Source organism: Gastrolobium bilobum, unplaced genomic scaffold, assembly GCF_033153095.1.
Source record: "Gastrolobium bilobum isolate Gb01-03AN ecotype WA unplaced genomic scaffold, APGP_CSIRO_Gbil_v1 utg12541, whole genome shotgun sequence".
In the NCBI taxonomy this organism is placed as follows: domain Eukaryota; kingdom Viridiplantae; phylum Streptophyta; class Magnoliopsida; order Fabales; family Fabaceae; genus Gastrolobium; species Gastrolobium bilobum.
In genome coordinates, this window is record NW_026895295.1 from 1 (window position 1) to 72,089 (window position 72,089).

General features: G+C 36.0%; 4 protein-coding genes and 1 pseudogene across 4 annotated transcripts; 3 read left to right on the forward strand and 2 right to left on the reverse strand.

The window, feature by feature from the left end:
• The first annotated feature begins 149 nt into the window (after nucleotides 1-149).
• On the forward strand, nucleotides 150-1,273 carry LOC133304857 (maturase K-like; annotated as a pseudogene).
• A 3,417-nt stretch (nucleotides 1,274-4,690) lies between these two features.
• Nucleotides 4,691-6,929, reverse strand: LOC133304866 (uncharacterized). Its single transcript, XM_061504933.1, has 3 exons — nucleotides 6,878-6,929; nucleotides 5,583-6,059; nucleotides 4,691-5,496 (listed from the first exon to the last, which is right to left on the reverse strand). The coding sequence occupies exons 1-3, from the start codon at nucleotides 6,927-6,929 to the stop codon at nucleotides 4,691-4,693; spliced, it is 1,335 nt and encodes a 444-aa protein (XP_061360917.1).
• A 1,742-nt stretch (nucleotides 6,930-8,671) lies between these two features.
• LOC133304868 (sugar transporter ERD6-like 6) lies at nucleotides 8,672-13,745 on the forward strand. Its single transcript, XM_061504945.1, has 18 exons — nucleotides 8,672-9,037; nucleotides 9,129-9,191; nucleotides 9,266-9,355; nucleotides 9,470-9,529; nucleotides 9,639-9,704; nucleotides 9,813-9,878; nucleotides 9,984-10,059; nucleotides 11,017-11,081; nucleotides 11,537-11,629; nucleotides 11,773-11,853; nucleotides 12,027-12,111; nucleotides 12,526-12,572; nucleotides 12,660-12,722; nucleotides 12,824-12,883; nucleotides 12,966-13,031; nucleotides 13,121-13,180; nucleotides 13,408-13,522; nucleotides 13,633-13,745. The coding sequence occupies exons 1-18, from the start codon at nucleotides 8,843-8,845 to the stop codon at nucleotides 13,743-13,745; spliced, it is 1,464 nt and encodes a 487-aa protein (XP_061360929.1). The 5' UTR covers nucleotides 8,672-8,842.
• A 4,880-nt stretch (nucleotides 13,746-18,625) lies between these two features.
• Nucleotides 18,626-37,523, forward strand: LOC133304876 (sugar transporter ERD6-like 4). The gene is made up of 19 exons (XM_061504954.1): nucleotides 18,626-18,770; nucleotides 22,134-22,348; nucleotides 22,502-22,564; nucleotides 22,650-22,739; nucleotides 23,412-23,471; nucleotides 23,564-23,629; nucleotides 23,943-24,008; nucleotides 26,386-26,461; nucleotides 28,726-28,790; nucleotides 28,977-29,069; nucleotides 30,296-30,379; nucleotides 30,521-30,605; nucleotides 30,753-30,799; nucleotides 30,898-30,960; nucleotides 31,485-31,544; nucleotides 31,651-31,716; nucleotides 31,799-31,858; nucleotides 37,181-37,295; nucleotides 37,408-37,523. The coding sequence occupies exons 1-19, from the start codon at nucleotides 18,626-18,628 to the stop codon at nucleotides 37,521-37,523; spliced, it is 1,635 nt and encodes a 544-aa protein (XP_061360938.1).
• A 12,609-nt stretch (nucleotides 37,524-50,132) lies between these two features.
• Nucleotides 50,133-53,185, reverse strand: LOC133304899 (uncharacterized). Its single transcript, XM_061504979.1, has 4 exons — nucleotides 52,503-53,185; nucleotides 50,714-50,803; nucleotides 50,528-50,595; nucleotides 50,133-50,271 (listed from the first exon to the last, which is right to left on the reverse strand). The coding sequence occupies exons 1-4, from the start codon at nucleotides 53,154-53,156 to the stop codon at nucleotides 50,133-50,135; spliced, it is 951 nt and encodes a 316-aa protein (XP_061360963.1). The 5' UTR covers nucleotides 53,157-53,185.
• Between the last annotated feature and the right edge of the window lie 18,904 nt (nucleotides 53,186-72,089).

The following is a 72,089-nucleotide window of genomic DNA, read 5'->3' on the forward strand; positions in this document are numbered from 1 at the left end:
TATGTTATGGGGTGGCGATAAATGTGTAGAAGAAAGAGTATATTGATAAAGTTAAGATTTTTTTTTCCAAAATCAAAAGAGCGATTGGTCTGAGATAAAAAGATAAATAAAAATAAAGGATTTAGAACTAGCTTGTTATCCTAAATTAGATGAAAAGGAAAAAAGCGAGGTGAGAGAACGTCAACAGGACTTCCTATACCCACTTATTTTTCGGGAGTATATTTATGGAATCGCTTACGGACATGATTTAAATAGATCCATTTTCCTAAAAAATGAAGGTTATGACAAGAAATCTAGTTTACTAATTGTAAAACGTTTAATTACTCGAATGTATCAACAGAATCCTTTGATTCTTTCTGCTAATGATTTTAACAAAAATAAATTTTTGGCGTATAACAAGTATTTAGATTCTCGAGTAATATCAGGGGGATTTACCGTCGTTGTGGAAATTTCATTTTCCCCACAATTAAGTTCTTTTTTATAGGAAACACAAATAGTAAAATCGTATAATAATTTGCGATCAATTCATTCAATTTTTCCCCTTTTCGAGGATAAATTTACATATTTAAACTATGTGTCAGATATACGAATACCCTATCCTATCCATCTGGAAATATTGGTTCAAACTCTTCGATACTGGTTGAAAGATACCCCTTTCTTTCATTTATTAAGGTTGTTTCTTTATGAGTATTGTAATTGGAATAGTAGTCTTATTACTCCAGAAAAATTGATTTTTACTTTTTCAAAAAGTAATCCAAGATTTTTATTGTTTCTGTATAATTTTTATGTATGGGAATACGAATCTATCTTCCTTTTTCTACGTAATAAATCATCTCATTTACGATTAAAATCTTTTAGCGTTCTTTTTGAGCGAACCTATTTCTATGCAAAAATGGAACATCTTGTAGAAGTATTTTCTAAGGATTTTTCGCCTACCTTATCATTCTTCAAAGATCCTTTCATTCATTATGTTAGATATCAAGGAAAATCCATTCTAGCTACAAAGAATACACCTATTTTGATTAAAAAATGGAAATACTATTTTATCCATTTCTGGCAATGTCATTTTTATATTTGGTATCAACCGGAAACGATCCATATAAACCAATTAAACCAATTATCCAAGCATTCATTTTATTTTTTGGGCTATTTTTCAAATGTGCGACTAAATCCTTCTGCAGTAAGGAGTCAAATGCTGCAAAGGTCATTTCTAATTGAAAATGGTATGAAAAAGCTTGATACAATAGTTCCCATTAAAAGGCAAAAAAATTAAAATAATGTAATTAATTAAAATAATTACGTATTTAATGCTGTTTTGTTAAAAATTACATATCTGTTGCACAATGAGACGCCCTCTTTGGGCGTCACATGTGACGCCCAAAGAGGGCGTCACATGTGACGCCCAAAGAGGGCGTCTCATGTGCAACCTATATATACCCCACTTTCCTTTTTTCACTCCTTACTCATTTACCTCTCTAACCTCTCTCCAACCTCTCTCTAACTGCGGTTCGTAGCGAAGCTCTGCCAACGTAGGTAAGGTCATAATACCTCATATGTATACATTTAAATTACAGTGCTAGTTAGTAATACATGTTAGGATTGATTGTATATTAGAGACTTGGAACATTAGGATAGTCACTTAGAAATTTTGTGTCATGCTATGAATGTTGTAATGATATAGTAATATTATTATTACGTAGTTATTATTATTACCGATTTTTAATTATGTATTAGGGTTTAGCATATTAATTAGTGATTTATAAATAGTGTTAGAGACTTTGTAAATTTCGTATGTATGATGTTATTAATGCGGGAGTGCATAACTTTGTAGTTAGTTGAGGATAATGGCTGAGTCATCATCTTCTTCGGGATCTGATTCGGATGTAGAGCCCACCGATCCCAGCATGTGGATCATACCTGGACCCTACAGGTGGGAGGTCCTTCGTCAGAGGACGCAGAAAGGTCATATTTCACAGCGAGTGTGGAATACTGAGCATGTAAGAAAGATTAAGACTAGGCGTGGGAAGCCACAAGGGGGCCCACCTACCGGTGCTATTCCACAGGTTGTGGAAGAGTACCTCAGACAGGCGGGTTTCATACATGTTGCCAGGATGCAACATATCCATGTATGTTATTTATGTCGTTTTGTATTTATGTAATTATTTAATAAAATTCGTTAACACGTGATAACTGCGTAATTTATCACAGATAGATACATTTTTAATTAGTGCTCTGGTCGAGAGGTGGAGACCAGAGACACATACCTTTCACATGACCCAAGGTGAGATGACGATCACCTTACAAGATGTGGCAGACATCTTGGGCTTGCCGACCGGCGGTAGTGTCGTCATCGGATCGACCTCTGAGGATTGGCACGCGGCTAGTGCTGCTGTTTTTGGACATGTTTCAGAGGCCGGTGAGTTCCATCATTCCGGCGACCTCCGCATCTCATTCTTGGATCGGCATTATACCCGGTGGACTGATCATGAGGGGAATCATGCTGCCGAGATCTACTTTACAAAAGCCCACATTGCCCGGATGTTGGGGACTTGGTTGCTGGCGGACAAGTCTGGAGGTAGCAATTTTGGTTGCCGGCTTGTCCCGTTGCTAGGTGGAGGATTTGAGGACATTGGTCGTTCAGTTGGGGATCTGTAGTTTTGACACACTTGTTCAGGAATTTGTGCGAAGTGACAGATGCCCGTCGAAGCGACATGGGTGGTTGCCATATTCTCCTTCAAATTTGGGCATGGATACGATTCCCACCCATTGCTCTACCCCTTCCTCCTCATCCAGAGCCGGGCACACATTATGGATGCCGGTATGATTTATTTACTTCATTTGATTTCGATAATGTATAGTTAATAATGTATATACTAACTGTATACTTCTTGACTTTGGACGATTATGTATGGTTGATAATGTTTCTGATTGACAGGTTTAATGTTGTACAAAAGTTTAAACCTCATGAGGTCACCCATTATCGGGCAACATTGGACACACTCTGTAGAGATGAGGTTTGGTGTTAGATACTTACGATGTTGTTATTTGTCTATGGGTTTATTTTTTTTGTAACTCTATATATTTTTTCACATTTTGTTTGTAGGTGGTGTGGCAGCCATATATAAAATATGAGTGGTTTGACGTGACTCCAGAGCAGCAGTATATGTGGCTTGCTCCCACACCTATTATCTACTTCCACACAGTTGAGGCATGTCAACCGGATAGGTGCATGCGACAGTTCGGTCTTAATCAACCCATCCCGGAAAAATCTAGAAAATTGAGAGGAATACATGATCATACTCTACGGGGGAAGGTTGAAGAGAACTGGAGACGTAAGCTCAGGGCTCACATTGATCGATGAAATACCAGGATTCAGCATATTGTACTGCCACCTCCATTATATGGTTTGATGTCACCTAATCATGCGTACATGGAGTGGTACAGAGAGAGGGGAAAGCGCTACATATCTCGGAGGGCAGCAAAGATAGGGCGCATGGTGAGTTTTGTACTTATTTTACATTTGTTTCACATTTCTAACATTTTTTCGTAATATGTAGATTGACGGTCTTGAAATGCTTTATCATGCAACAACGGCGGAGGAGTTTCCTCGATTTGGACTACAGTATATCCACGAGGAGATAGGCCAGATTATTGGGATGTTTCGTGAGAGTTCACGAGTTGATGAGCCTGGACCTGAGGCACCCCCCCCCCCCCGGTGCATCAGCCTGATCCTCAGTTGATCGTGGATGTTCCTCGTAATAGACGGGAGGGACGCGGATTAGGACGTAGACGTGAGAGAGTTGCTGCTGAGCCTGTCCCGATTATGGCACCTAGACCAGTGGTCGAGACTCAGGGATGGTTTAGACCTCCAGCATTTGGTCCTACTTACGGGTCACAGCCGATTTATCATCACGGATCGCAGTATGCGGCAGGTCCTAGTCAGGCGGCGTCTGAGCACCCTTACATGAGCGGGCAGGAGCCAGTTTTCCAAGCTAGTCCGATGGCTATGGCAGGAGCGGATCCGGCATCCTCACAGCCTGATTTCCAGCCCTATTCACAGGGACTTGATGCCGATTACCCCTTTTGGTCTGCAGAGGACACGATGGAGTTGTATCGCTCTGTAGGCCTTGTTGTAGAGAGCCATGACAATGGGGAGACTCTAGCCACGAATTCTCACAGTCAGGGACACACCCCTTTTGATGTGCCGGGCAGCAGTGCAGGACCATCAGATGATTTCATCCGTGCAGCGATGGATGACTTCCACACTCCACCTCCACAGGAGCATCAGGGTGACCCCGTCTGGGACAGACGTATACTGCCAGAAAGGGATGCACGACATAGGCCATGGCCACCGTGGTCCTAGTTTCATTGACATTTTGAGTATTCACTATGTTGTGGACTGTTTCATATTGTTATTATTTTGTTCTTTTGTATATGTCATATGAGTGTAGCATGTTGTTATTTTGTGGACGCTACATTATTATATTATTTGGACTATTCACTATGCGTTATTATTTATGTTTTGGTTATCGTTCTTTGCACATTTATATTACGGTAACTAACAGCAACAGCTAATTAATAATACAAGATTAAAAACATACATAAACGGAAAGTAAAAAGTCCAACATAACGGACATTACAATTCATGCAATAACATAACCAACAGCAAAATAATTACATAATATGCAAATTAGTCATTTCTCCCACGACTTGGACATCGCCGACGATTATGGTCGCGTTCCTTGCAAAGTCCACACCTGATACGGCTCTGGCTTGTCTCAACTTCATCCATCTCGTTGCGGATGCGAGTTGACTTTGGACGACCTTTTGCACGCAACATAGTAGAATCAGGAATAATCTTTGCACCACTAATTTCAGGTATTGCTTCCTCGTTTCCGATTTGCTCCCACGGAAAAGAATAAGCCTCGACCAAGTTAGTTATCAAGAAGACGTCGTCAACGTAAGTGAACGCACTCTGCCTAACACTTAACGCAGCAGCAACGGCGTGACTACACGGATACTTAAAGGCCTTAAACTTTCCACACTGACAGTATCTCTGTGGGAGGTTGACAGAATATGAACGCTCCCAACCTGTGTCAACCTCGAATACAGTATGTTCAACATTGTATGCACGAACGTGGTGGCCTGTTGCATCTACCTGGTTCTTCTTGACCAATTCAACAACATGTTTGGAGTGACGATGAGCTGATTGAAGTTGTGCAAGAGCATTTGTTCCTCTCTCAACAAAATATGCAACCAATCTGCTATATGTATGCTTAACCAATGCTGTTATAGGCATATTTCTGGCCCCCTTCAAAACCCTATTGACAGATTCAGCCAAATTTGTTGTCATATGACCGTACCTCCGTCCTTCAATATCGTAGGCACGCGACCACTTTTCCTTAAGAATCGCATCAATCCACTCAGCAATTTGAGGACTACTTTCACGGAAACTCGCAAGATTCCTTTCAAAATCAACCATTGCTGGAGTATAACCTGCACAAATTGGACATGAACGAATTAAACATAAATTGACAGTCATAATGGAAAGAAATAATTACGCATTCAGTCAATGAGTATACCTAAATTCTTTAACATCCGCTTCAAACCTTCATTTCGAAACTTTTGATTGAAGTTGCTTGCAATATGACGAATACAGAATATGTGATACGCATTTGGCGGCTGCCAAGTAGGGTTATTTTCCACAGCAGATATTATGCTTCGATGCCGATCAGATATCAAACATATATTTGACATCGTAGTCACATGAGCACGAATATTAACGAGAAAATAATCCCATGCTTCCAAAGTTTCGCCTTCTACGATGGCAAATGCAATCGGTAAACATTCATTATTACCATCTTGGGCTGTGGCCACCAACAATTTCCCTTTGTACTTTCCATATAAATGTGTTCCATCAATTTGGATGACGGGTTTGGCAAATTTGAACGCCTCACAACATTGTCTAAACGTCCAAAAAATGCGATGAAAAACCTTTTTTCCAGAAACTAAGCTCTGCTCGGCATAAAGATCATTAGTTTGTATATGATAAAATGAACCTGGAGAAAAGCGAAGCATGTATTCGCACCACCTTGGTAAAAAAGCATACGATTCCTCCCAATCACCGTACAGAATTGCCATCGCTTTCTGCTTCGCATACCACGTCTTTCTGTAGGAAACTTGAAAGCCATATTTAGCAGTTATCCTTTCTTGCACCAAAGAGATTGACACAGATAGTTCGATAACATCGAACGAATTTAAGAGGATATCAGTGCCTCGATAACATCGAACGAATTTAATTACACATTCTTGTTCATTCACACATCTAAAATACAAAAAGGTACCTATCACGAGATCTGCAATAACGTCCGCATCGAGCTGTCTATGACCCTGGGAAATGTGCTCATTCACACATTCGTGTTTTCCACCCCATCTCGTTATTTTCCAATTTTCACGAAACACCGGTTTGATCGCCCTTACGCGCCACGGACAACCTTGATCGTACGCACAACATTTCATGGACAACTTTGCAGGCGTGCTCTCAATTACAATGGCTTCTTGATGCTCCCTAATAAGGTTGTGCTTAAGTGCCATTTGGACATCTTTTTTTGTAGCAAATTCTTGATTGACAAATAACATGTCACCCAGTTGCCACGGACCTTGTATTGAAGCCGATCCAGACACCGAACCATCAGTACATGATTCTTGTTCGCTCTGATAACTCCAATCAATGTAAGAATAATGCGGAATTCCTTCCCAAAAAGGAATAACATCTGTGTCACCTGGAATTGCGGATTATAATTTTTGAATACAAACTTACTAATTCAGATATTAAATCAGTTATTTATTCACGCAGTATACAAATGGGAACAATTACCTTCTTGTGGAATACCAAACGGAGCAGACGCAACGTCATTCAACTGCGGCATTTGCGCGACGACTGGTTGATGGAATATTGGGATTTCAGACGCACCCATCTCACGAGATTCATCTCCTTCTGAAGCACTACCATCCTTCGCCAGAAGATGTTCTTCCATTGCCATATTTTCATCGTCATCTTCGTCGTGCATTTCCCAAGTCGGATCATTTTCATCTCCCTCAGAAAAGTTACCAACTGGAGATGCATGAGCAGCAGGAGAAGCTGGAAGACGGAGAGAATTTAAATAAACTAACCTCACCGGTATGGGAGCATTCTCCGTTGCGACGATGTCGACATACAACTGTAGAAAATTTGTCCTTGACTGGTTGCAAAATTCTTCCATTGTCATCTCCAAGTCTTCATCGTCAAGCATTTTCAAACTAATGTATTTATCACCTTGCCACACCCTTGTCGTGATCTCAGTGATACATTGGTTGTCTTGAAGACTTAACTTCTGCCGAATTCTCTGATGCAGTTTGCCAATGGTTGTGTTGCGTTGGATACGTGTCGGCCTTTTTTCACCTTCGAATATGACACCTCGTCGACCTTCTACCTTCCTACCATTGTAATATAACACAACACGAACAGAATCAGGATTTGAGCTCATTTTTAAATAGAATTAGAACTAAAATTCAAATACTAAATTAAAGATAAAGGAATGTTGGTGGAGAAGAGAAATATGAAGAGTGAGAGAAGATGTGTGAATTGAATGGAGTGGGTGAGGAAATATATAGAGCACACATGTGACGCCAGTTTTGGGCGTCACATGTGACGCCCCATTGGGGCGTCTCTCCCATGGATAAGACGCCCCAATGGGGCGTCACATGTGACGCCCAAAACTGGCGTCACATTGTGCAGTAGATGTATAATTTTTTACGAAACAACATTAAATGCGTAATTATTTAATTTAAATACATTATTTTAATTTTTTTTTCCCCTTTCAAAATCCCTTGAAAGATATAACAAAGATATACGATCTGCCATTCAGAGAAGCGTGTCTGAACAAACAAACTCAAGATCTAACGAATTCAATTTATTGGAAAAAAAGAAAAAAGAAAAAAGAAAAAGAGACAGTGATGCTGCCACCAGACACGGAGGTTAGTAGCTCATGCTGTTACACTCTCACATAAAGAAGGCTCATAATGAAAGAAAAGAGAAAATAAAAAGAAAATTCGATTTTTACTCGTTTGCAAGAAGCTTTGCGACAAAGATTATCCATATAAAATACTGACTGTTATTAATTAAGGCATATGTTACATTATTTCCAAAATAATATTTGTTATAATCAACGATACTTACATTATGGGTAACTTAAGGTTGAATGATTAGATATTTATTAGATGATGAGAATATTTTGAGTTGTTATCAGAATTATTTTTTCTTTTTGAATATTCCGAACTCTTCATACTTAGTTTGTGTTACTGTCTTTTCTCGTTTATTATTTGTTGACTTCTTCAAAGCGTTTATTGTGTTACTGCTTGATTTAACACATCAGAACGTCATATTTATTCAACAAACATATTCTAAGGGAAAAGTGAAAACACATTGCATCTACCAGTCTCCACCGCACGAGGTTTTAGTTTTCTTACCAAATTAAGCATAAAAGCCGTGAATTATTGATGCTCAGCAATTCACAACGCACACGAAAATCGAATAAACGACATTGAGACACGTTGGACGGATGACTTCACAGCCACAACATCATAAGATTCATAACAAAGATAAGAGCAAACACAACCCTACCGTCGTTTAATAATTTTCTCTCTGTTTTGTCTAAACAGACAAAGCCTCATAATAAGTGACGCAGTCGACACAGCTCATCACTGCTGCATTAGCATTGTTCGGAACTCTGGGGGACATTTTCACAAACACCTAGAGCTTAGAAATTCTCTGCCATAGCTTCGAGCTCGTTCGAGTGTCACAATGAGTTTCAGAGAAGAGAGTGGGGAAGGAAGGGACCTTCAGAAACCGTTCCTTCACACGGGGAGCTGGTACAAAATGGGTTCGAGGCAATCCAGCTTGATGGGGTCCACCACTCAGGTCATGCGCGATGGCTCCGTCTCCGTTCTCTTCTGCGTCCTCATCGCCGCCTTGGGCCCCATTCAATTCGGTTTCACGGTCTGCTTCGCTTCAATTCGTTTCCAATTTTCGATCATCACAAACAAAATTTACTGATTTTTTTATTTTTATTTTTTTTAATTTTGCACAGTGTGGGTATTCTTCTCCGACTCAAGATGCTATAATCAGCGATCTAGGGCTCTCGATTTCGGAGGTTTTGCTATGTTTGTTTCTTGGGTTTATTATTTCTGGTTTAAAGGTACTGACTTGATATTGGGGATGTTGCAGTTCTCTCTGTTTGGATCTTTATCGAATGTGGGTGCGATGGTTGGAGCTATAGCCAGTGGTCAGATAGCAGAATACGTTGGGCGCAAAGGGGTATTTTTTTGTCTATTGTGTTTTTGTTTGTTTATTCTGAACTCAATCTGTTAAAGGAATAACTGTGAATGTAATGAATGATTGGTGGTTTTTTGGCATGTTTGAATATTGCAGTCATTGATGATTGCTGCAATTCCCAATATAATTGGGTGGCTCGCCATTTCTTTCGCCAAAGTAAGCACTGTTTGCAAGCAGCATGTGTGGTTTGGTTTTCATACGATGGCTACTTTTATTTATGTGATCTAGGTTTGTTGCCTGATATGATGTATTGTTGCTTTTATAGGACTCCTCGTTTTTGTTTATGGGGAGGTTGTTGGAAGGTTTTGGCGTTGGGATTATCTCTTATGTGGTAAATCTGATCGCATTTTTTAATCTTTTATTTGTTGGGCATATTGGGAAGATTGCTGAGTGAAAGTGGGCTTGCTGCTGTTTTTTTTTTTTTTTTTTTTCTGTTTAGGTGCCTGTTTATATAGCTGAGATAGCACCTCAAAATATGAGAGGTGGCCTTGGATCAGTGAACCAGGTTGAAAGCTTATTGTTGCTTCTGAATCCGAGTCTCGTCTTTTTTAATTTTTTGGGTTATATTTGAAATTTATTATTTGTTATTCGTGTAATTATTCTGGCTCAGCTTTCTGTTACAATTGGAATATTGCTGGCTTATGTGTTGGGCCTTTTTGTCAACTGGAGAGTGCTTGCAATTCTAGGTAAATTCCTGATGATTTTCTTGGTTCAGTTTTTGTTGATGGACAAATGGAACTCTTAATAACCTTGAGGTAACAAATCAGTTTTGTTTAGAGCCATAATAAAACAATTTATGTTCCTTTACTCAACAACTTAAACTTTTGGATAGTTGATTTATGACATGGTATTTGAGTATTTATGACCAAGGTAGTATGGAGTTCGATCCTTGTTTCTAAATTGAAAGTTGAATTTCAGCAGGTAGTGCGAGCTTGTGCATTTTTCATGCTTAAAGCCCTATGGGCTGTATACTTTAGGAGCATGTTAAGAGTTGTAATAAAACAATTCATGTTCCTTTATCCAACAGCGTTAGTGCTTCGGATTATTGGTTCGGGACATGTTTCATGAAGTTTTTGACAGAAATATAGCTGATTGACCATTTTACCCTCTTTTAAAATCAATTTACCACTTTATCAATTTTCTCCGACTATATACCAATCTACCCCTCTTCTTAAACTATATAGTAATCGGTGCCTGTTTGATCAAAGTTTAAAATAACCCTAGTCCTTAGGAAGTCATTTACTCTAGTAAGTGTGGGTCAAACTTTGGTCAAACAGGGACATATTAATATATAGTCCGAGAAGAGGGGCAAATTGGTATATAGTTTGAGCAAAAGGGTAAAGTGATAATTTTTTTATTAAAATAGGGACAAGATGGTCAATCCGCCCAGTAAATAGAAGGAACATATTTGGGGTATGTGTGTATCAGGGAGGAACCAAATTTATAAAACAGTGTTGACCATGGGGGAGTGGAGTAAATTTGATTTGGTAAAATTTGTGTATTAGACCATGTTTTTCTTAAAAACCAATGGAATGTTTGATAGATATTGGTTCGATCTTTCAAGGCATTAATATGTAGAGCATAACATTACTCAGTTTATGCAACCAAAATAATAACAATAAACATGTTCTGTTCTGTTGCAGGAATTTTGCCTTGTACAGTATTAATACCTGGGTTATTTTTCATACCAGAATCTCCCAGATGGTTGGTATGGATCATATGTTATGCATTGTACTGATTGATTTTTTGTACCTTTCATCTTTCTCTAAGGCAGTGTACTCCTCTGACTAGGTTTCAAATGCTCTCCGGAGGGAAAGAAATATCAATATTCCATTATGTATAAGTATGAATAATATAAGGCAACTAAGGGTATTAATAATCCAAAGTTATTAAAAATCCTAGATAAATCATAATTCTAATCCAATATAAACAAATCCTAATCAAATATAAATTTCTTCAAATCATATATTTATTAAAGATAAAATCCTTAAAAACAATGAAATATATCAAAATCCTAACTAACATAATTATCATCAAATCCATAGATTAAAAATAATGCAAAGACTCCTAATACATTATACATCATTAAGACATTCTACTCTTGCTAATCTTCTTCTCTTTTTTTCTTTTTTCCTGGGCTGGTGGTGAATTGGGGAAGCATAGGCCAAAATGGGGATGACAGATGAGTTTGAGGCTTCTTTGCAAGTGTTACGAGGATTTGACACAGATATATCTGTTGAAGTACATGAAATAAAGGTATTTGTCTCATTGTTGTGTGGCTAAATTTTGCCAACCAAGTCACATGCATGATAGTATGCATACATAAGGTGAAGTTAAGAGTATAGTTTAAGGATATGTATTTAAGAACTATACACTGCTAACCACTTTGCTTTTTCTAGAGATCTGTGGCATCAACGGGTAAAAGAGCTACAATCCGATTTGCGGATCTCAAGAGGAAAAGATATTGGTTCCCCTTAATGGTATTCTATAATTCCTTTTTAGTTCTGATTTTATACACCCTTTTTTCCCAAGCTTCAATGTCAACATCAACTTATCCTAAACTAGTTGGGTTCGGCTTTTTCCCCAAGCTTGTCCTATTATTATTTATATGAAAATTCAAACATCTGAACTCTTGCTAACTGAGCACCTGCAGGTAGGAATTGGATTACTTGCACTTCAGCAATTGAGTGGTATCAATGGAGTTTTGTTCTATTCAACTACCATCTTTTCAAATGCAGGTAAGATCTACCTGTCAATGATTTAGTTAAATATTCATTGTATTTGTTGTTAAATAATCTATAGGGTGAAGGGACTTTAAAACCTAGAAATTCTCAATTTACCTGTCTGACACAATTCAACATGCTTTGAGATTGTAGATATACATTGGAAATTTCACTTTTGTGAGGCATTAATCTCCACTTCATTTGTTGTGCTTCCATGACACTCATAGCTGTTTTCTTATGCTAGTGGTGTGTTTGACCAAAAGGAATGTAAAAATGGCTAATTGTGTTCTGTTTTAAGTATATTTTTCTTTAGTTTGGGTTTCAGCATTTGGTAAAAGAAACTGATTTGAGGTATTAGATGACAGCTGTAATACCTCTCAACATTTCAAATTGCACTTGTTTTGGTATTTGACTTAAGTAATATAACAGGAATTTCATCCAGCAGTGTTGCTACAGTTGGGCTTGGAGCTATTCAGGTTGCGTAATAAAACCTGGAATACACATATAGTTTCATGTGAATATAGCGATGGTGAATTTAGTTCTTATAATCAGCTTTTTCCCAGGTCGTAGCGACTGGAATCACTACTTGGTTGGTGGACAAGAGTGGCCGGAGGCTGCTTCTAATAGTGAGTATGAAGCAAAATCATTACTTGATAAGCATTTTCTAATATCTATTATACTAGAAGATGCATATGGAGTTTTATAAAATCTATTCTCACTTCTGCAGATATCCTCATCTGTAATGACAATTAGCCTTCTTCTTGTTTCTATAGCATTCTATTTGGAGGTTGGTACTGGTAATGCTAATAGCTTGATTCAATTTCAGGAGCTTAGCTATTTTTTTATTTAGTTTATTTCATTGATACCAGGGAGTCATATCAGAGGATTCTAAGCTATACAGCATTTTGGGAATACTCTCTGTTGTTGGTATCGTGGTATGTTACTTGGGCTAGGTTGGACCTTTTCTTTTTATTGTACGATTTAAGATTTTTAGTACTTAGTTTGATCAATGGTTTCTTTCTAGGTTATGGTAATTGGATTCTCTCTAGGACTTGGACCAATCCCTTGGCTTATAATGTCTGAGGTATGCAGAAATACTTTTCAGTATTCAAAATAAATATTCTGAAAAAGGATCAAGTAATCGTTGCATTATTTAGTCAGTGCCTACGGGTTTCCTCATGTATTCTTGGTTCTGAAGGCACCATGCCACTTCTGGAATTGAATTATGGTTGCAGAACTTGAGTTAATTGTGTTTTTATTGAATATATTGAATACATAGCTAATTTCTCTCTTGTTAATAATGGTTTTCAGATACTTCCAGTGAATATAAAGGGCCTTGCTGGCAGTATAGCCACCATGGCAAATTGGCTGATTTCATGGGTGATCACATTGACTGCAAACTTGCTTTTAACATGGAGCAGTGGAGGTCTGTGTGTGTGCATACGTGTTTGCATCTTCATGTCTGTTTGGAATATTCATGATTCATGTATGTCTTGTGTGCTTGTCAATATAATGCTGACTTTTGGCTGTCTACAGGGACATTCACAATCTACACAGTGGTAGCTGCCTTTACTGTTGTTTTTACGGCATTATGGGTCCCTGAGACCAAGGGAAGAACATTGGAAGAAAGGACCGGACTAATGACGTAGACAATACTTGAATTATCAATGTAGATGCTACATAGTTGGTTCTCATCCTTCAGAGACTACGAGTATAATAGGAGCATCCGTCGACAAAAGGATCACCCTAAGATGATCATCTCGTGACTATTGAGAACGAATCAAATCAGATGGTTCTATTTCTCAATCTTTTCGACCTCGGTTCCGTAGGAGCAAATCATAAAGATTGAAAAAAAAATCGGTCATTCACAACCACTGATGAAGGATTCCTCGAAAAGTTAAGGATTCGTAATCCTTTTTGAAAATTCAAAATCGAATGGATTCGGTCTTATACATACGCGAGGAAGGTAATCAAAAAAGAAAGAAGATGAGTTCTTCTTTCTTTTGTAACTTAGGAGCCGTGCGAGATGAAAGTCTCATGCACGGTTTTGAATGAGAGAAAGAAGTGAGGAATCCTCTTTTCGACTCTGACTCTCCCACTCCAGTCGTTGCTTTATTTTTTTTTTCTTCTCCAACTCTTTTCTCTCTCCAACAAATGCCAAGCATATATCATAACTTTTAAAGAAAATTTATACCATTTTAAAAAATTAGGTGGTGTCTTGACACCACCTACCTTCCAAGTGGCTAGGAAAATATTAATCTTATGTTATAAGAAATTAGTATTTCATATTATAGACACAATATATGTTGCCCACTCATTTATTTTTTTTAAAGAATAGACCTTACATATTTTGTGTTTATGATATGAGATACTAGTTTTCTACAACATAATACTAGTATTTCCTTTAAATATATCAAAAAATTATATTTTTATATTATTTTTATTTTTATAATTATTTTCACCCTTATCTTATATTTTTCTCTTTTTAGCGAAGAAGTATTTACTCCAAATGTACCGAAAATCAGCTCCTATACCTCTATGATTTATTACTTTAGGGACACTTTTCACCATATATCAAATTAAGCATATTCAACAATAATTTGACACAATTTATTCTGATTTTTTCTTTCTATCCGACTTTTGAGTTTTAACCCAAAAAAGCAAGTCTAAAGGACAAAAGTACCCTCTTATTAAAATTTATGTTTAAAAATAAATACAAAACTTTTGATTTATTTACATTGGGACTAAGAAATTCACAAGAATACTTCTTGTTTTGAAATTAATTTACAAATGAACCATTTTTGTTCGGAGCTAGTATCTTTTTAAAAAAAAAAGTACAGAAATGAATAACTATCTAATGACTAAAAGTACACCAAAAGTCAACATTCCTTTTAAAGTAATCTTACTATATTTCTCCACCTCAAAAAAGAAAAAGAAAAAGAAAAAGAAAAAGAAAAAAAGAACAATTAGTCGAACTATAAATGAGAAGCATTACAAATTTAATTAACTAAAACAAGAAAATCTAAGAATAAAACAAAAGCATCGATCCAAGGAAAGGTATACTGAACTTAACTTTAATTTATTTCTATGTTAATTATTAGCATTTAAGACAGATTTGAACTAGTTTTGATCCCCCAAACATTCAATTCAAAACCTAAGTTGATATTTCGTCTCAAATATCATATGCCATTTAATAAGCTTTAGGTAGGACAGTCCTTCTCAGTTTCCTCTTCAACATGACCTTGTCACATTAAATTAATTTCAACCAGGTGGCATGATCTTGATCATTTTATAAGAATGAGACATAACATATGATATGCCTCCAGCATAGATATGATTTTAAGCCAAAAAGAGAAAAAATCTTGACCAATCATGAATAAAAGGGCTATAATTGCTATTAAATTGATAAATCCTAATCAGATATCTTGTCACTGAATTTCTTATATTTTTGTAGGAAAACAGATAAGAAAGAAGCTCAATTGAAAGCACAAGTCTGAAGCCACCGCGCTACTGACGCGGAGCTGTCGCTATCAGCGCTAGCATAACTTTCCAACATAGAATCACCACGCTACTAGCGTGGCACTGACGCTGTCAGCGTCAGCCATTTTTGCCAACCGCGCTATCAGCGCGGGACTCACACTAGTAGCGCGAAGATACTGTATTCAGACAACACTTCCACGCTATCAGCGCCAACCTGGCGCTAGTAGCGCGGGAGGCACATGGTAATTTTTATGCTTATCTCAGACTGTATCAAAGGAGATTGGACCAAGATATACGATGAAGATTTGATCAAGATTTCTAGACAAGGGCACGAAGTCTATAAATAGAGACTCAGACCCCAGAGACATCTTTGGCTGAAGAGAATTATGAGAACAAAGAATTGAGAGAATTCTTGGAGACTCACACTGAGATCGGGATTCCAACAAAGTTGAAGACTGAAGACCATTGATCCTTCATCTTCTTCTTCTTCTTTTCTTTTGCTTTTATGAACAATTTTTATTATTTTAATTTGTTTAAGCCAGATATGTCTGGCTAGTTTCTTTTTGTAGTTGGGATCATGGACCCAATGTTAATCATTTATAGTTTGTATATTGTTTTTATAATTTAATTAGTTTAGTTAGTTTTATTCTGCCTGTGTTAATTCTTCCATATCCTTGATAGAATTGATCGCTCTATTATAGGGTTTTGAGGGTTAGAGCTCACAATAGACATATTGGAGTTTTAATCTGAACAATGGTAGAATAACAATTTATGCATGACCTAGACATAGGCTTACATAGATTGCAAACTGTTTAATTCATTTGCTTAATGCTAAATTCAAGAGGAATTACTTGGACACTAGGATTCTAATTAATTGGGTTAAAGGATTGAAATCACTAAGACATTAGGGTTCAACTATTTAATAGAGAAATAATGAATTGTCTGAGCTAATAAACTAGTTAGTTATAAAATATAATTTAGGAATATAAGGGAGGATCGGAGGTGAAGTGCATCATGACTACAGTTCTTTTACAATTTTTCATAACTCATATTTTCTTTGACATTCTTGATTAATTCTTGCATGCTTTTAAATATTATTGTTTTTAAAATTCTGTTTTTAAATTACAACAACCAATCACTTTCACAATAAAACCAATTTTCTTTTCCAATTAAAAAGGAAATAGTTAAAATTAGTCATTGGTGCATTAATCCTCGTGGGACGATATATTACATATCATTTTATTACTTGAAACAAACAGTATACTTGTCGATTTCGCAACAAGTTTTTGGCGCCATTGCCGGGGATTAATTACGCCAATATTAGTTTTAACTTTCGATCTTTGATATTGGAATTTTTATTTTTATTTTGTTACTAATTGATTTCTCTCTTTTATGCGAGGTAAAGTTAACAGCGAACCTTTACAGTTTGATCCAGAAATCAAAAAGACTGCAACGAAGAACCGGAAGCTAACCAATCTAAGGAAGCAAGAGGAATTTTTGAATTCAGAGTCAAAAGCAGAACCCGAGATAGAAAATCCTAATCAACCATCGGAGGATGAATTGATGGAGTCAATCCTTGCTCTTCTTTTCACAAGACCAATTTCTAGCATCGTCAGACCATGAATCAATGCTAACATTTATGATATTCATCCGTCATTGATAGGATTGGTGGAGAAAACTCCATTTGGAGGTGAAGATTATGAAGACCCCCATGACTTCATGGACAAATTTCTAAGAATCTGTGACACTACCAAGCACCATGGGGTATCAGATGATGCCATTAGATTGAGGTTATTCCCTTTTGCTATAACAGGGAAAACTCTTAGATGGTTGGATCGACAAGCTCCCAATAGTATCAGAACATGGGATGATCTGGCAGCCAAGTTCTTTGCAGAACACTTTTCCATGGAGAAAAATAACAAGTTGGTTAATGAAATTACCAACTTCACTCAACAGCCAGGAGAGACTCTGTGTGCAGCTTGGACCAGATTCGAAGAATTGATCAGAAAGTGCCCCCTGTATGATTTGCCAGACGAAAAGAAAGTCAGGATCTTCTACAATGGGATGACACCGGATTCCATAATGATTGTCAATGGTGCAGCTGGTGGAACCATAGGGAAGAAGACAACAGCTCAAACTTTAGAACTGATTAACTACATGGTAAAGAACGAGAATGCATTTATGGCAGTCCAACCCGTTCAACCAAGGAAGGGACTTCTGCAATTGGGGAATAATGATGCGGTGTTAGCTGAACAAAAGAGTATATCTCAACAGCTCGCCAGTATGAATGCTAAGTTGGACAAGATGCAGATTTCTACAGCTCAAGTTAATTCAGTTAACATTGAGTATTGCAAAAGAGAGCATGAGACCAACGAGTGCCCAACACTGGTAGGATCAGATGCATTCCAAGTTAATGGAGTCAGGTATGATCCAAGACCATCGCAGAATTTCCAGAGGAACTAGAACAATGCTCCAGGGAACAATTTCCAAAGGAGAGTTCAAGGGGGAGGTTTGGATTACAAATCCAACAATTACTTACAACCTCTTCTTATTCCTTAGAAGGATCCGTCTGGACTGGAGAAAGCAATGCTGCAGCTTTTTAAAACCATCAATGACCATATCCAGACCACTGATGCTTTTATAAATGAGACAAGAGCCTATCATAAGAATCAAGATGCTTCCATCCGGAACTTGGAAAATCAGATAGGCCAATTGTCTAGGCAGCTAGCTGAGAGAAATCCAGGAACATTCCCCAGTGACACCATAATCAACCCAAGGGAGCACTGCAATGCCATCACTACTAAAAGCGAGGATCTAGAAAAAGTGGAAGCTCCTACAAGCAAGAATGAACACACACAAAAAGACAAGGAAGAAGCAAAGGATCAACCTCCTGTAGTTCAAAAGAAGCAATGAGATTTCTCACGTTTTGAGAAACCTCCATATCCTATGAGGAGCAAGCAACATGAGCGAAGGAAGCAATTGTCTAAATTTTTAGATATTTTTTAAGAAATTGCAAATTAACATTCCTTTTGCAGAAACTCTGGACAAAATGCCTTCGTATGCCAAGTTCCTAAAGGAGACATTATCTAAGAAGCGGAAGCTCAAAGAGGATGAACCTGTTACACTAATAGAGGAGTGCAGTGCAATCATACAGAAAAACTTGCCTCCAAAGTTGAAAGATCCAGGGAGCTTCAGTATTCTATGCACCATCGGCAAGACGACTATAGAGAAAGTCTTATGCGATCTTGGTGCCAGCATAAATGGATGCCCCTCACCCTGATGAAGAAACTGAGAATTGATGAAGTAAAGCCAACGAGGATGAATGTTCAACTGATAGACCGCTCAACAAAGCAAGCACAAGGTATTGTGGAAGATGTCCTCGTCAAGCTAAACAAATTTTTAATTCCTGTTGATTTTGTTATTCTTGACATTGATGAACTCAACAAAGCAAGCACAAGGTATTGTGGAAGATGTGCTCGTCAAGCTAAACAAATTTTTAATTCCTGTTGATTTTGCTATTCTTGACATTGATGAAGATGCCAGTGTGCCTATGATCTTCGGGAGGCCATTCCTAGCAACCTCAGGAGAACTAATCCTCGTCAACCTATATTGAGGAGAAAAAGGTTGAGGAAGGAAACCAGAAGGAAGTCCATCAGCAGCCTGAAGAAAGCAAGCCAAAGGTTAAGATGGAAAAGCCCAAGAGCAAAAAATAACATGTGAAAACAAAGTTTAAAGTTCTTGAGAACCCTCCTCCTCATCCACATCCATATGATCATGGAAGGACACAATACTGGATCAAGAAGACTGGGCCATCAATGGTAACATGCTTCCAACCACCATAATCATAAGGGGTACGTCAGGCTCATGACATTAAACAAGCGCTAGTTGGGAGGCAACCCAATAGTCATTTTTCTGTGTTATTCATTTTATCTTTACTAGGTAGTTTTAATTTCAAAAAGTGAGGTAAATTGTGAAAACAATGACAACAGATGAAAAAGCATAAATCTGGAAATTGGCGCTATCAGCATCAACCTGGTGCTACTGCGCCACAAGAATAAAAAGAAGCAGTAAGTCCGCGCTAACAGCGTAAAAATGGCGCCATCAGCTCTAGATACTTCGTAATTGAGCATCACGCGCGCTAACAGCGCACAGCTGGCGCTGTCAGCGCCAGTAATTCCAAATTTCACAGTAAGTTCGCGCTGTAAGCGTCAAGGTTGCCCCATCAGCGCCAAAAATTCCATAAAATATTCGCGCTGTAAGCGCGAGATTCGCGCTGTCAGCGCCAGGAAGTCCACACTTCACCATTTACTTTGACTTTAGTATTTTTATTTGTTTTGCTGTTTTGGATATTTTGTTTTGGATATTTTGTTTTGGTTATGTCTCTTCGTACATTTTACTGTTATGATTATTCTGTTTTCCGTTTAACAAGTGTGTGTGTTCCACCTACGCAGAAATAGCTTCACTCGACTAGTTTTGTTTATTGCTGAGGACAACAACATTCTAAATCTGGGAATTGGACGCATATCATAAGCGATAACTGCTAACTACGAAATCGCACAACAGAGACGTCTAACCGAAAAATTTTCTGTTAACAAGGGGAGACACTTTAACCTTTCTTTTTATTATTTTCTGCTATTTTCAATTTAATTTTTTTTTTTAGAAAAAAAAAATAGTGAATTCCTGAACAAGCATTCCTAGATTTTGCAAAAGCTTACTCAGCAATTAAATAGATTGAATCATAAGAAGTACATGTGATATCTGTGGAACATTAAATTTCTAGATAATCTGAGAGTGATGATTGCTCGTTTGTATAACTGCTTTGGTGAATAATTTTTAGATAATGCTTGATGTGAAATTTTGAAATTGAATTCTAGCTTGAATTATATCCGTGAGGATTAAGCCTATACAATAAATATTTTTTCAAAGAGGCTTCACTGTAATAGTCTTCTAGAACTTGAACTGTTTCTCTATTTTGCATGCATTACTGACATGATAAAAGCACGTTTATTCTTGTTAACTTAGAGCCAAATAGCCTACCTAGAAGAAATTTTCCATTGTTAAGCCATTTTGAGCCTTAGACCAATTTATTCAAAAATATGATGAAAATTACTTAACCCTGTTCCCATTGACACACCTTGAAAGAGATTGAAATGCTGATAAAAAGAAAAGTCAAGGTACTTCTCAAAAAGGAAAAGTTAAGTAAGTTGAAAAAGTAAAAAGAAGAATGGTCTGCAAAAATGCAGTTCGAAAGAGAAAAGAAAGAAAACATTTGCAAACAAGGAAAGAAAAAGGTAGTGAAAAGGGAATAAGAATCCTGAATTGACGAAAAGTGGCAGAAATAAAAATTGAGAAGGAAGCATTGTCAGAAATCTCAGTATTTCAGTCTCGCAAATTAATCAGCATCTGTCCAAAAGATTCTTACCCCCAAACCAGGCCAAGTTACAACCTTTCAAGACCTTTTGATCAGTCTATGCATGTCAAATGGGTCCATCAATCTTAGGGACTTGAGAATATGATCAAGCCTATGGAATTACTACTACATTGATGGAATGAGTGTGAAACCATCCAAACACTAGAGTGATGAGAGTTACATATTTATCTAGTCAGGAACATTCAAGTTATGATCTGAAATTCTTGATAAAACTGAAAAACATTGTTTGGATTTTTCAACAGTGAAGTTATACATGCATAGCATTATGATCTCTTAAGTTATTCGTGTTCCATGTCTTTATCTCCATAGAATTCGTCCTTGTTCTATTTTTGATCTACTACATTGCTGAGGACAACAACGTTCAAATCTGGAAATTATTTGATATGCCTCCAGCATATATATGATTTTAAGCCAAAAAGAAAAAGAATCTTGATCAAACATGAATAAAAAAGGGCTATAATTGCTATTAAATTGATAAATCCTAATCAAATATCTTGTCACTGAATTTCTTATATTTTTGTAGGAAAACAGACAAGAAAGAAGCTCAATTGAAAGCACAAGTCTGAAGCCCCCGCGCTACTGGCGCTATCAGCGCCAACATCACTTTCCAACACTGAACCACTACACTACTAGCGTGGCACTGGCGTTGTCAGCGCTAGCCATTTGCCAACCGCGCTATCAGCGCAGGACTCACGCTAGTAGCGCGAAGCTATTGTATTCAGACAACACTTCCACACTATCAGCGCCAACTTAGTGCTAGTAGCACGAGAGGCACGTGGTAATTTTTATGCTTATCTCAGACTGTATCAGAGGAGATTGGATCCAAGATATAAGATGAAAATTTGATCAAAATTTCTAGACAAGGGCACAAAGTCTATAAATAGAGACTCAGATTCCAGAGACATTGGTGCATTGGTTTTCGTGGGACGATATCTTACTTATCATTTTATTACTTGAAACGAACAGTATACTTACCGATTTCGCAACAATATACAGCTTAAACATGGTTGACTTGGTCATGGGATATTTTGGTCTCCACATTTCTCGCATGTCGAAATGACGCGGACAAGTCTCAAGGACATCTAAATTGTAAGCTATAATCTAGCTCCACCTATAAACATTTCAGGCCCTGTTCCTTTTGACCTTTCACAAACTCTTAGAATTGAATCTACATTTTTCTATCGAAACCTTCGAATTTTCGAGGCAATGCCTTCGGGGGCGGATGAGGATGCTAAGGACATTAAGAAACCACTCGTAAAAAAAAACGCTGGAAGTGGCTCTTTCTTTGTTGTGCTATGCGTTCTCATCGTTGCTTTGGGTCCTATTCAATTCGGTTTCACGGTGCTTGCATTCTACACCTACAATTTCACACTTCCCCCATTTTTCCTGCTTTATACGTCTTTTCTATCATGCACATGCTTTTGATGATGATGATGATTATTATTATTATTATTATTTTTCGTTTTGCGGTGTCATATTATTGTGTTTATACAGTGTGGCTTTTCTTCACCAACGCAAGCAGCTATGATTAAAGATCTTAATCTCTCAATTGAAAAGGTATTTATTTGATTGAGTGGCCTTTATTTTTTCAAGATTTTTTTTTTATCTCATTACTATTTTGTTTAATATCTTGTTGGGACAGTTTTCTCTCTTTGGATCTTTATCCAACATTGGTGCAATGGTCGGAGCAACCGTCAGTGGTCAACTAGCAGAAACCTTTGGGCGTAAGGGGGTATTATACTATTACCAACATGTTTTCATCATTTTGTTTTGCTTTATATCTATGGAGGGGTTATATTGACAAACTTTTTTTCTTACAAACTTACAAATTACACTTAAGTCTGACTAATCAGACTTCAATTAAGAGTGTATAACTAGTCAGACTTAGTGTAGTTTGTAAGTTTGTAAGAAAAAAAGTTTGTTAATATAACATTCTCCTTATATGTATATATCCATTTTTAAAAGATTTTATTTACTAAAAATAAATGTTAGCGAATTCAAATAGTAAAATCCAACATTAACTAGGAATGGATTAAATAGGGACCATTTATATATATATATAATTGGGTTGAAATCGTGATATCATATGTTTGCTTATTGTGCGGCTTCAAGTTCAATTGGGTTTGTTAATCACTACGTGGGGGAGTAAATATTGGATTAGGACTTATACTTGCGTTTGAATTCCCAAACAATAAAATCATATTTTCCTTCTAAAAATGATTTGAGATTTTCTCTTAAATCTTCTTAAAGTCAGTATAGCTTACTAAAAACTGGATATGAATATGTTATCTTTTCATGTGAAGAGGGAGGGAGTATAGTCTCACCTTTAGACTATGAAAAAAATTGATATAAAAAACTAGGAATTTTAATTCGAAATTTATCGTTGTGACATGTTGAATTGCAGTCACTAATATTCGCAGCAGTCCCAAATATATTTGGATGGCTCGTCATTTCTATAGCCAAAGTAAGTATTAACATATAGTTTGTTACCATGAATGTTGCCATGCAAGTTTCTTGCTTTCTAATGACATGCTATATCGTTTACTTCTTTTCTAGGAGTCATCGCTTCTATATATGGGAAGATTATTGGAAGGTTTTGGCGTGGGAATAATCTCTTATGTGGTAATCCTGATAAAATTTTATGAGAATTACTTTTCTTATGTTGCATAAGAGAAGTATTATCTCTTACACTTACATTTTGTAAATGGATTTCACAAATTTTTTTTCTCTCACCTCTAACTTTTTTCTCTCTCTTATTTATTGTTTGAGTAGGAGATAATATTTCTCTTATGCAACATAAGAAAAGTATTATCCAAACTTTATTCCTTGTCTGTGGGTGTGTGTATATGTATTTTTTGATCCATTTAAATATAACTTTTTAATTTTTGATCCATCAGGTAACTAATTTATACATGGGTTTTTCTATTTTTCTTAGGTGCCGGTTTATATAGCAGAGATATCACCTCGAACAATGAGAGGTAGCCTTGGATCTGTGAACCAGGTTGGCTAAATGTTGATGTTGGAAATAATATTATATATATATATATATATATATATATATATATATATATTTATTAGTATTTAGATTAAGTTTGGGCTAAGTTTATTAGGTTTTTAATATATTTTACAGACCCGTACTTATTTAATATATGGATTATTTCACTATTTCTTTCGTCTCTTGTTATTCAATATGGTCTTAGAGCATGGTTAGTAAGAGGAGAATTCACAGTAGAGTAGACTAAAGAAGAAGGAAACGGTTGATTGAGGCCATAAAATTCACATCATTTGGTAATCTCCTTTCCCGAACTCCGATCCTGAAATATGACATAAGTTTTAGTAAAGAAAACAACACAATCAATGAATTTTGTCAAACAACTAATAGAAAGTAAGTTAAAAGGAGAATCTGAAACATAGAGAACATGATCCAGAGGTAAAAGAAGAACTGTGTCGATCCCATAGGATTGGACCAGAAACCCATTGGCCATAATAATAGTAGGAAATTAACCAGTGGTACAAAGAGAAGTGAATAAGGACTTATTACCAGAAATGTGATCAGAAGCCATAGAATCAAGAGTCCAAGGGTCTAGAGAGTGTAATTGAAAAATCCCAGCAAAAGAATTACCAGTAGGAGCAATGAAGGCAGTAGGACCAGATGCTTGCTTCTCAAAACACCAAGTCACGAATTCATTAAGAAGAGCGGTAGGAGGTTGCGCAATGGAAAGTAACCCTGGAACAGGAGCACTAGAGGAAGCCTGAGCAACATGAGTATTCTGAGGAGGCTGAGGTGGCTTGCCATGAAGCTTCCAACAACAATCAATAGTATGATTGGTTTGATGACAATGGGTGCAGAGTAGTCGACAGGGGATTTACATCCACGACCAGAATCCTGAGCAACAAGGGAAGAGGGGTCAACGGTGTGAACTGGAGGTATATGGGTCGTAGAAGGTGCTAATGATGTAGAGGGCTTAGATGGAATCCTAAGTAAGGTAGACATCACAGAATCCAGTGTAGGAACTGTAGCACACCCCAAAATTTGATCTCGATTGGCAGAAAAATGGGAAGGTAAACCGTATAAAATAAACAATATAAAAAGGTTATTATGTTGTTCCTGCTACTTACTAACATCACCAGTAAGGGGCAGAAATTCATTAAGATCGTGAAGAAAACTCTGAGTTTTTCCCAAATACTCAGATATAGGACAATTGAAATCTCGAAGGGCAAAGGTAGTCATCAATTTCTGACACACACTATAGAGACACTGTTTATCATTGGTGTACAATGCCTTTGCCTGACTCCAAATAGCTTCATAGGTATTTGCAGGTTGAAAAATCTGCTTAATTGAAGGATGAAGAGTAGCTTTAATGAGACTGCACAACTGAGCATCAATCATCATCCATCGTGTGAGCTCATTATCCGCAATAAAGTCAGCCTTAGTAGTGAGATGGGATGTATAATTCTACCTATCTAACCAAAGTCGCTGATTTGACGACCAATAATCATAGTTCGACCGAGCTAATTTATTCACACTTAGCGAGCAAGGATATAATTGGAAAAAATAGTAGACTCTGACTTGGGGGAAACTAGAGACTCAAAAACAGAAGAGGTAGGGGAATGCATAATCACCCAACAAAAGAAAGATCAGAAAATCAGAAAGACAGATCACAAAATTAATCGGTAGGGGTGGGATCTGTGCATCAACAAAAACGATGTAGAAACACCAAAATAGGACCAAATCTAGAACCGTCGCAATGAGAAGAGAAAAACCTAGCTGGTCGCTGTCGGAATAGAGCTTCCACGCACCGGCCAACCGAAGAGGGAGACGACACTTTCACGGGCGCATGAGAGCATGAGGGGAAGTTTTTTGGGATGCGATCGGCATAGACGAGACCGCGTTGCCGAGACGAGCACGAGGATAGTGGCTCGTCGGAAAAGGCCACTGGACGGTGGTGGTCAACGACGGAGAAGCGACGATAATGGGGATCTGACGTCCGTTCGAGGAGAAAAAGATCTAGCAACGATGAAAATACAATATAAGAATGAAAGAGACGTCCGAAAACGGATAAGGAGACAGTACCCGAAAAAATTTGAAAAGACGATGAACAGTGGGTTCACCGAAAAAAGAAAAGGATCAAGATTCCTCTTGTTTTAGGCTCTAGATAGTAGATACCATATTTTCTTTATTAGTATTTAAGTTAAGTCTAGGCTAAGTCGATTAGATTTTCTATATATTGTACACACCTGTATCTATTCAATATTAAGATTATTTCACAAATCATTTCGTCTCTTAATTTTCAATAGTTGCTTTGACAAAGAGCCTTACATGCGTTGTTGCTCTTCTCCAATTACTAATATTTTATATTTATGTTATTTTCTTGTAGCTTTCGATTACGATCGGGATAATGCTGGCTTATTTGTTGGGCGTATTTGTCAACTGGAGAACGCTAGCACTATTAGGTGAATATTTAACTATATCCTTTGCAGAATTATTACGCATTACCAATGACTATGTGACTTGAATTGTGTTTGCCCTTAGTTCTACGACTAGGGTGAAACCACTCTATCCATTTTTTTTTATTTGGAATACTTTTAAAATATTTAATACATGCCTCATATTAAGCATAAATATTTTAATTTGCTCGAATATGAATGTTAAACAAGCAACATAAATGTGAACATCTAATTTTGTCTTAATTATTTTAAATTTAAAAATTAAATAAAATTATAAAAACTTATTTTATCAATGTTTTTAGTTGATAGAAAAATATATATTAAAAATCATTAAAGAAAAAATGGGTAAGAGAGACCTTGAAGTCTCACATGGAAAGAAACCATCTCCTTCTATTTGAAGTCCCACATTGGAGAGGCTTGAGGGACTTTGTCTCATCCTTCTCCCTTCCCCTATATATATGGAGTCCGTATATGCTTTAGATCCAAGACTTGTTCAAAAGTCAAACAAAAACCATACAGAAATTAATTTAATTCAAAAGCCTAAGTTGTTGGATGAGGATTTTATATACCACCTCTAACATGCACTCTCACACAAAAGGCCATAGCTGCTTGTTCATCTCATATTTTTTACCTATGAGAGCTTGATGGTACAATATTATTTAAAATTCAATATTATTTAAATTTATCATTTTATATTGTACACATTTCCTTATTTGTTTTTATTTTATATATATGTTAATGAGTTAGGATTCTTCTTATATTATTACATGTGTTTTATAATAATTTAAAAGGGATTAATTTAATAGTGGCGATCTCTTAATCTTGTAGTTTTACTTAGGATCACTCTAATTGTGACAACTTGGTAATCCAAACTTTTCTTTAAAAAATGATCATTATCTTTCCCTATTATAAATAATGGCGGGCAACTGGTTTTTGTTTTCAAAACATTAGTTAAGTTGGACAACATGTTAATCCTAAAATTTTATTTAAGTCATTTTGGTTGTGATAATTTGATGATATAAAATTCACAAATTCAATAAAATAAATTTTCAAGAATAAAACTCTGTTAAAGTATTTGCAAAAGTAAAATTAATATGTTTTCTTAGAAAAACGATGTGGTCTTGACTTGGAGGATATGTCAGAGTGGAATTTTTCCTTAACCTTTAAAGAAAAACTTTGAAATTTAGTTTTTGTAAATAATATTATTGTCCATATTATTTAATTTGAGTCAAACAAATATTTTATAATTATTAATAATTTGTACAGGGGTGCACTAAGATTAAGTTTATATCATTCTATGTGCATAATTAGACTAACACATAAACTCTCGAACTTTGTGTTAAGAATATTATAGACTATTAAAAAGACCTTTTTTTTGAAACACTATTAAAAAGACTCTCATCCAACAGCTTAAGTTTTTGGGTTGAATTGATTCTTTACATGATATCAAAGGCAATGTGACCAAGTGATTGCTAGTTCGATCCTCATCGCCACTACTTTGTAGTGGGATTAAGTCAATACAAGATAAAATCACAAATTGCGCCTGTGTCATGTCCATGCTTCAAGTCCAAATGGCTCTTGTATAAGGGGATATGATAGAGAGATATAATATGAAAATCGTTGATGGACTTTCACTTACAAGTTTAAGCAATTGAGTTGAATTGGTTGCTTCACATGGTTAGTGACCTCATGTATCAGAGCCATTAATGTAGCCTCAAGTTCGATTCTCGTCGCCCCCCGTCGCCCCCCACTTTCTAGTAGAATTAAGTTAGCACAAGGTAGAACCAAAATTTGGGTCTGTGCAATATCCAAGCTCAAAGGGCTCTTGCACGACGAAGAATATGTTAGAGAATAATATAACCAATTGAAAAGGCCCTCACCAAATAGCTTAAACTTTTAGTTTGAATTGGTTCTTTACAACTTACTTCATATTCTTAAACAGTTTGCCAAATAAGAATGTTTTTCGAATTTTTTTAATTTAAATAAAATTGGTTATGACTCCTTGCTTTATTTTTAATTTTGAATAAATTTTGGGTCATTACAATAACTATAAAAGTTGCTGCTTCATTACCAAATGTTCAGAGTCTAAAAAATATCCTCTTATGCAAAAGCTAGTATGCAACATTCAACACATAGCGGATTTCTTTGTACAAAATTGAAATATGTAATTTTTATACCTTACAAATATACAAAATTCTTATTTAAGATAAGGAAAAACGAACAAAAAAGTATTTATTAATATAATGAAGCATTTCTCTATTTCTTTGCAGGAGTTCTTCCCTGTGCAATATTGATACCTGGGTTATATTTCATTCCAGAATCACCTAGATGGTTGGTATGCATCATACAAAATGTATTATATTAACTAGATTTCTGTGTATACCCATCTTTTGTCACTTACATGCAATCTGCTTTCCAAAGATCAGACGGTCAATCAGAGTTCAGAGGAACCAAACCCCACTTATTTTGGAAAACCTTTTCATTTAAATTTTAATTTTATTCTGGTTTCATAAATGTCTAGGCCGAAATGGGGATGACAAAAAAGTTTGAAGCTTCTTTACAAACCTTACGAGGATCCCGTGTTGATATTACTATGGAAGCACAGGAAATCCAGGTACTCCATCAAATATATTACTAGTTCGATTTTTTTCATGTCACATAACAAAAGTATTTTACCTGCACACACAAATTAAGTATGAGTTCCACGCTTAAAAAAAAAAGTCAGGATACAGAACTGGATCCTCAGGATACGGAACCGAATCCATATTGCTGGAAGAAACAATATCATTCGTACAACATGACAAACTGACTTCCCTTCTTTTATATACGGGATTTATAATTCTTGTGTTATGTAAGAATAACAAAAACTTATGTGTAGGATCCTTGTCAGCATGAAAATCGAATAATATGTAAAAACAAATTTCCTTCTCATGTTACATAAGAATTATATATAAAACTCACTTGCAAAAAAAAAAAAAAAATTATATATAAAACCCTTTTATATATAGAAAAAATATTTCTCTAGTCACCGAAGATAAAATTATCTCCAGTGAGTTCAAAATAAAGTCATTTTGGGTTATAAGAATAAAAAATTATAATAATAAAGACTAATATAACCCTGCAATATATTAAAATTACAAAAATGCCTTGATTTCTGCCCCCAAAACGACATTATTTTGAGCTCCCAAAAGATAACCTATCTCTATTGACCGGAGAAATCAAAGAGATATTTTATCTCTTGCTGCAAACACAAAAATGTTGAGTTTCACCAATTTGAAAAAAAATAAGGGTGACACATTTTTTATGTCAGGAGGTATGTTTTTCTCTAACAATAGGAGAAATATATATATATATATATATATATATATATATATATATAATTTATTGTTTTTTATATTGTGTAAAATAAATTTATCTCTTACTCATATAAAAATATATGGGATCCATATTTTTTTATTTATTTCTTTTTCTCATATAAGCCCACATGGATCTCACACACTTTTATACTTATATATGAGATAAATTTTTCTTATATAATATAAAAAATATTAACCCTATATATATATAGGGTTAATAATTTTTAGAAGATAATTTTAATTCCTAATTTATTTTCTGCACATACGTACAAGTGGACGAACTCTATATTTTCTTTTATTTTTTCTCTTCTTCTCTCTATCTGAAAAAAAAATGTATAACTTTATCTATTATGCACACATACATGTGGGCGGTATCCTATGAGTTATACATTAACCTCTGTGTGTGTGTGGATATTATGTCAAACTTGGGCCAATCGCTCTTTACTTGGACCAAACTTCTAATGAGACATGTTCATGATGGAAGGGATCTTTGGCATCGAACAACACATCGACACACGGTATACAGTTAGCAGATCTCAAGAAGAGAGGATATTGGTTTCCTTTGATGGTATGATACTATGATTCGATTTGTTGTTCCTCTTATCACTTTTCCCCTCCCCTTAAATGATTCTTATGCTTTCATTTATTTGCCAAATAGCTCAATTTCAATCCTTATGACTTCTGGTAACTGAGTGCATGCTCCATGCAGGTAGGTATTGGATTACTTATGCTCCAACAACTTTCTGGTATCAATAGTGTTTTTTTCTATTCTAGTAAGATATTTTCAAGAGCAGGTAATTAATTAGATTTTTTTACCATTAATTAATTGTCGATTTGCTGTCATATAACATTCTTGTATCTTTGTTATTAGCAACTTGATCTGAGTTAAACCTTTTATGTCCTTTGCGTCTTGAATTATCGTGGACCTCACGGTATAATAGGAATTTATTCCAGCGACGCTGCTACATTTGGACTCGGAGCTATTCAGGTAAAAAATTAAATATGTTTTCGAATAGATATTATTGCCTTCATGTGAGTATTAAAATATCAAACTAATTATCATTATCAATTTTCTTACATACGCAGGTCGTAATGACTGGGATCTCTACTTGGTTGGTGGACAAAAGTGGTCGAAGGATCCTTCTAGTAGTGCGTATTAAGGGAAATTTAATTATTTTTAAGGAAAATGTTTGCCGTTTTAGAAAATATAATTTTTTATCATTTTAAGTTAAACAAGAGTAGTTTGGCGCATATTCAATGGTATTTTATATTCTCTTTCCTCCACAAAATTATAGGAGATAGAGAATATAGAAAACAATAAATATGCCCTTAGACGAAGTTAGTATAATGGAGGAGAGAGAAGCGCTCATTTCTCGTATGACACAAATTTGTATTTTTTAAAATGACCAATATTTTAGGACACAAAATTATGGGGAAAGTGTGTATTATTTTAAAGGACATAAAATTATGTCATTTTAAGTGAGAGAAAGACATAAATCATGGGAGAGAAAATGAGAAGAAATTTTTTTAAAGGTGTGAGTTTCACCTCTTTGTGATAATGAAAGGATATAAGGTGTGTCATTTTTTTCCCCAAAATTATATATTTTAAAATGATAAATATTTTTTTGACATAAAGAATTATGAAAACTTTAATTATCATTAATTACTTGCAGGTATCCTCCTCTGTAATGACACTTAGCCTCCTCCTTGTTGCTACATCATTCTATCTGGAGGTTGGTAATCACTAATTAACCTTCAAATTAACTTCAATTCAACATCGATCAGTAACTTAACTAGTAATGTTTATATTAAATAATGGCGTTGTTTCATTGAATCCAGGCAGTCGTATCAGATGATGCTCACATTCGTCAAATGTTAGCAATGCTCTCTGTTGTGGGGCTTGTGGTATGATTTTATTGATTTGGCATGTTTCTTCCTGTCAAGCTTTAAATTTCCAGTACAATTTGAACAATTGTTCCTGTTTTAGGCTTTGGTCATTGGTTTTTCTCTCGGCATTGGACCAATCCCTTGGATTATAATGGCTGAGGTATGCAGAAAAATCTATTTCCACTTACATAATTTATGGCTCCAGATCCTTTTTTCCCCCCAAATAACCATTACAACATAGCACTCAAAATTTGGAGGGGGGATTCCAATCGTTTTACATATATACATGGCTCGGGTTCATTAAGAGTGTGCATGACAACCATTCTGTTCTCTGGCACTGTTTCTTAAAAGAAACAATTCTTTTTTATTTATGTGCCTTGGAATAATTTCTGAGAAAAAAAATGTGTTTGATAACATGTTTTATTTTTATTCCGAGAATGAGAATTGCGTTTGATAACACAACAAATAATAGAATAAAAAATCATTCCTATTAAGCATAAAAAATTTTGGATCATCACTTTTCTTTTCATATTGTGTGGTTGTGGTGGTGGAGTTGATGGTATGGTGGCGGCGGCGGCGGTGGCAATAGTGGTGATGAAATGGTAGCGGCGGCGACAGCAGTGGTAATGGTGACAGCGGCGGTGGTGGTAATGGTGGTATGGTGGTGATAATGGTGTGGTTGTGGTGACGATAGTAGCTGCGGCGATGGTAGTGATAATAGTGGTGACAGTGATGGTGGTGGTGATAATGGTGATGGTGGCGGTGACGTAGAGGTGGTGGTGGTGACAACAGTGGCCGCAACGATGGTGGTGGTGGCAATAGTGGTGATGATGGTGACGACATGGTGGTGGTGGCGGTAGCAATGACATGATAATAGTAGTGGTGGCAGCGGAAGTGGTGGTAACGGTGGCATAGTGGTGGCAGTGGTGGTGGTGACGGCAGTGGCTACGACGATAGTGATGATGATGATATGGTGGTTGCGGTGGCGTAGTGGTGGCGATAACAGTGGCATGATAATGGTAGTGGTGGCGGCGGCGGTGGCGGTGGCGTAATGGTAGTGGCGGTGGCAGCGGTGGTGGTGACAACAATGTCTACGACGATGGTGATGGAGATGACATGGTGGCGGTGGTGTGGTGGTGGTTGTGGTGGTAGTAATGGGGGTGGCCGCAGCGGCGATGGCGGTAGTAGTGGTGGCGTGGTGGTGGTGATGGCAGTGGCTACGATGATGGTGATGGTTATGATGGTGGCGGTGACGTAGAGGAGGTGGTGGTGGTGGTGACAACAGTGGCCGCAACGATGGTGGTGGTGTCAGTAGTGGTGTTGATGGTGACGGCATGGTGGTGGGGCGGTAGCAATGACATGATAATGGTAGTGGTGGCAGCAGCGACAGTGGCTGCGACGATGGTGATGATGATCACATGGTGGTTGCGGTGGCGTAGTGGTGGCGGTGGCAGTGGCATGATAATGGTAGTGATGGCGGCGGAAGCGGTGGTAATGGTGGTGGTGGTGGTAGTGATAACAATGTCTACAATGATGGTGATGGAGATGACATGGTGGCGGTGGTGGTAGTAATGGGGGTGGCGGCAGCGACGATGGCGGTAGTAGTGGTGGCGTGGTCGTGGTGATGGCAGTGGCTACGATGATGGTGGTGGTTGTAACACCCCGTGTATACCCGGTTTGTTAACATGTCATCGTATTAAGCCACGCTTAATTAAATGTGCGAAATAACTTTTTCTTTTCAATTATGATGTCATTATCAATTACCAAGTTGATTACTTAATCACTTTCAAAATGAAGCCTGTATGTAATTGCAATAAAACAACTATCTACACTGAATAACCTCATGATATAAATATGGGAGTATCTAAGTCACGGATCTACAACACGTAGTCCGGACATAATCCTAATACATTAATAGAACTTGAATCCCAATAAGACCTAGTCAATCAATGTGGCATAGACAACCCTCATGCTCACCAAATAAGGCAACAAAGCCCAACAGCAGTCTCAACAACAACATGACAATAAATATAAAGCAGGTCAGCATCCAAGCATAATCCAAGCATATCATCATAAAGCAAAATCTCAACTCAGCTCCGGCCTCCTGCCACCCGAGGTCTCAACCCCCGAGTTACCTGAACCTGAAATATGTGCCCCAAACATGGAGTGAGATCTCTAAACAGAAATCTCAGTAAGGCAAGGGGTCCTCAAGGATTTCTACACCCCAAGCTCACTTACATGTACAATATAAGTTCCAAAGCAGTATAAGTTCCCAAATCAGTGCAATGCAACATATAATCATGTCATGTGTGTCAACTATTCTACTGGCCAGAGAAATGCAGGATGTACGTACGTCTACAACCCATAATAGTACACGCCCATGCCGTACCTTCCCACAGGATCACATTCCCGTCTAGGCGAAACATCACATACATATCATAAGGCATTTGCACTTAACAGCTCAAAAGCATTTCAATAAATCAATACATGAAAACACATCATGCATATAAACCATTCTCCCATGGGGTATGGTGGAACCAACAATGGCTAATCCGAGGACTCGAAAGCTTACCTCTAAGCAATCAATCCAAATAAGAGTCCAACCAAGCTCAAGGTCCACAAACAGCACTCTCGCCGTCTGTTTATACCAACAAACATATCAACACTCGTGATCTATAAGCATTTAACATAAAGAAAACGCTTTCCTTTTATGTTTCATGTCTTTAGGCTTCTCACAAAGTCATAAGCCCTTAATCACTTTGATTCTGACTTAGAGTAGTTATTACAGAAGTCCACATTAACCAATCATAGGACCACAAACCCAAAATATCATTCTGTATGAACAGTGCCGTTACTGTCTCGAAATTCCCAGAATATCCGGATATTTGTCGGGGACATATCCGGATATCCATATCCGAAAATCATATCCGGATATCCATATTCGGATATCACCAGACCCCATATCCGGATATCAATAGCCGGATACCATATCCGGATATTTCGCGACAAAATGCAGTTCTGCATTTCGCGAGATATCCTTCCCAAAGGTTGCTCTTTTAACGATTCTAGAAGCTTAAACAGGCATTTCTTGGTGTGTTTAACCTTACCCAACCTTAAGTTATGAACTTTGGCTTATTACATGCATCAAGGCTCCATTTTTAACCATTAAACTCATGATCAAAGGTTGAAAATGTTTACCAAGTTCTCAAAACAGAGAAAAGACAGTGATTTGAAGCTTCCAATGCCACTCCACAGAGCAGCAACCAAGGGATCACGAAAATACACTCCAAGGCGGGTCCTTTCTTTACAAAGAAAGCTTCATGAAGCTTCCACACTCAAGACAATGGCTCCTACCTTTCCTAACAAAGAAGTCAGCCCCAAGACTTCCCCAAAACAATGACCAAACTCAGCAACAAAGGCCTCTCACCCACACAAGGTTGCTCACACCAAGTTATGTTGATTTAGAGAAGAAACAATGATCAAAGGTGGTGTCTTTGGTGAGAAAAGAAGGAAGAGAGCATAAGGACAAGGTGGAGAAGGAGGCAACAGCTCCAAGCACAAAAAGTCACGTAGGAAATGGCTGAGTATCAGCCTAGGTTAAAGTGCAAGGGTCCTTATATAGCCCACTTAAGTCTTAATCGCACTGTATTAGCGCTAATAGCTACACTTAGCATTTTAATCCCAAACTTAGGATTCTGAACTTACTCCTTTCCGGTACGCGCTTTTACATAGCCAGTATCGGTTCTGGCACTAGTTCTCATTATTTTGACCTGAAACTTGTTATGCCAGTCCTATATATTATTCTAGTGACATATATATACTTTTCATAATTTCTCGAGATACTTCATCGGTACGCATTTATACCGTGAGGTAGAACCGGTATCTGCACTTTTCGTCAGAAAAGCGACTTTCAGCATTCTTAATCTCTTACTATAATTATTTAAGCCTTCTCATAATTATTTGGGTCAATTATGAAATTATTTCCTAATTTCACATTTAATTAATTTAATTTCCTAATTTAACAGTGCGGTTTCTTACAGTGGTGGTTGGTGACGGTGGTAGTGATAATGGTGGTGATGTTGATGGTAGTGGTGGTGGTGGTTGGTGACGGTGGTAGTGATAATGGTGGTGACGGTGGTGGTAGTGGAGGTGGTGGTACGACGATGGTAGCGGTGGTCGTGTCGGGATGGTGGTGGCGGTGGTGATGATGGTAGTGGTGGAGAGTAATTGAGAGAGATAAGTATTTTTCATTTTTTGCCCGGAACAAAAAAGAAAAAAATTTGATTTTTTTTTGTTCCCCAGCACACAAAAAACCGGTTCATCTCGAGAACAAAAAAATAAACATATTTTACCAAACGAGTTTTCTATCCATTTTTGTACACGGGAGCAGAAATTAAAAAAAAAAATGATTCCATGAAGATTGTCATGCACACCCTAACTACCACATTAAATATTTAGCTAATGGCTATATATTTTCTGCATCCTTTGTTGTCTCACCCCCATCTTATTGTTTAAATGATTGACAAATCAAATATAAAAAATATCCCGCAAACTATTTAATGAATTTTTTTAGTCTTTATTCTAATGCAGTCTTTTGTTATCCTTAATTTATTTATGAATATTAGCTTAAGAAATTTAACATAATATTATGGGTTTAATGTGTCGCGTATTGTAGGAAGATAAATTTATCTCCTATACACATATAAAAGCGTGTGGTGCCCATATGGGTCCATGTGAAAAGAAAAAAGAAAAAGAAAAAAATATAGATCTCACACACTTTTATGTGTGTGGAGGAGTTAAATTTATCTCTTACAACATGAGAAACACAAAACTCTAATATTATATAACGTATTCTAGTCGACCTCCATAGACCCAATAAGATGAACTCAATGTCAAAGATCCAGTAAAGGAACTTTCTAGATAATACTCCATGGTGAGCCATATGGCTTCGTTATAGAGAATCCCCTTCTCACTGTAAAGCTCGTACACATATGATGGGAACAAATGCTACACTACAATAGTGGAGGTAAGGTTAATGATTTTGGCTCACCTTCCCCCTATAATTAAGTAATATTGATTCCCTTATATAAATCCCCTCTTCTTCTCTAGAAGGAATACCTGATTTTTTACACTTCTATGAGTTATTACTTTGTTGGAATTTAGAGACACCTTAGCCGAAATGTACCTTCCCCCTTTTTGTAGCTATTTCTGCATTGTGCCATGGGTGACTCTTCGAGCTTTGGTCCATACCATTGTTACTTTGAGCACCTCCATATTAACATACTATATCGTTTGGGGATACAGATTTGGTTCTAAATTCACAGCAATTCATAACGTTTGAAGATCTTTTTCAATAACTCACCACTTACCCAAATGTTGTGGCTTGAAGCTATTTTAACATCCATAAATGTTATAAGGTATTTTAATGCATGTATATTAAAAATAGGAACTGATCAACAACTATTAATCGTGTGTTTTTCAGATACTTCCACTAAATATTAAGAGCTTTGGTGGCAGTGTAGCCACCTTTATGAATTGGTTCACTGCCTCAGTAATCACCATGACTGCAAACTTGCTTTTAAATTGGAGCAATGCAGGTATGTGTCTCTATCTATTTATGCTTGTTTTTTGTTTATTGGATTGCTAGCATGCACAAATGACTTAAAAACCTATCAGAGTAAGCTTAAGTTAAAGTTTGGTTGTGAACAGGAACATTCACAATTTATGCAATTTTTTCCGCCTTCACGGTTGCTTTTTCAATGATTTGGGTTCCCGAGACCAAGGATAGAGCATTGGAAGAAATTCAAGCATCGTTTGGAGGATAATTTAGATGATTTTTATGTTGATTATGTTTGAGCGAGCACGAAATAGTTTTTGCCGTTTGACATGATATTATATAATATAATGTATTGTATAAGATAATACTATCTAATATTTGATAATGCACTATGTAATACTATATAGGATAAAAATAAGTATTTTTAACAAAAATATCCTTTAATAAAGAATTACTGAACTCATGTTTTATCATATAATCAGATATATGGAATTAAATTTATGCCACCAAGTCATTCCAACAGCCCCCTACCAAATATTTATATTTTTTACGAAAAATTCAATTTAACAACTCAAAGCTACATACTTCACTGGAATTGGTTGATTAAACCTCACTTATGAAAGCAAGTTCCTAACCACAGAAAGATCACAGCAAAATACACCTTGGAAAACTGCAGGATTCACAGTTTGAGAGGATATAATGGACTTATTTTCCATCTAAACGTTGTTATTGTTGCTCATACTATCTGACTTATTGAGCTCAGGTTGTTCAGTTATTTTTTAAAACTTGAATTGTCGCTGCCTATGCAACAACTTGCATAGAGTTTCCCTGGAATCTCCCTGTAACGCACGTTATGATGCTTCCGTGCAAGGCCAGGAAGCTTATGATCATACAAGATTGAATTGTAGAGCAACTTCAAGTGTTCAAGAACGTGTAGGTAATCCGGTAAACAACGAATGGTTTCAAAAAACGAAGATCTAGTGTCAAGGGCTTGAATGCAAGTAGGGCCGAGTGCAAAGGTTCGGTTACAGTCTCCTATGGACTCTATAGTTTGACCTGTGGAACGGTGTGCAGAGGCTTTGTGCATGTAGCATTCGATGAGGAAACCGTGTGGGGCGCCACACCAGCCGTCGACGATTTTGGAGAAGTGACGGATGGCCTCCGAGTAGAGGCCAACGTCTAGGGCTGCAAGTCCGGCAGCACAATGGCGGAGAAAGAACTTGATGTAACTAAGGATATGGATGACACTCTCTGATTCGCTCAAAGGGGTTCGCAGTGGAGTGGTGGGTGGTGGGTTTGTGGTGGCTCTTATGAAGGGAATTCCCTAATACATTAATCCCTTATCATCCCTAATCACACTCCTTAAGCCTGATTAAGTCATACATATGTATTTAGGGCAAGGTTAACAAAATTGAGTTTTTATCTAAAAATAGAAGAAGAATGAAAAATCGTAAAACATAAAATCGTAATACAAAATGTAGATTTTACCTAAACTCCAAAGTTAAAGTTTTATATACATATGCTATTTAACATTGTATAAAATTTAACATTCTTGCTAGCACTTTGGCCGTATTATATGCATAAAACCCAAACAAAAATTAAATATTGGCAGAATCGCTTCAACACATTGCTTTACAAAAAAAATATTAAAAAAATAAAATATTCCTTTGTAAGTTATAGAAGCATTATGAATAAAAGGCTGGTGGGCATTAATTGTTTCGTAACTCGCTGGTCAAGATGGACACTAGAGATCTTGCCAACACTAAAGAACTACTTTGAGGCGTTAGATTACCTCATAACTCGCAGGGAGCTGGTAAGCATTAATTTCTTTAGAAGGCATTCCAAGTATCAAATTAGGGTTAGTCACAGGTTTCCCTTGGCCCCCCTCGTCTTCTCCTTCTTTTCTTTCGCTCTATAATTCTTTACCATTTTTGTGTTTTTCCCTTGTCACAGAAGTCTTCAAGGTCAAAACTTAATGGTGATTCTGGTCTGTGTTTGTCTGTAAGAGCCTCATTTCTTGTGTATTTTCACATAAATTTTCCACATTGCCATCAAAGGTGTTGTCTTTTTCCCTTAATGCAGTAATTACTTCGGCAAAGTGAAGGTGAGGGAGATGGAGATGACCATTTGACCGTGTCTGACACCTGTTTCCCTTTCTTCGAGCTGCTCGTCGCTGTTGTTGTTTTCATAGAAGCTGGTTTGGTCGATTTTGACGTCGGTTAAGCTTGTGTTTCACCGACCCACAACCACTGTCTTTGGATTTCCACCAAACAGCTCCTTCACCAAAACCCCCTTCATATAACCATGCTGGCAAAGCAAGAAGTTCAGTATTTTAAAAAAAATCTATGAAGGCCTAAAAAATGCATTATTTTTACGTCTTCATGATTAAACGCGACGTTTTTATCGTTTTCACCAGAAAAAATGCTTTTACATCAAAACAAAAATGTTTTGATGAAAAAAATGTAGAAACGTTGCTTTTACGTTTCATAATTTGTTTTTAAGTACCATGATTAAGGAGCCATAAATTTTTACTATACGATGGTCACACTAAACAACTGAAAATGTCATAATTATAGTATAAGCTTATAGTATTAGACCTTGTACATCACATACAAACAGGCCACACATATATATATATATATATTACGAATATGTAAAAAGTAGACGAGACTCGCTAAGGAGAAGAGTGAGAAAAAAATATGTAAGCTCCACCCACTTTTTATGTGTGCATGAGACAATTATATTTCATGCAACACGATGGATATATTACCCTATATACATATACATATAGATATAGATATAGAAGAATTTCAACAAAATTGAAACCCCTCTTGCCTTTGGTCTTAGAATAAGAAATTCTTATCATTTCATTCATGTTAACAACTCTTGATTTTAATAACGTATTTGCTTTTTCATTCGTAACCTTAAAATTATGATTTGAATTATGGATATACGTGGGAAGTTTTTGTTTGAATTATGGTTTAAGACTTTTTAAACGAGGAACCACACCTTATGCCAACAAATTTGAAGGAATTTGTCCCTGGTAATTGGAAAAGTAATTTGCTTCCTATGTTGGCTATTAAAGTTAATTTGAACATTTTAACAACAGCTAGGACAAAAATTAATTATTCCAAACTTAACAAGTTGGTATCCGTTGCAGTTTATGATCATTTGTGGAAGAATTTTATTTCGATTGACCCTAAAAGATGTCAGTCGATGATATACTTAACAGAAAAATATCTTATTACTCGATAAAATTTGTTGCTTTTAATAATTTTTTTGATATCCAGTATGATTTAATTGGATTCAAACAATGTAGAGTTTATATTGAGAGTAGCTTTTAACACGTGAATAACAGCCACTTCAGCCCATTGCTGATGTGTTATTTGCAGCAACCAATCACGATAGAAAAATAACAACGTAACCACTTTCTATTTTTACTTTTCTGTATGATTATGATATAATTATGTAGTTAAAAGTACAACGATCTTTCTGTTGGAGCATTTAGCATACATTTTAGTCTAAATGTACAACTTTCTTAGTCCTATAAATATAGGGATGTCTCTGGTAACTTAACTGTTGTGTAATAATGAGAAATTTTTTGCCTTCCAATATGGTATCAGAGCTCTAATCGAGAGTTTTGGTACTTTCAGCTTCTGTAATTTTTTTTCCTTCTTCATCTCAGAATCTTGAACTCTTTTCTCATTGAGCCTAACAATCCCTTAATGGATTTCAACACTAATCCTTCACATCCATTATTTCTTCATCCGAATGAGAGTCCCTCATTGGTGTTGGTGAATTCTCCACTAACTGGCAACAACTACCATACTTAGGCTCGTGGCATGACAGTGGCACTTTTATCCAAGAACAAGTTTCGATTTGTTGATGGCTCCAAATGATGATCCGAGTTTTCCTCAATGGAAATGTTGTAACAACATAATGAAGGCATGGATTTATAGATCCGTTTCTAAATCCATTGCCAAATCCTTATTATAGATCAAATGTGCTCGAGATGCTTAGCTGATTTGCATGAAAGGTTTTCGCAATCATATGTATTCTGAGTTCCAGATCTTCAGGAGAAAATGTAAGATTATACCAAGGAGATCATATTGTTATAAAGTTCTTAACTAAGCTCAAGACTATGTGGGATGAGCTGAAAAATTTAAAGTTGCTTCCATCGTGTGAATGCTTTCCTCTTTGCAGTTGCATAGCAATTGCCAAGATATGTGCATATCGTGATAGGGATCACATGATTCCCTTTCTGAAAGGACTCAATTATCACTATGCAGCTTGCGTTCTCGGGTAATGTTGATTGATCCTCTACCAAATATGAACAAGGCTTTTTCAATGGTTATGCAACAAGAAAGGCATTTTGGTTCTGATAGTGGAAGCTCAGCTATGAGTAATTCACAAGCATTTGTAGGCTTAAATAATCTTAGAGGAAATGGAAATCAAAAGACGTTTAATAATCTAGGAGGAAGAAGTGGTAGAGGTTGCGAAAGAAATAATGGAGGTAGAGGCAACAAACTATGCACTCATTGTTGAAGAACCAACCACATCATTGAAACATGTTACCCACTCTACGGATATGCTTCAGGTTATCGTTTGATGGACCTTCATGCTGCAAAAAATGTAGCACAATGGATTGTAGCTGAAACCGAATCTAATGAGCATGCACAACAACCAATTTTTCAGACTTCACTATCCTTAGATCAACATCAGCACGTCTTGTCTGTTTGCAAAACTCAGTGCCACCTGTTGTTGATAATATTTCTCGTGATATGAACATTGCATAAGTTTCTAATGCGCACACAGATGCTACAGGTATTCCTAATACTAAATAGGTCATAGAAACGGGTGCAACCGATCATATAACACATGTCATCGTTCTTTTCTTCTATACACAAAATTGATCCTATTTCCATTATTCTTCCCAATACGTGTCACTTGCAGTCTCTCTAGTGCAATGAAATTGTCACCCACACTTAGTCTGTCAAATGTCCTTTTTGTGCCTCAATTTCATGAGAATCTCATTTTTGTTTCTAAGCTAATTCCATCCATGAAATGTTATCTCACATTCTGTGATTCGTATTGTTTCATTGAACTGATGTACTCCCAGGATATTATTGGTATTACTAAACAACACAATGGCCTCTATCTGATAGTCAGTAAAGATATCCCTCACGAGAATAAAGTACCCCAAGTTGCTGATGTTATAATTCTCACCAATAATGTGTCTATTGTTGTAGACAAGTCCTCTGATTCGTCCCTTTTATGATAGATGTTTTGGTCATGTATCAGAAAATGTAAAGCAAATAATCCCAGCTCAATTTCCCTTTATTTCTCCTCAATGTGTGGACTCGTGTGATGCTTGTCACCTGGCTAAACAAAGAAAGCTACCATTTCATTCTAGTATTATGCGGATATATGCGGGGCCTTTATCATTCCAACTATACATGCGCATCAATTTTTCTTAACTTTGCTCAATAATTTCTCTCATTTCACTTGGATAGTTTTGATGAAAAATAAAAATGAAACTCGAATGCACATCCACAACTTTATGACATTTTTTGAAACATAGTTTCATTCCACTGTTAAGGTTTTCTGAAGTGATAATGGGAAGGAGTTCTTGACGATATATTTCTTCTTATCAAAGGGCATCATTCATCAACTAGTTGTGTTCAGACACCACAACAAAATATTGTTGTTGAGCGCAAACATCAACATGTCTTGAATGTTGCTCGTGCCATATTATTTCAAGCTTCATTGTCGATTCAACTATGGTCCTATGCAGTCACTCATGAAGTTCATTTGATTAAATGTGTGTGCAGCCCAAAGCTTAATAACAAGACCTCTACGAACTACTATATGGCAGCCTTCCAATTCTAATTTATTTAAGTGTTTTCAGGTGTCTCTGTTATGCATCCATATTATCTTCACATCGTACAAAGTTTTCTCCATAGGAAAGCGGCATTTCTTGGTTATAAAGAAGGAACCAAGGGTTATCTGCTATATAATCTAAAGTCTCGAAAATTGTTTGTTTCAAGCCATGTGATTTTCTATTAGAATATTTTTTCCTTTCAATCATCCATACAACCTACCCACGATATTAACCCTTCCCTACCTCCCTTAAATCTTTCTAACGCATCCCTCATCTCATTCCTATTACCTATATCACCCCTCGAATCATCTTCTCATATCATATCTTCCTCTCCACCAACTACTAACCACCTCATCATACAACCATCCACATCAAACCATGACACCTTAGAAGTTGACCATCCCACTTTATATCCATCCTCATTAGATGCTATAAATAATTCTTCTTTTGATGCTTTTACATGCCCTACTACTTTTAGGTCCAACTCTACCAATGTTCGTCAATCATCTCTACTTAAAGCCCCTTATTGATATCTTATTGACTATCACTGTGGCCTTTTTTCCTACTTAGGATTATCATTCATCTCCAGTACTTGTTCTTATCCATTGTCTAATGTTTTGTTTTATGATATATGTCGCCCTTCATACAAATGTTTTTGTTTGACCCCTTTGCACCTATATTGAAACTTGAACGTATTCACAAGCTGCCAAAAGTGAAAAATGGAAACAGGCCATGCAAGTTGAACTAACAACCCTTAAGTAGAATAAAACTTAGACTTTGGTGGATCTACCCCCTAACAAATAACTCATCGGTTGTAAATGGGTTTAGAAAATAAAATACCACTCCGAGGGAACTATAGAATGCTACAAGGCATGCTTGGTTGCCAAAGGATTCACTCAACAAGAGGGAGTTGACTATTTCGATACGTTTCACCGGTAGCTAAACTCACTTCAATCAGAACTCTTCTTGCGTTTGATGCGGTTAAGGGTTGGCACCTTGCTCAACTTGATGTCAACAACACATTTCTTCATGGAGACCTTCATGAAAAGGTTTATATGAAACTTACACGCGGCTTATGTGCTTCTCGTCCCAATCTCATTAGCAAGTTACAAAAATCATTATATGGTTTAAAACAGGCTGGCTGCCAATGGTATGCCAAATTGACTTCTACCTTGATTACTTTGGGTTATAATCAAATCAATGTAGACCATACTGTGTTTGTTAAACGAACTCCTTCCAGATTAATGTGCTCTTAGTATATGTTGATGACATAGTGTTTTCCAATGATTGTGTTACTTAGATTAATCGTGTTAAGTCCTACCTTAATAATAAGTTCAAAATCAAGGATCTTGGTCATCTTCATTATTTCTTGGGACATGAGGTAACAAGGTTTAAGTTGGGTATGTTGTGAGCCAAAGAAAATATGCCCCCGAGCTCATCTTGGATGTTGGATTGTTGGGTGTTAAGCATGTCTCAACTCCAATAGATATTTCATCCAAGTTATCTCGCACACAGGGTACTGTCCTAGCAGATACAACTCCTTATCGATGTTTGGTTGGTCGTCTCCTGTACTTGTCAACCACTCATCCTGATATACATTTCGTTGTTCAACAATTATCGCAGTTTGTATCCCAGCCTATTGATGTTCACATAGGTACTACTGTTCGTGTCCTCAAGTATCTTAAAGGATCTCCCACAACTAGTCTTCCTTTTCTGCTTCAATAAATCTTCATGTTCGTGTGTTTGTCGATGCTGATTGGGCTTGATGCCTTGAGACAAGGAGGTCCATATCTGAGTTCTGCATTTTTGTTGGATCGTCTTTAGTGTCGTGGAAATCCAAAAAGCAATCTATGGTATCTCGTTCCTCCTCTAAAGTTGAGAGGCGTGTATTAGCTAGCTGTTGTGCAATTTTCCAATCAATTACATAAATCACACAAGTACGCAAGTGCACGTGTCAACAAGTAAACATTGCCTGTATGTAAATTGCAAAAGACAACTAACTGAAATACCTCAATATAAAATTAACATCAATATGTCTCTAGTCACAGAACTACAACACGTAGACCGGACAACCCTGATAGTTTATACAACTTAAGCTAAAAGTACTAACATCTATGTGGCATGGACAAATCTCATGCTCACCCAATAAAGCAACAAAGCCCACAAAAGTCTCAACAACAGCAGCATAATAATAACAAGCTAAAAGCATAACATTAGCAGATATAATCCAGCATCCAAATATGTCAGCATATAACATCAATATCAGCTAAGCTCCGGCCTCATGTCGCTAGAGGCATCAGCCCCCAAGTTACCTGAACCTAAAATAAGCGTCCCCAAACGTGGGGTGAGATCTCTAAACAAGAAATCTCAGTAAGACAAGGGGTCCACAAGGATCTTCCACCCCAAGCTCACTTACATGTGCAATATAAGTTCAAAAGCATTTAACAGTATAAGTTCCAAAACTCTGCAGTGCAACAGATATTCATGCCATGTGTGTTTTAACTATTCTACTGGTCAGAGAAATGCAGGACGTACGTCTACAACCCCACAATAAGTACAAGGAACACCGCTTACACCTCACCCACAGCCTCACCATCTTGTATGTCTCCACATACTCAGGCTTACCGTATAGGTGGAACACCACATGCATATCATAAAGGCACTCGCATATAACAGCTCAATAGCATTTATCAAAACAATACATGAAAACAACATCATGCATATAAATCATCCCCCATGGGACATGGTGGAACCAACAATGGCTAAACCGAGGACACGAAAACTTACCTATTAAGCAATACGTCCAAACCAAGAGCTCACACAAGCTTAAGCCCACAAACAGCACAATCACAATCTGTTTATACAGTAAATAATCATCAATAACCGTTACTCCAGGTTACATTAAGTGATTAAGGCTTTCCATATCATTTTAAGTCATTTTAGGCAGTTTCTGCAGGAGGTATTCGAATACTCCTGCCGTCCAGAAAGTATTCGACTACTTTCACTGAAGTATTCGAATACCACCTGGTATTCGAATACCACCTGGTATTCGAATACTACCCAGTATTCGACTAATTCTTCAAGGTATCCGAATATTTTTCTTCCCAGAAAAGTATCCTAATACTCCAGCAAGGAGTATTCGACTACCAGTGAACAAGTATTCGAATACTACACGAAAAGTATTCGAATACTTCTTCACCACAATGCAGAAATACGAACAGTGATCTGCATAATCCCATTTTTAAGGGTCCAAATGCGATTGGGAGTCCAATGACTCCCTAAACAGATGTTCATTAACATGCTAAGAACCCAGAAACACATTCCTTTAATCAAATGGTTGAAGTTTCTCTTTTTAATAGATTAAACAAGTTAAAAACATCAAAATGACAAAGAGGTGATCATGGTATACCTCTAAGCTCCAAAACTTCGAAATGAGACACACAAGGGGTCCTCTACACAGCACTATAGTTCTGCCACCTCAAGACCACGAAAAAAGCTACAAGCTTGGACCTTTCATCATCAAAATGGCTTCTTGAAGCCTTATGTGCTAAGAAAATGGTTTTCTCACAACCAAGAAGAAAGCTCAGCCACTCAAGTCACCCAATCAGCAACCACACACACTCAGAATGTGAGACTTCACACCATTCTCCTCAATTGTCCTCCATTGTCACCCAAACAACAATAATGATGTCATAATTGAAAAGAAAAAGATATCCCCAATTTTAATTAAGCATGGCTTAATACGATAACATGTTAACAAACCTTACATTTTATGGTATCAGAGCTTTAACATTTTCAGGATCAGCACATGTGGTATCAGAGCAGGGCCTCTCTTCCAGTATGGTGTGGTTCGAGGACGAACCAGGCGGAAGCTGGTGGGCATGTAACATCTCAAGCGCTGACGAGGGCGGGGAGTAATCGCCGGTGCAAAGAAGCACGGACAAGGAGCGACTCCTGACAGGCTTCCAGCAAGGGGTTACATGCATAAATGAATCGAATCGATACCCGAAAGCGAGGGATTTCAATGACTGTGCAGGTGTGAGACTGAACAGTTTGGGATAGCTTATAAGAATTAATTGGTACTACCTATACTAACAATATGCATCTTCTTTTCGGTAGCCCGAAACGGAAGAACTCCATAGTTAAGCGTGCTTGACTTGGAGCAATTCTGGGACGGGTGACCTCCTGGAAAGTTTTCCCAAGAAGTGTGCGAGTGAGGAAAAAGTACACTGAAAAGTCTTGTGTTAGTATGTGGGGATAGTCATTGATTCTTGAAGCGGCCGGGCGTTACACCGCCGGAATAATGCAGCAAGTTGCTAGGGTCAATCATCTCTCTATTGAACCCTAGTTCCTTCCTTTGATTTGCTGGATGTCTCTCAACGAACCCTCAAATTCCTTCCAAGTGTTTCCCCACTTTCTCTCTCTAAATTCTGCCTCCAATTGGGTGTCTAAAACATGTCTTGCCGTGTGTAGATTTCTTCTCTTTTTATATCTTATTGATATTTTGGGATTCAATCAGCTCTTCATATCCATGCAAATCTCATTCAAATCTGCCTTATGATTGATTGAGAATATGACTCTCTTTTGCTGTAATGCTGACAGAGCATACTGCTGCATATCTTCCCTAAATCTTTCCAAATTTGTGATTCAGATATGAATTAGATTTGTAATCGTTTATTTAGTGAAGATTTGATTGTGATTTCTTGAATGTCTTTGAGCGCGTATCCAGATCAAGTTTTTGATTACACGTTCATAAGCTTCTTCCATCAATTTGGGCTTGGATCCATAGTTTGCTGGTAATGATGTCAACAATATGCATTGCTTACCTCATCTACACTGCTACAACACTGATTTTCGATGCTACAGCATTGATCTGCAGTATTATAACAAATGCATTAAATGTTTCCAATGCTTAAATTATGTCCAAGTATCCATATTTAACATAATTATCAATTAAAGCATGAAAACATAGAATTCATGCATTAATCATATAAAATCAAGAGCAAATCATGGCACCAAAACATCACAATTAAGCCCAAAAATAACTCTCTTTTAGAGAGTTATTACTAGCCTCTCTTGTGAGCTGCAATGGCTTCAATATCTTTTTCAAGACTTGTATCTTCCATGGACGAAGCATGCTTTCGTCTTTTGTGACAATCACTCGACCATTTATTTGGCTCATAGTGCCACTTTCCATGAAGGTTCGAAGCTCATAGAGATGAATTGCTATGTCACCTGCGAGAAAACCGTCTCTATAGTTTGTTGTGTTTACTTCCCATTAAGTCATCTGATCAACTAGCCAACGTGTTTACAAAGTCTTTGACGTCTTCTCCTTTTAGTTCCTTTGTGTCCAAGATGAGCCTTGTCAATATACTACGTCCATCTTTGGAGGGTGGGGGTGGGTAACGAGATCATCTTCTCCACGGCAGTAGTATGTACATCTGCAATTAAGAAAATGACAAGTGGATTAAAAAATATTTTTTTCTTTTTCCGTACGGACAACACAACTTCTTGCTCCATGTTGATTGGTTAGTCGCATGGAGTGTATTGTGCGACGGTTGCACAATAGATATTTCCGTGGGTAACATGTGAGTCATAGCCACGTCAGCCCAATGCTGATGTGTCATTTGCAGCAACCAATCACGATAAAAAAATAGCAATGTAACAACTTTCTATTTTTACTTTTGTGTACGGATATAATAGCCTTTAGCATATCTCTTACTATGAATCATTAGTGGTCCTACATAGTTACTTATGTGTGCAAGTGCAGAAAAAAAATTCATTTGAAATATCTTGAATAGCTTGAAGAATAAAGTATTTTTTGGGTCCTCAACAAAAATCAGGAGGCTAATTTTAATCCCTTAAAAAAAAGTCGACCTATGGTCCTTCTAAAATTCAAAATAGACACAGTTAGTCAAAATCGTGGTCCCTTTTAAATTTAAAGAAGACCCACATTAGTCGCTCAAAAGGACTAACATGGATCTATTTTGAATTTCAGAAGAATCATGAGTTTGAAATTTTTTTTGTAAGGGATTAAATTAGGCCCCGTAATATTTGTTGAGGACTCAAAAGTACTTTACTCTAGCTCGAAATAGCATTTACAAAAAATAAGATATGTCTGAAATAGCAAAGTTTGATATATGTGAATAGTTTTTTTTCTCTTCTTGTCTATATTCTTTTATTTTTTTAATGCATTTAAAAATTTATTTTAAATTTTTTTTGGGGGCAGCGAACTTCAGTCACTAAATATACAGATATAAATAAAATTTTATGGGTCCACTATTCTTAGTCCTATAAATATAAGGTCGACGTCTCTTGTAAATTAACCATTGTGTAATAATTATGAGAAATTTCTTTCTTTCCAATAGCTCTTCGATATTATTTTATTATTATTAATTCAAACTCATGATATCTGGTCAAGGAGAACAAACTCCATACCATTTAAATTATTAGTTGTTGGTAAATTTTCATGATATATGATGAAAACTTTGTTTTGCTGATGAAAAGGATAGCCGAAGAGGCCTATTGAACGCTGCCAAAGGGTTCAATACACCTATTTCTAAACGTTGAAATATTACAAATATCCTTTTAATATGGGATTAATTACAATCTCCCTAAGTAAGCAATTAAGGGAAAATTGTTATATATATATTTAAATTTCCAAAGCCCAAAAAATATTATATTAAATTCTTAAATAAAAATGGTTAATTTAAATTAGTCCTATTTCAAAAGATTATTTTTAAATTTTTCAAATTTTTAAGAAAGATATATGCATTTTTCTCCGAATTAAAAATAAATAAATAAAAGGAATATACAAAAAAAGAAAGAAGGAAAGGAAGGTAACCTTATTTATATCATCAAAATCATCTTGTGAATAGTAGTCTAGCCGTTTAGAATACAATGGATATCACAGATAATAACTTTAACAATTTTCCATCTTAGGCTAAATTAAAGATAAATAATATGAGCACGGAATAGAGTTGAAGAATAACTGGGTTATTTTTTGGCTTCATTTGAGGCCAAGAAGGAAGCAATAAACTGTTTGAGGCATCTATTGTAGACACATGGTCGCTCCAGGTGAACCAAGTGACCAGCTTTCTTTATGCCTTGAAACGTTGTGCCATCTCCTAGTTGCCTGTCATTGCATCAGAAATGTTTACTATGCATAACTATTCTCAACAACTCTCTAATAAAAAAAAGACAATATTTGTTTGACTATGTATAAATTGAGAATTAAATTCAATAATACAAAATGGAATATATAAGGAAAAAAAATTGAGTCGAAGGACTCAACGAATAACGCTACTTGGAGAAGGTTTTTTGGGACATTAATTTGTGCACAAATATCTTTTTTCTTTTTTCTTTTTTTCTTCTTAGAACTAGAGCCTTACTCTTTCATATTTTGGGCAAGCTGCAGTTTGAAAATTTGATCATTCTCGCCCCATAGAAGATGTATTTTCTGAAAAGGGATAATGAGTAATTATTATAATAAAAGCATGAATGTTATGGAAGAGTACATATAAAAACGTATAACATGAGTTCAGTGCCCAGAGTTGCCGGTTTAGATTAATTATTACCTGCGGAAAATTTGGAATTGTGATGTCTCTGTTGCTAATTACTAGGTCCTCCAATAGCTCACCTCGCTCCTTCCTATTCGTGAACATTACCTGTGATTGATAAAGGAAAGCCATACTTGGGAAAATAATTACTACAAAAATACTTACAGATAGGGTGAAATTGCAAGCTACTTAACAGTTTATATATGCAAGGACCTCCCAAAATAATAATATTATACGGGTCAAGCCAATAGATAAATTGTTTGGAGAGGGAAAAAATAATTGAAAAGACAATAGATTAGTTTAAGAACCATCAAAATCCTTATCTTCAACTTCTTTCCGATGTTATTGCTTATTAGGTGAAGTTAGTTGACCTAAGCCACATTCCTAGCTTTCCTCTTTTTTTTTTTTTTTTTTTTTTGGAAATAACTTTCCTCTTTGTGTACATAATGTTATGGTCCACCTGTTGTCATTTATGTTTCCTTTGTATTATTTACTTTTCTTTTATTAAGAAGTAAATACATTTTTGGTCCCTAACAAAAATTACGATTTCTACTTTAGTTTCTTATAAAAAAAATATTAGTCTCAAGGTCCCTAAGAAATTCAAAGTGGGTCCATTTAGTTGAAATCGTGGTCTCTCACAAATTCAAAAAATATCCATGAATCTCTCAAAAGGATTAAAATAGGTCCACTTTGAATTTCACAGGGACCGGTTGACTAATATTTTTTTTGTAAGGATGAGAACCGTATTTTTTGTTAGGGACACACAAGTATTTACTACTTATTAAAAGAATCGTTATAGCAATTTTGATCTGTCTACTCAAATTTAAACCCCTCTCAAAAAAATAAAAAATAAAAAACAATTTAACAACTAACCAATCCAATTCTATTTTTTTATTTTATTTTTCATTTTTAACGTTATATTCTATAGTCGACCGAATCTTTTGCTTACATTTTCCATATCTTATAAACACATACGATTAGTTGATGTATTGCAAAAAAAATCAAAAAGTCGATGCACCATTATATTGGCAAATTAAAAGCATACAACATGAATGGTTGGCAGTCGCTATCAGTAAAACCTAAAAAGACATATATCACAAAAGAAAAAGAAGATATAATAAAATAAACAAAGGAATCAACAACGAAGAAATTAAGAAAGTTATAGGTGAAATCCATCCCGATCAGAAAGTAACTAATGTGCTAGAATGTAAGACCTACCTTATAATCGTTAATGCCATCGCATGCAATAACGTGTGTTTCAGTCATGTGAATGCAAATATTTTCTTTTAAAAGAAAAAAAAAAACTGTAATAAAAACTAGGACAAGAAAGAGGAGCACTTGAATAAATTACTATAGTCAGTAGTGAACCAAAATATAATTAAACAAAGGGTTATGTTTATATGAGATAAACAACTCTCCTACACACAAAAAGAGGTTGGGTTCTATCACTCTCTTTTTTCTCTCCTCTTACCTGTGGGTCTCACTTATACTTTTATTTTTACAACATAAGATAATTTTTTTTTTTACTACAACATAAGAAACATATATCCCTTAAACAAAACGAAATAAACAAATATATAAATAAAGAGATTAATAATTCTCATATTTTATGAGATAAAATTACTTCATACATGCATAAAAGTGTATGGGGCTCGTGCGAAAAAAAGAAGATAAAAAGAAAATTTTGATCTCACATATTTTTTATGTATCTATAGGAGATAAAATCATATCTTGTAACACGATAAACGTTAATTCCATAAATCAAGGGAGATCCAATGGAGCAAAGTGCTAAGGCCTAAGGGCATACCTCAAGAAAGTCCTTGTGTAAACGATCAGGGAACCATAGCTTTTTGTAAGCAGCCACAGACAAAAGGGCCTTAAGACCCTTAACAGAGGTAGGCAACAAAAGCTCTGAAGAAGAAGAAAACCCAAGTTCTTGGAGTGTGGTCACGCTGATTGAGTCAGTCATTGCCAAGATGGAGCCAGAGATGACCATGGCTTGGACCAGCTCAGGGTACATCTCAGCCATCTTAAACGCCACCATCCCACCGTAGCTAAAACCAACCACTATGCATTTCTCCACCCCAAGCTTCCTTAACCCCGTAGCCAAACACTCTGCTTGAAAACTTGGTGACCTCTCTGATTTATCAGTGGTTGAATCTCCGAAGAATAGAAGATCCGGAACATAAACCGCGTATTTTTTGGTTAAAGCACCAACTTGGAACTGCCACGTCACTATTCCTTCTGCAGCGAAACCGTGGACCAGAACCACCGTGGGCTTACTGGGATTGGCAATGACTTTGGGCTTTTCGTCTTTTTTCTTGGGCTTCGTAATGGTCTCTGATGGTACCCAGAAACTCATCACTGTCCCTGGCTCTATCTCCACCGTGTAGGGCCTGATCCCCGCCATCTTCATTAGCCCATGCAACATTGGCCTCTGTGCTGCCACCAAGTTCACCATGATCTCTCTCTCTCTCTCTCTCTCTGTGATCACTCTTTGTAGCAATGATGAAGTTTACAAGTGTAGAAGGGGTTTTATACGAGGAAGATAACTTGGATAAGTTGGGTTTGGTGCTGGGTTGTTATAGCTTGTCGTATAGGGGAAAGCTATTTATGGACGATAAAATTTCAAACACAGCCGAAGTGGTAGCCAATAGTAGCTCACTAAGAACCCACCACGTGATTGTTCAGGTCAATAAAATCTAAACAAAGGATTATACAGTTTTCTTGCACTCAAACTGGATTATATATAGAAATAGTCGACTTCTCTCTGTATGAGAGAGGTTGCGTTTTGGAATATAATTATGTGGAAATGGTAGATTTATCATTGTTGTTGTTGTTGTCTTGTAAATCTTATTTAGTAACCACGTACGATGTTGTTTAGTTTTGATCAACTACATCGCCTAATATCCCTCGTCTGGCGGTTGTGGACCCTTTGTCCATCCTTGCTTGTGAGAAATAATTTGTGGAATTTAAAGCAGGGTTTAATTATTTTGATACTCTTGGTATAATAAAAGATTGCCTGTGATCCTGTGAAGTGATGTGAACCGTTGAATTTAATTATTGGGCACAGTTGTAACTTGTCGATTAGAGTGCATAAAAGATAGGCCTTCTATTAAATGCATAAGATGGGCCTTTCCAAAGAAAATACTAAAACTATTCATAAGATAGTGATAGGCTTTATTTTTTGTTAATATAAAATTTGTCACTTAAAATTATCTGTATAAATTTGTAAAATTATCTGTATAAATTTATGAGCGGTTAATATAAAATTTTGTGAATTATTATTTATTAATAGGGATAGAATCTTTTGACACTGGTATCAAACTTTGAAATTTGATACTAAATTTTAACAGTTGATTTTCGCCAATCAACGGTTATCATTTATTGAGAATTAAACTTATTAATTAATTATTAATTTTCAATAAATAATAATTATTAATTGGCAAAAATCAACAGTTAGGATCTGATGTCAAATTTTAAAGGTTAACATTGACGTAAAAGATATGCTCTTTATTAATATATTAATATATATTTTTTAAAACAAAATTTAATACTAAATATAATATAAGTGTTTTATTGTTATGTTATTATCACACTATCAGTTAAGAAAAATAAACTTCTTCGACAATAATTGCAATTAATCGTCCAACTTTTATAATTTGATAATACACAATTTGATGACAATGCATGTAAAGAAAATAAATCTTGTAATTATAGTACCAAAATTAAATCCTTTCATTTTCTACATACATTTCTTCTATAAGATTCATAAATCACACACTTATCATGCACTACACTTGTTTGTTAATTCTCTTCAATGCACTCTAGACAATCCAGCTCTTAATTACTTTTACTTTTATCAACATATATTTTACATAAATTAATTATTGAATGCTCTTAAATCAAGTATATTTTAAATTTAATTAAAAAAATTTAATAACTCAAGAATCAAAGAGGTTAGCAAAATGAATACAATTTTACATGTCACTTAAAAAAATGGAAATATGTTATCAAAAAAAAAAAAAAAAATGGAAATATTTATTTATACATTTTGTGTCTGTAATTATATATAACTATAAATGAATGGAATATATAAACACAGTATTATGGGGCCCTACAATAACATCTAAAATCACTTTTGTGAAAGCTTCCCGTCATAATGCGATTGCAGAATCCCTATTATTTTTTATTTTTTATTTTTACCGTCTTGCGTATCTCATGGTTACCTCCTTTGATGAGAATTGAAAAGCCAGTTAGGATCAGACTTCTTTGTAACCTTACCATAGACCTTTTATCTGAATAACATTGATTATATACTTCAGAAGTAAATGATCAATCATACACAATTGTAAACGAAACAAGAAAAAATAGAGACACATATTTATCCTAACTCATCCACTTGTAATGCTATACCTAGCAATATATATTTTTTGACTATATATTCTACTCATAACATTTTGTTGCAATTTCTCTATTATAAGAAAATATAAATAGGTTCATAAATTCTAAATCACGATAACTTTTCATTACTGAGCCCAAATCACGAAAACAAACCAAATGCCCAAAATAACATAAGTTATATTCACGTACACAGAGGCACTGCACGGCCTATCCCTTACACCCCCGTTGGGTTGGCTATCCTAAACCCTTGCTTTCTCACCGGGGAGCAAGACCTTTTGTGAGACTAGAAACATGTATCGTCAACTAAATGTGACGTATGAGTTATAATAACCCATACCTTTAAGATTTGATTATGCATGGCCATTATAGATATAAGTAAATAAGTTCAAGAAATTACGAAATTATATAGTTAAGTTATGTAATTCTAGGATAAATATGTTGCGAAAGTTAGAATTCATCTGTTAATCATCTAATTGACATGATATAAATTATGGAAATACAATTCATGGCAAGCAAGTCAATTAGGACCTTAAAAATAATATTTGATAAGTTTTGGGGTCAAAGTTTAATTATGTGAAAGTATAGGGACCATTTTGCATTTAAGCAAAATTAGGTCTAAACTTTAATTTAATGATATGATTAAATTCTATGGAATATTTTAAGGGTTTTAAGCCATCTCAAATTATGTTAATTATGTCTAGAATAATTATAAAAATTAAGACAAGAATTAATAAAATCAACCAATAGGAAATAAGATGACATAAAACTTGAAAAAGTCAAAATTAGTGTGCTAGATATTTTTATCCTTTATTAGGTTGGTTTTAATTGTCTCTTAAGGAGAAAAATCTGCATTTCTTCCTCCTTCAAGCCGTAACCTCCATGCGAGAAAAAGAGAGCTTAAGAACTTGGTCTTTTAGTGACAAAAATGCATAGTTTCTTTGAGATAAAATCTTCTTAATCATCTTGTGATTAAAACCCTAGTATCTAATCTTTGAAATAAGCCTTGTGTGCTTTGTTTTCTCCTCTCAACGCCATCTACCAGCAGCTGCAATCAAGGAGAAATTTGAGGTTTTGATGCTTGTTTGAAGGATAATTGATGATATAGTCTTCTTGAAGTGATTTAAGGTATTAAACCTAACTTTTAATGGTTATTTCCTTTAATTTTTAGGTTAGGGTTTGTGTGTACAAGACTAATTTTGATGGATTTTTATCATATTTATATGAAGTGGTTTGAAGTCTAAGTGATGGGACTTTTATTCTTTGGTGGTTGTTGATGAATAATAACCGATTGAATTGTTGAAAAATACAGAAATTGGACTGACCTAACTATATGTGTGCCTTGGCCTATGCATGTTAAAATAGGTATACTATTTGTTTGTTGTAATTTCAAGATGAAATTAGAGTTATAACTTGGTTGATTGAAAGTTCAAATAAAGAAAAATGTTATAGGTTTTGAAAATCAAAGAAACCTAAAAGCCAAATCTGGCCTTTTTTTTCTAAAATTCATATATGGAGTTATAGAACTCCAAATTGAGTGTGGTTTGTGCCAAATTAAATCTGCACATGTCTAGTATAATATACTAAAACTTCAGGGCAATCATATAAGAAATGGATTTTTCATGAATAAAATGGTGCAGACTATTAATGCTGGAAACTGTGTTACCATTTCGGCCAAAATGAGGAAAAAGGGCTTGGAAGCTTGTTGGCTGATGTTTTAAAGATGTTTGGTGCTAAATTGATGTATTAGAATGGAATGGATTAGTTTATTCATTAGTTCAAAGCATAGAATGGTTATTGCCACCTTAAATGGTCATTGGGCTAAATAATGGAGAATGAAGGTAAGAGTTGCCTTGAGTAGTCTTCGATGAAGAGTGAAATGCATAAAATGCATGGTAACCTTATTAGTCCTATTCGGCCACTATGTGGTTATATGAACTAGGTACGGTTTTTAATTCAATTAAGTGTTTGGTTGTATAAATCAAGTAAAATTAAGTGTATGTTATGATGCAAAATTATAGGAAAAATAGGCTTTCAGGAAAATGCAGAAGTTTTCTGCTATAATATCATTCTTCAATAATCAAAAAGTCTTCCTTTCACATCCTTCTAACAAGCCTTTTAATCAGGCAATACAAAAAGTAACTGACAATAAAGGACCATCAATGGTCTTAAAACTAATACAAAACAGAAATAGCCATAAACCAAACATAAAGTCATGCAAACTGAAACGTCTGCAATTATTAAAATTATAAAAGGCCTTAAAACTAAAACGTATGCAATTATAATAACTTATGGTGACTCAAGTGCATCATATTATATATGGTGAAAGTGTGGAAACCTAAGTTAACCTATGGGTTAAGTGAATTAAGTTAAATGTGTTGATATGTAAGACTTTAAGAATATGTCTAAAATAGAGTTAACTTGTGAATATTGGTATGAATTGACATGAATTGATAAGAAGAATTTTGAAATATGTATGTACATAAGAGGTTTCTTCAAGTGCAAGTAATTAAGTATTGACATAAAGATCATATTTGAATAGGTGATCTTGATGGTTACATATATACAGATAGCTTTAGTGACGTACAAGCAGGGTTTACAGAGAAGCTAGTTCCAGGTAAGCTCTTGATTTCAGAGTTTTCTCAATATGTTGTTCCACTTTGGTCCAATAGAATCCTGGTTCACATGGCATATGTTGTGATGAATGTAGGTATGTAATATAGTTTCATTCATGTAACTCATGCATCTGATATGATATAATAGATATGAAATGATATGATATAAATGATATGATATAACTCATGTAACTCATGCATCTAATAACATGGAACCTGTAGAGATGGAAGTATTCACTAGCTTGCGTCTGACATGTCAAATTTCTTTAAAGCATTCTTTGTGTATTTTTTTTTACTCAACCATAACATTCTTTTCTCATGGGCCATCTTGATCTGCATCCCCGAGAATAGATTTATGGGGCTCAAATTTTTCATCTCAAACTACCTTGCTAGCAATCCTTTTACATTACAGATCATCCTCAAATTATTCCAAACAAGTAACATATCATTCAAATATAAGCTAAGATTTTCAAAATTTACTTTCTACCTTTTCAAAATGATCACCATATCAATGATCAAACTTAAGCTTCAACATAAATGAGTCCTTCTAGGAAATTATTTCAGGCCATGCAGAGACTTATTCAACTTGCATATTACTTTCTATTTATCTCGGACTACAAATTTCTCTGGTAGCCTCATGAAAATATCATCCTCCAAATCACCATGAAGGAGTATAGTCTTTAAATCTAGCTGCTCCACTTCCAAGTCATATGCAGCTGATGTATGTAAAACAAGTTTTATATATATTAATTTCACAACAAATGAAAACACCTCACATTAATTAACATTGTATATCTGAATATCCCTCTGCCACTTATCGAACTTTGTAAGATTAATCTTTCTCCCCATTTGCAGTGATCTTTTTCTTGAACACTCACTTGCATCCATTCGTCTTCTACACATACTCTCACCAAAATCCAAATTTTTTTTAAAAAAAATAAAGTTCACCTCATCTTTTGCGGCTTATTTCAACTATTTTGCATTGTCTAAGCTTCTAGTTTGTTGTACATAACTCATCATCACGTGTTACAACCATATCAAGACATGATGACAATAGTTTGAAAGAAAAAAAAAAGTAGAGTCGCCACCAACGTTTATTGAAGAAAACATTGGGAAACAAATTTTGTTTAGGAAAATTAGTCTTTGAAAATAGAAGTGGATTCAAGAACCAATTATAAGTAGCAGAGGTGTTAGCATCCAACACCGTAGATTAAAAAAATATTACCTTTAGATTAACTATGCAAATTATTAATAAATTTTTAAATTATTTGATTCTCCCAAAGCATTAAATAAATAAACTTCATTATTTAGATAGAAAACTAGATTGAGAAAATTTATTTTTAAGCTTGATGGAAAAAATCTAGCTCTAACATATCCTATGGTGCAATAGGAAACTTAAAGCTACACCGTTCTTTAAAAAATATGTATCAATTGATAAACTTAAATTTTTTTGAAATTTTTTTGAAGTAATTTTGTTTCTTGATAATGAATCATTATTTCATAAAGCTTAAGATATTATATTTGTACGTAAACTATTATGAAATTTACAAGACTTGAGGATGACTGTAACACCTCATGTATACCCAGTTTGTTAACATGTCATCGTATTAAGTCACGCTTAATTAAATGTGCGGAAAATCTTTTTCTTTTCAATTATGACGTCATTAAACTTAGCCAAGTTGATTACTTAATCATTTCATAAAAGCATCGCTTGTATGTAAATTGCAAAAGACAACTAACTGAAATACCTCAATAGATAAATAAGCGAGTATCTAAGTCACGGATCTACAACACGTAGTTCAGACAATATCCTGATACATTAATACAACTCCGAACTAAAAACATAAAGTCAAGTCAATGTGGCATGGACAATCCGCATGCTCACCAAATAACAACATAATCAACAGAGTCTCAGCTCAAAGATCCATAACATGAAACTAATAACATAACAGCAACAAATAGCATCCAGCATCCAAACATAAACAGCAAAAGTAGAAATATCAGCTAAGCTCCGGCCTCCTACCGCTAGAGGTCTCAACCCCTGCATTACCTGAACCTGAAATATGTGCCCCAAACGTGGGGTGAGATCTCTAAACAGAATTCTCAGTAAGACAAGGGGTCCTCAAGGATCTTCCACCCCAAGCTCACTTACATGTGCAATATAAGTTCCAAAAACAGTTAAACAGTATAAGTTCCAAAACAGTGCAATGCAGCAGATAATCATGTCATGTGTGTTATAACTAATCCACTGGCAAGAGAAATACAGGAATACGTCTATTACCCACAATAGTGCAAGACGCCACTTGCACCCACCCACAGTGTCACCGTCTTGTATGACACCACATACTCAGGCTTACCGTCTAAGTGGAACAACACATACATATTATAAGCAATTGCATATAAAACTCAACAGCATTTTCAATTATCAAAGCATGTAAACACATCATGCATATAAACCATCCCCTCATAGGGTATGGTGGAACCACACAATGTCTAAACCGAGGACACGAAAGCTTACCTTGCAAGCTAACAATCCAAGCCAAGAGTCCAACCAAGCTCAAAGCCCAAACACAGCAGAATCACAATCTGTTTTGGACCAGCAATCATATCAATATTCAAACATACAAGCATATGACATAAAGACAACGTCTTTCCTTTACGTTTCATGTCTTTAGGCTTTTCACAAAGCCACAAGCTCTTAATCACTTAGATTCTGACTTAGATTAATTATTACAGAAGTTCAACTTAATCAATCTAGGGTCCATAAACCCCAAACATAGTTCTGTATGAACAGTACAGACACTGTCTCGAAATTCCCAGAATATTCGAATATATGTCGGGGACGTATCCAGATATCCCATATCCGGATATCCATATTCGGATATCAGATGTAACAACCCGTTGTACACCGGTATTGTTAACATTAATTATGATATTAAGCGCAGTTACAATCACAGCAATTCATTTATAAAAATGCGAGTAAACTTTTTTCATTTATTACGCGATCATTTAAAACCGTAAAAAGCGTAATAAATAAAAGCTGTGATCATAACTGTAACTCTTGCGGAATACTTGTTTAAACTATTTTTATATCTTATTTTACTCAATACGAAACACTAAAGGGTTCCCATAAACCCACTTAGCTAATTTCATGATTTTACGTTTTCCACCCATCCGAACAAGGTTCGGTTATTATTTTTCTGCGAACATCCCGCACAAAACCAGTCCTTCCTCTTTAGCTATCTTTTTTTTCTTACTTAAATACCTTTCCAATTAACCATCCCATGAGTCATTTCGATCTCTTTTGCTCCGGATATCGCCGTTTAAAGTTGGACAAGCAAAACTGCCAACCAACCCCAAAACAGCTCCAAATATCCTTCACTCCACGAATTACTGAAGAAAAGCCACTAACTTAATTGCTCGCAAATTTTTATACCATGAACTAGACTCCTCAAGCTTAAATTTGATATATCATACACTTAATTTTATCGATAAACGAAGCGGGAATAAAATTCCCAAAAACTGCCAGAAACAGCCCCTGCACAGGTGCGTTCTGGACAGTCCGTGTTCGCAGGTTACTACAGGGCTGCGTGCAACCCAGAAATTTCTCATATTTTAACACAATGTAGGGGACATCTCAAGCCTTAAAATGGCGTATAGCACGTCCCTATCAGACCTCTGTGGAGGGAGATATGCTCTCCCGAAGTTCGTCTAAATTCTGCCAATTCTACAGAAAATTCGACAGAGTTTCTTTTGTTTTTTCCTAAAATCCCCAAATTTGTAATTGCTTTCTAATACCTCAAATGTACCTAATAACCAATGGGTGGCACACACAAGGACCAACAATGCATTGGGGCACTTACAACCCAACTCAGTTTATAGTTATTATACAATTTATACCATATGGCTCACTTTATAAATCCTAAACTTATTTCAATCACCAATGTCCATTTATATGCAATTTCTCAGCAAACAAGTAATTATAATCCTAAAATAGGCCTAAAGCCCTTCCATCATATTACATCATGTATCCATTGTACAATTACAACATTTCACTTACATATTACAACTTACAACTTCATAACTTTAATTACAACTTGAAACATTAACTTTAATTTACAACTTGAAACATGAACTTCAAATGACATATACAACTAACTAGACTTAGGAAAAATGACATGAACAAATATGACTATGAAACTCATCCTACATACATATGGAATGTTCATGCCCTAAGTCTAGCCTAGGCCAAATGGCCATCAAAATGCAAAAAGTGCAAGTCCTCCAATGACTCATCCTACGGGCTTCTTGCCCGCCGCTCCCGTACCACTGCTACCTCCTGAAATAAAGCCCCCAAGACGGGGTGAGATATATGAATATATCTTAGTAACCCATAGGTTCTGGAGAAAACTCCGCCCAATGGCTCACTTCGATGCATATAAATAATATAAAATAACCACTTTTCAAAACGGTATAAAGCAAGGGATTTAAAGAAACTGGGGAATATAGGAATACAAAATACAACGAAGCGGGAATGGTAGCTACCAATACCATGCAACGTCCTCGGCATATAAGCCTATGGGTCTCATCCAAGGCCTGTTTCTAGAACATCAACCAAGGTACCCCTCACATCCGCATACACCCGAGACTTCCTAGTGTGCTCCTATCCGGATCACACACCACGACCCTGGGCAACTGGAACTCCCTCTCGGAGACCTATCCAGTGGAAGTCCAAAACGCTCGAAGGAAAAAACTGTCTACTGGCCAGAGACTCGGTACCTATGTACCAACATACATACTACATGCATGATCATGTTATTCTACACTACTCATATACACTTCCTACCATCACCCTCAACGGGTATGGTGGAACACACAAAGGGAACAAGCCCCAGTACCAAGAGGTTACCTTAATGTGTTTCTTCACTTAGCTCCAAGCAGTTTATGTTCCAAGCTTGTTACTCAACAGAATGACTACACAGAGGACATTCCCAATTACTCAAAACTAATACGAACACATGCCAGTTAACAATTATACAAGCATGATTCAACCACTTACCTCAATCCCACTTGGTCCAGGACCAAGGGCAATTCACCGACTCACGGTTCGGGGTTCAAATCGACGTACGACAACCTACAATAATCATGTACGAACCGTCAGTACACGGCAATTCTGTCAAAATGTGAAAAACGTCAAAACCCCCTACGCCCTTGTAGGTTCGGCCTTCTTAAGCTTATTCCACAATTTATTTTTCTAAATTTTCTTTCTCATTTTATTATACTTCCTTAGGTTGCCAAAAGGCTACACCAAGTGCCATTTTTTCATTTTACGTCTTTTAAACAACGTTTTGCCTAATATTTTACTATAGGATCCTTTATGGCATTTAACACCCTCAATTATTTTTCATTGATTCTTCCACTTTCCAATCATCACACAACTCATATAAGTACCATTTAATACCTGATACATCATTCAAACAATGTCAACAACACCGATTCCCCTATTTTGCCCAATGGCCGAAAATTCAACATGGTGATCTCCAAGGGATTTCCATCAATTCCAATTACTCCACACCTCACACAATCCTATTATATCATCATACAATCATACCACAACTCACCAATCCCATCCCAATGCATTTTCAAATATCAACGTCATGACACCTCAAAATTTTCTAAGTTACTCAATCATATTTTTCACCAAAAATTTTCATTGCATTTATAGTTAATACACATTATTCTATGACACATTCATGTACAAACTTTTTCCAATTGAGCTCTCTAAACACATCAATCACAAAATCCCCCTTTAGGGTTCAAGAAATCAATCACATGATTCAACCGTAAAATACAAGGAAACTCACCCAACTGCAAGGCACAAGGCTCCTCCTAACCATACTCCACCATTGGAGCACCTAGAATCTCCATGAACACAAATCTCCAAGCTTGAGTCGCGGCCAAAAGGGAGGAATATCTCAAAATCCAATGGTTTTCACGGCTCAAGAGTACTACCAATGAGTTTAGAAGGGGATTTCCATTGAATTTCAACACAAAAATCAAAGAATTTGGTGGAGAAATGAGTGATTTAGAAAAGGAAGAAAAAGCTTGGGTTTGTTTCCATGGGGGAAGGGGTGCCACGGCCAAGGAGAGAGAGGGAGGGAAGTGATGAGTGAATAGTGTCATTGTGACACATGTGTTAAATGACTTAAGTGAGGTGGGCCCCACCGCCACTTCACGCGATTTAAAACTAATTTGAATTTCCACTAAACGTCCATAAATTCACAACCTATTTAGAAACTCTAATTTTTAATATTAGCCATTGTCCTTTAATTATCCTTGATCGGATGAATCCTGAGTTCTCCGGTCGTTCAGAGAAACGCTGTTTTAAGATGTTGCACGCGCCGTTGGCACGCTTCCCCAAACTAACTTATTTCCATCAAATTTGATCAGAAATCATATTTCTTAGTTCTATAGACCATTTATAACTCATATTTAAAACCTAGAGCTCAAAATTCAATTGGCACATTTTACGGTACAATCGTACCGCAATATTTTTACCCGGTAAAAATACTATTCACTGATTTTTCTGAAACTTGCCGAACCACTCAATTTTTCGTTCTGAATCCATTTCCAAGGTTATTTTTATCGTCTGAGACCTTCTACTCAATTTTATCTTCCTAGGGTTGCGTGTTGGCTAATTACCGTTTTGCCCTTTCTTTGTATTTTGGCCTAATCTTCAGGATTTTCACTAATCCTTCATTTAATTACTCATTCAACATTTTAATATTTAATACAGAATTGCTAGGTGTTATATCAGAGACCCCATATCCGGATATTAATATCTGGATATCATATCCGGATATTTCGCGACAGAATGCAGTTTTTGCATTTCGCGATATATCACTCCAAAGGTTGGGTTTTTAACCCATTCCAATGTCCAAGCATACATTTTTACAGACTTACAGATTCATGTTTATGTTGGTTACTTCATTTTAACATGTTACATGCCAAGACTTAAGCTTTAACCCATTAAAACTCATGATCAAGGTAGGTGAACTTACCCAAGGCTCAAAACAGAGAAAGAAGTGCTCTTGGGGCTCGCCAAACAGCTCCAAAGATTCAGACTATGAAGGTGCACGAAAATGGCACACCAAGAAGGGTTTTTTCTTCACAAAGGTCACTCCTTGGACCTTAAAATGCCATAACAATGGCCTCACCCTCCCAACTCAGAATCATAGCCCCTACACTGACTCCACACAGTCACCAACACTCAGAAAAGGTGCTCCTTTCACACTCACAATGATCCCCCTCACTCACACAAGGTATTAAATGAAGAGAAATGGAAGAAAAGAGGTCACAATACTCACAAAATGGATGAGGAAGCAATGGAACAGTGTTTAGCTGGTCAGCCACAGAAGGAGTCACGTAGAAAATTGATATGACCTAGGGTTTAGAGCCAAAGATGAGTATTTATAGTGGTTTAAGTCTTAAACACACAATATTAGCATTAATAGCTACATTTAGCATTTTAATCCCAAAATTAGAATTCTGAACCTACTCATTTTTCTAAGATTTATCATATTTTTATTTTTCGCAGCACCTTTTTGGTACGCGCTTTTCCATAGCCAGTATCAGTTCTGGCACTAATTCTCATTATTTTAACTTGAAACTTGAAATCATATTCTTACATATTATTCTAGGAATATTCAAGCACTTATTATAAATTTCCGGGATACTCTATCGGTACGCATTTATACCGAGTAGCAGAACCGGTATCTCCACTTTTCGTCAGAAAAGCAACTTTCAGCATTATTAATCACTTACCAATATTATTTAAGCCTTCTCATAATTATTAGGGTCAATTATAGAATTATTTCCTAATTTCACATAATGAATTAATTAACTTCCTTAATTAACGGTGCGAGTTCTTACAATGACAAGCCATAAAATTAATGTGATAGATAATTGTTAGGATTTCGGAAGATTTATATAACACCTCATAGATTTAAAACATATAATATTATTTAAAATAAAAATTTAAGGGTAGGATTAGTGAAAATCCTGAGTTCTGGGTCAAAAAACGTAAAAAGAGTAAAACAGTAATTAATAAACATGTAACCCTAAACCGTGAAATGTTAGTAGAAGGTCTCAAATGGGAAAAATAATCCTGAAAAAGGATTCATAAAAAAATTGAGTGGTTAGGAAAGTTTCTGGAAAATTGATGAATAGTATTTTTATTGGGTAAAAATACAGCGGTACAATTGCATCGAAAAGCGTGTCGAGTGAAATTTGAGCTTTAAGTTTAAAAATAAGTTGTAAAAGGTACACGGGACTAAGAACTAAGATTTTTGATGAAATTTCATGAAAATTAGGGGTTTGGGGGAAACGTACCAACGGTGCACCTATCAGCTTAAAATAGTTATTTCACCGAATGACCGAAAAACTCCCGATTCATCTGTCTAAGGACAATTAAAGGACTTTGGTGAATGTTAAATTTTGGATTTTATAAATACTTTAGGAATTATTTGGAGATTAGTGGTTAAAGTGGGAGATTTGAAATAATTTGAATTGAGTGATGTGTCAAGTGGGATCCACCTAACTTAAACAACTAAACCACATGTGCATTTCACTATTCATGCATCTTCTTTCTTCCTCTTCATCTCAAAAACCCTAGTTCTTGCATCAAAAGGGGGCAAGTTTTCATTCTTTGAGTTCTCCATCAATTCCTCACCAAAATGCCTTGTGTTCCACATGAAACTTTATGTAAATGACCCAATGAACTCAACCCACACCTCAATTCCTCTTGAAACCCTCTAGATTTTGAGAAATTTCATACCCATGGCTACGAAATTTTGGAGAAGTTTGGTGTTCTTGGAATTGATTGCTTGAGTAATTGCTTGGGTATTGTTTGGAGGAGTCTTAGGCCTTGATTCTAGGTAAGTTTCACCACTTATTGTTGATTGATTTGTGATATTGAATTTTGAAGACCTAACCTATGTGTTGATTGATTGATGTAGTTGGGAACCTCAAATTGAATTTGTGCATTAGATAAATATTTCTTAGAATGATGATTTATGGTGACTAAGCTCATAAAAATTCTTGTGGAAAAGTTGATATCTTCGTGGATTTTTGGATGATGATCTTAAAATTTTGTGAAATTGGATGGTTGTATATTTGTGTAATTGAGTTGTGGATTAGTTGTAGTAGTTAATTACAAGGTGTATGGTGTGTTTAATATGTGAAAATGAATTGGAAATCCCTTGGATATGTCTATGCATGATTTCGACCATTAAGGGAAAATTAGGGAAAGATGATGCAAAAATTATATAATTGGACTTGTGATGATTTGAATCAAGTTTAAGTGGATTGTATGAGTGTGTGAGGCATTGAGTTTGTGAGAACAATCCCTAACCATTTGATTGTCTTGGATTCGACCATAGTGAGGAATTTGCGAAAAATGATATTGAATTATGATTAAATGCAATTGTGAGCTTGATATGGTGTTGTGGTAGGCTAAGGAAGCCATAGGAATGTTAAAAAGAAATTAACAACATGAAATGTATAAAAAGGCCTATATGGCCAAATGGTATGACTGTGGGGAGGGAAGTAATTGTCTTGTATTTTGACTTGTGTAACAAGTTTATTAATGATCCTACGTTGTGATCATTATAGGTTTCCTCCCACAGACTTGATTCTTGAAGATTGAGGCTTGGAGCTTTGGGATTGGCTTTGGTCCTTGACCAAAAGAATTTTGGTAAGTGATTGAGTCACTTTTGCATAATTGATTGGATGACCAATTGAGAGGTCTTTGTGGCACTAAGTATTGTGGTAATGAACTTTTGTGCAGGCATTTCTTGGTTGGAGAAGTTACAAGGTAACTTGTATTTGAAGCTACCTAGCTTGGGAGTTTCAAAAAGGTAATCTCTTGGTACTGGGGTTAATCCTTGTGTGTGCTCCGTCATGCCCATTGGGGTAGTGGTTAGAAGTTGTTTGATTCAGTAGTATAATTATAACATGATCATGAATGTGTTGATGTTGGGTACATGGAGTTGTACCATATCTCTGGCCAGTAGATAATTTCCATATGGCGTGGGGGACTTCTGCTGGAGTGGCATCCGTAGAGAGTTCCAGTTGGCCTGGGGCCGTAGAGATGTTATCCATTGAGGAGCACTCTAGGAATATCTCGGGAGTTATAGTTGGGGGCGCCTTGAATGATGTTCCGGGAACACATTCTTGGATGAGGGTCATATGCTGTATGCAGAGGCCATTGGGCCGAATGGTTGCATGGTTCTGGCTCAGACCAGTCCTGCTCCATCACATATCTCTTCCCTCTCTTGTCTCTCTTTCTACTTCTTTCTCTCTCTTTCTATCTATCTCTGTGGTTATAGTTCATTATTGTATTTTACATCTGAGTGGGCCATTGGGCGGAGTGATCCTCTAGATCCTTTGGATTACTAAGATATATTCATATATCTCACCCCACGTTATGGGGCTATATTTCATGTGGTTGTAGCGGTGCGTAAGTCTTGGGCAAGAGGCCCACAAGTTGAGGTCATGGAGTGCATATGAGGTGCATAAGATTTTATGTCATTTTCATAGGCTAGATTTAGTGCATGAACATTTGGGTTGCGTGAGTTATGTATAACATGCATTTTGTTGTTCATGTAGTCTTATTTTTGATGTATTTACTTATATTTGGAGAATTGTAATTAAAGTATGATGGACCATATGTAATTATAAAACATGTATGTGATGGAAGGGCAATAGACCTATTTTAGGTTATGATTTATATGCCAAACGATTTGATTCCATGAAAGGAAATTATGTGATTGAAATGAATTTTAAGTTGTAAATGAAGTTAAGCAATTGATTATAAAGCTAATGATAAATGATAAAAATGTTGTGGGTTGTAAGAGCACCAAGTTTTGTTGATCCTTGTGTGCCACCCATGTCAATTAGGTACCATTTGATGTTTAGAACACATTTTGGTTGAAGTGGGATAAGTCAAATAAACAAATGAGATATCGTCAAAATTTTTAATAAATGAGCAGTTTTTAGGCCAATTTTAAGATAGCATATCTCCCTCCAAAGAGGTCTAATTTGGATGTACCATACAATATTTTAAAGGTTGAGATGTTAGCTATGTTGTGTCAAAATTTGGTACCATTTAGAGTTGTATAGCACCCTGTGGAATGAAAAGAACACAGACTACCCAAAGAGGTTCAGTGCAAGGGCTGTTCAGGTCAGTTACTTCCAAAAATTGTTTCTCCTTACATACTTAATCAAATTAGGCTTATGATACATCAAATTAAATCTCAAGGTGTCCAGTATTCTGTATAAAAATTTGCGAGCAATTGGTTGAGTAAATTGTTCAGATTCGCAGAAATGGTGAGGGAGGTTTGATTCTCTGTTTTGGGTTGGCTAGCAGTTTTGCTTGTCCAACTTCAAAAAATTATAACCGGAGCTAGAGAACTCCAATTTAGGCGTGTGATACCTTGTTGGAAAGGTAAATGAGTCTAACTTAACATAATAAATGATGAGAAATTAATGATAAGAAGGTTGCGTAAAGGGATGAGAAAACAGAAGCATGTTCCGCTTTAGGAAAACCATAAAAGTTAGTTTTATGCTAAGTTGATTTATGGGAACCTCTTAGTAACTTAAAATAAGTAATGTACGATAGTTAAGCATGCATTATATTAATTCTGCATATAGATTTTAGTTATGATCACAGTTTATATCATTATGTTTTATATTGTTTTCTAATGCTTACGTAATGAAACGGAAAGAATTTACTCACATTTTTAAATAAACTGTTGTGATTGTAACTGCGCTTAATATCATAATCAATGTTAACAATATCGGTGTACAAGAACTGTTACAATTTAGAACAAAATTCCTAAATAGATTGGAGACTAATTTTTATTTTGAAATTTTGGAAGAAAATTTTATTTGGAAAAAGAAACTACGTTATGCAAGGTTTAACATTGCATAGCTATGCAAAAACCTATATGATATCTACGACACTTAAAGATGGAAGACCATTGTAAATCAATGCATTGATGGAATATTATATATATATATATATACACACACTACATAACGTTGTTCTTACAACAAAAATCACATGTGTGAACCAAGTTTTATTCCATTTATAAGATCCATTATTTTCAATAGTACTAGCATTTCTTTAATTAAAGGATTAACAATCATCAATTCAGTGCTAATGTGCACCATATCCACTATTTTATCCTTAACACATTCTCATATTGCTAGATACTTAATGTCGATGTGCTTAGACTATCTCTTTAGTTAGTCATAGCAATTGAATTGTCACAATATATTTTTAATGGCTTATAAATAAAATCCATAAATATTAAGCCCATAAACTAAACTCCACATCCATACATCATGTGAGGTAGCCTCAAATAATATTTGAACTTAGCGTCTATAATGGAAGTAGCAATCAATGTCTGCTTAGCACTTCTCCAGAACACAGCTCCATTGGCTAGACATTTCTTGAAGTTGATTCTCACAAATCAATGTAGCCAACATAGTGTGAATCAGGATAGTCAATCACTTCTGTAACACCCCGTGTTAACCCGGTTAGTTAACATGTCATCGTATTAAGTCACGCTCAATTAAAATATGCGGAATAACTTTTTTCTTTTCAATTATGACGTCATTAACTTAGCCAAGTTAATTGCTTAATCAATTTCATAAAAACATCGCCTGTATGTAAACTGCAAAAGACAGCTAACTGAAAATACCTCATGAATAAAAAGTGAGTATCTAAGTCACGGATCTACAACACGTAGTTCGGACATAATCCTTATACAATTATACAACTCGAATCAACTAAAAACATAAAGTCAAGTCAATGTGGCATGGACAATCTCCATGCTCACCAAATAGCAACATAATCAACAAAGTCTCAGCTCAAAATCCATAACACGAAACTAATAGCATAACAGCAACAAATATCTTCCAGCATCCAAACATAAATAGCATAGGCATAAATATCAGCTAAGCTCCAGCCTCCTGCCGCTAGAGGTCTCAACCTTTGGGTTACCTGAACCTGAAATAAGTGCCCCAAACGTGGGGTGAGATCTCTAAACAAAAATCTCAGTAAGGCAAGGGGTCCTCAAGGATCTTCCACCCCAAGTTCACTTACATGTGCAATATAAGTTCCAAAAACAGTTAAGCAGTATAAGTTCCAAAATAGTGCAATGCAGCAGATAATCATGTCATGTGTGTCAATACTAATCTACTGGCCAGAGAAATGCAGGAATACGTCTATTACCCACACTAATGCAAGACGCCACTTGCACCCACCCACAGTGTCACCATTTTATATGACGCCACATACTCAGGCTAACCGTCAAAGTGGAACAACACATACATATTATAAGCAATTGCACATAAAGCTCAACAGCATTTTCAATTATCAAAGCATGTAAACACATCATGCATATAAACAATTCCCCCATGGGGTATGTGGAACCACACAATGGCTAAACCGAGGACACGAAAGTAGGGGTGTAAATAGGCTGGGCTGGGCCGGGCTTTGGCCTTTCTGGCCCAAGCCTACGTCAAAAAAAATTCAGCTTATCTGGCCTACTAGCCTATTAAAGGCTTTATTTGTAGGTCAAGCCCGGCCTATTTTTAAAAATAAGAAAGCCTGACATGGCCTACAGGCCTTGTAGGCCTCCCACTGTAGATACTAAGAAAAAAAATAATTGTATAGCGTAAAGAAAGTTCCTTTCATGCATACATTAGTACTTCTCATAAGAAAAAAAAAATGACAAACAAGAAAGAGTAAACATAATACCCCAGCTCTAGAATGTATATCATATAGAGGAATAGAGTCAAAGAAATGGGAAAAATAAGAAAAATACAAAGGTATTCATTCCTCCATGGTATTAAGCTGCAACAGCATGTAAAATTTGGAAACATTAGACAAGTTTTCCTTTCATAAAATAAAATAGCACAAAAAGTAAGAGATATTAGTATTTTGTACTTTGCGTCTTTGCCACATAAAATAAATATTATTTTATTATTTTATTTTAATAAATTAAATAGGCCAGCCTACAAGGCTGTAGGCCGGGCTTGACAAAATTGACCTAGCTATGGCCTATTTGTTAAAAAAGCTTTTTTATAAGCCTAAGCGTACTATACTTTTCTGAAAGGCCGGGCCTGGGCTTGGCTCAATGTAGGCCGGGCCGTAGGCTGGGCTGGGCCAGCCTGGCCCATTTACACCCCTACACGAAAGCTTACCTGTACTCGTATGCCCCTCCGACTTGAACTCGGTATCACAAGGGTCCACACCACAAATAGAATCAAATGCACTCACAGGTCTGGTTCAATGACCATCATAGTAT

What these genes read in the sequence shown, in the direction of transcription:
- LOC133304866 (XM_061504933.1), bottom strand. Translation starts at nt 6,929, where the DNA reads ATGCCGCAGTTGAATGACGTTGCGTCTGCTCCGTTTGGTATTCCACAA. An exon ending in GTTTGGTATTCCACAAGAAG is followed by an intron (nt 6,060 to 6,877) that starts GTAATTGTTCCC and finishes GCTTTTCTCCAG; the next exon opens with GTTCATTTTATCATATACAA. An exon ending in GCGGATGTTAAAGAATTTAG is followed by an intron (nt 5,497 to 5,582) that starts GTATACTCATTG and finishes CAATTTGTGCAG; the next exon opens with GTTATACTCCAGCAATGGTT.
- LOC133304868 (XM_061504945.1), top strand. Translation starts at nt 8,843, where the DNA reads ATGAGTTTCAGAGAAGAGAGTGGGGAAGGAAGGGACCTTCAGAAACCG. An exon ending in CCATTCAATTCGGTTTCACG is followed by an intron (nt 9,038 to 9,128) that starts GTCTGCTTCGCT and finishes AATTTTGCACAG; the next exon opens with TGTGGGTATTCTTCTCCGAC. An exon ending in GATATTGGTTCCCCTTAATG is followed by an intron (nt 11,854 to 12,026) that starts GTATTCTATAAT and finishes GAGCACCTGCAG; the next exon opens with GTAGGAATTGGATTACTTGC.
- LOC133304876 (XM_061504954.1), top strand. Translation starts at nt 18,626, where the DNA reads ATGCCTTCGTATGCCAAGTTCCTAAAGGAGACATTATCTAAGAAGCGG. An exon ending in GATATTGGTTTCCTTTGATG is followed by an intron (nt 30,380 to 30,520) that starts GTATGATACTAT and finishes TGCTCCATGCAG; the next exon opens with GTAGGTATTGGATTACTTAT. An exon ending in TCTCTGTTGTGGGGCTTGTG is followed by an intron (nt 31,717 to 31,798) that starts GTATGATTTTAT and finishes TTCCTGTTTTAG; the next exon opens with GCTTTGGTCATTGGTTTTTC.
- LOC133304899 (XM_061504979.1), bottom strand. Translation starts at nt 53,156, where the DNA reads ATGGTGAACTTGGTGGCAGCACAGAGGCCAATGTTGCATGGGCTAATG. An exon ending in CAATTCCAAATTTTCCGCAG is followed by an intron (nt 50,596 to 50,713) that starts GTAATAATTAAT and finishes ATCCCTTTTCAG; the next exon opens with AAAATACATCTTCTATGGGG. An exon ending in CTTGCCCAAAATATGAAAGA is followed by an intron (nt 50,272 to 50,527) that starts GTAAGGCTCTAG and finishes ATGCAATGACAG; the next exon opens with GCAACTAGGAGATGGCACAA.